This window comes from Tachyglossus aculeatus, unplaced genomic scaffold, assembly GCF_015852505.1.
Source record: "Tachyglossus aculeatus isolate mTacAcu1 unplaced genomic scaffold, mTacAcu1.pri scaffold_101_arrow_ctg1, whole genome shotgun sequence".
Classification (NCBI taxonomy): domain Eukaryota; kingdom Metazoa; phylum Chordata; class Mammalia; order Monotremata; family Tachyglossidae; genus Tachyglossus; species Tachyglossus aculeatus.
This window is the reverse complement of record NW_024044842.1, coordinates 756,961-817,908: the sequence shown is the minus strand read 5'-3', so window position 1 is coordinate 817,908 and position 60,948 is coordinate 756,961. Positions and strand designations below refer to the sequence as shown.

Sequence of the window (60,948 nt, the reverse complement as noted above, 5' to 3'; positions counted from 1 at the left end):
TGTGTTAAGCGCTTACCATGTGCCCAGCACTGTTCTAATAATAATAATAATAATGATAATAATGATGGCATGTGTTAAGTGCTTACCATGTGCCCAGCACTGTTCTAATAATAATAATAATAATAATGATGGCATGTGTTAAGGGCTTACCATGTGCCAAGCACTGTTCTAGTAATAATAATTATAATAATAATAATGATGGCATGTGTTAAGTGCTTACCATGTGCCAAGCACTGTTCTAATAATAATAATAATAATAATCATGATGTCATGTGCTAAGCGCTTACCATGTGCCCAGCACTGTTCTAATAATAATAATAATAATAATAATGATAATGATGGCATGTGTTGAGCGCTTACCATGTGCCCAGCACTGTTCTAAGCGCTGGGGAGGTACCAAGGTGATGGGGTTGTCCCACGGCGGGGGCTCAGGGCCTTCATCCCCATTTTCCAGACGAGGCCCAGGGGAGCAAAGCGACTCGCCCAAAGTCACCCGGCGGGGTGGGGATTCGAACCCACGCCCTCCGACTCCCGAGCCCGGGCCCTTTCCGCCGAGCCCCGCGGCTTCTCTAACAATGACGAGGACGATGGCACCCGGTAAGCGCTTACTACGTGCCCGGCGGGGGATACGAGGTGATCGGGTTGTCCCGGCGGCGGGGGGGGGGGTCACCGTCTTCATGGCGGGGCGGGGATTCGAACCCACGCCCTCCGACTCCCGAGCCCGGGCCCTTTCCGCCGAGCCCCGCGGCTTCTCTAATAACAATAACTAAATAATAATAATAATTCCCCCTTCTAGACTGTGAGCCCACTGCTGGGCAGGGACCGTCTCTCTATGTTGCCGATTTGGACTTCCCAAGCGCTCAGTACAGCGCTCTGCACACAGTAAGCGCTCAATAAGTAAGCACTCTGCACAGTAAGCGCTGTGAGAAGCAGCGTGGCTCACTGGAAAGAGCCCGGGCTTTGGAGTCAGAGGTCATGGGTTCAAATCCCGGCTCTGCCGGTTGTCAGCTGGGTGACTTCGGGCGAGTCACTTCACTTCTCTGGGCCTCAGTTGCCTCATCTGTCAAATGGGGATGAAGACTGGGAGCCCCCCGGGGGACAACCTGATCGCCTTGTAATCTCCCCAGCGCTTAGAACAGTGCTTTGCATATAGTAAGCGCTTAATAAACGCCATCATCATCATCATCAATAAATACGGTTGATGATGATGATGGTGATAACGGCGATGGCGCCTGTTAAGCGCTCACTACGTGCCCGGCGGGGCCTACGCGCCGTGAGCCCGCTGTCGGGTAGGACGTTGCCCCCTTGTCCGTCCCCAGCGCTTAGCACAGCGCTCTGCACACAGTGAGCGCTCACCAAATACGACTGATGACGATGCTGCGAGGGGATCGGGCCGCCCCCCGGCCCTCACCCCCATTTGACAGACGAGGGGACCGAGGCGCGGAGAAGCGGGGCGGCGGCGGACGCGGGGCCGGGACTCGAACCCGCGCCCGCCGGTGGGCCGCAGAGAGACGCCCCCCGGGGAGAAAGAACCAAAAATCCTTGTTTCTCGGGGGGGGGGCCCCCCCCAAGCCGGTTTCTGTACAATATAGAAGACTCTGCTATAGACATTTTGTAGAAAAAGCCGTCACTTGGGCTCCTTGGTGGGCGCGTAGCACAGCTCCAGGGGCCGCGACACCTTCCAGAACTTCTCGTTGACCAGCTCCAGGGTCAGGGAGCCGTTCAGGGTCTAGGGGCGGGGGGTCAGAGGTCAGCGGGGGGCGCGGGGCGTCCCCCCCAGCCCCCCAGCGCGAAGGGGCCCGCTCACCGTGAAGGCCCCCGCGGCCGTGGCGATGTAGATGGTGTACTGCTTCTCGCTCACCCCGTCCAGGCTGGGCAGGGCCCCGGGCTCGGGACCCCCGGGACCCCCGGGCCCCCCGGCCTCCTGCTGCTGCCTCCGCTCCAGGGCGATGCGCAGGGCCAGGTACTTGGACAGGTGGTCCACCGTGGCGTTGCCGGTGGTCTTCACGTACCTGCGGCGGCAGGGGGGGAAGGGGGAGACGGTGGGGTCGGTCGCGGGGTCCCCGGGGACGGGCCTGGACGGTTTACGGGGGTCCCCGGGAAGGAGCGCTTCCGGTTAGCCCCCCAAAGAACGAGCACTTCCGGTTTGGGTGGCGGGGGTCCGCAAGAACGAGCATTGACGGTCACAGGGGGTCCCCGAGAAGGAGCACTTCCGGCTTGGGGGGTGTGGGGGTCCGCAAGAAGGAGCACTTCCGGTTAGCCCCCCAAAGGACGAGCACTTCCGGCTTGGGTGGAGGGGGTCCGCAAGAATGAGCATGAACGGTCAGAGGGGGTCCGCAAGAATGAGCACTTCCGGTTTGGGGGGGGGGGGTCCGCAAGAATGAGCATTAACGGTCAGAGGGGGTCCCCAAGAATGAGCACTTCCGGTTTTTGGGGGGGGGGGGGGTCTGCAAGAATGAGCACTTCCGGTTGGCCCCCCCAAAGAACGAGCGGTTTGGGTGGAGGGGGCCCGCAAGGACGAGCGTGAGCGGTCAGAGGGGGTCCCCCAGAAGGAGCACTTCCGGTTTGGGGGGGGGGGGGTCCGCAAGAACAAGCGTGAACGGTTAGATGGGGGTCCCCGAGAAGGAGCACTTCCGGTTTGGGGGGGTCCACAAGAATGAACACTTCCCGTTGCCCCCGCCAAAATGAGCACTTTCGGTGGAGGGGGTCCTCAAGAACGAGCATTAATGATTAGAGGGGGTCCCCGAGAATGAGTACTTCCGGTTTGGGGGGGGGGGGGGTCCACAACAATGAGCACTTCCCATTGCCCCCCAAAGAATGAGCACTTCCGGTTTTGGGGGGGGGGTCCTTAAGAACGAGCACTTCCCATTGCCTCCCCCCAAAATGAGCACTTCCGGTTTGGGTGGCGGGGGTCCGCAAGAACGAGCATTGACGGTCACAGGGGGTCCCCGAGAAGGAGCACTTCCGGCTTGGGGGGTGTGGGGGGGTCCGCAAGAAGGAGCACTTCCGGTTAGCCCCCCAAAGGACGAGCACTTCCGGCTTGGGCGGAGGGGGTCCGCAAGAATGAGCATTAACGGTCGGAGGGGGTCCGCAAGAATGAGCACTTCCGGTTTGGGGGGGGGGGGGTCCGCAAGAATGAGCATTAACGGTTAGAGGGGGTCCCCAAGAATGAGCACTTCCGGTTTGGGGGGGGGGGGGGTTTCGCAAGAATGAGCACTTCCGGTTAGCCCCCCCAAAGAATGAGCGGTTTGGGTGGAGGGGGTCCGCAAGGACGAGCATGAACGGTCAGAGGGGGTCCCCCAGAAGGAGCACTTCCGGTTTGGGGGGTGTCCCGCAAGAATGAGCACTTCCGGTTGGCCTCCCCAAAATGAGCATTTTCGGTGGAGGGGGTCCTCAAGAACGAGCATTAATGATTAGAGGGGGTCCCCGAGAATGAGTACTTCCGGTTTGGGGGGGGTCCACAACAATGAGCACTTCCCGTTGCCCCCCAAAGAATGAGCACTTCCGGTTTTGGGGGGGGGGGGGTCCGTTAAGAACGAGCACTTCCCGTTGCCTCCCCCCAAAATGAGCACTTCCGGTTTGGGTGGCGGGGGTCCGCCAGAACGAGCATTAACGGTCAGAGGGGGTCCCCGAGAATGAGCACTTCCGGTTTGGGTGGGTGGGAGTCCGCAAGAATGAGCACTTCCGGTTAGCCCCCCAAAGAACCAGCACTTCCGGTTTGGGTGGAGGGGGTCCGCAAGAACGAGCATTAGCAGTCAGAGGGGGTCCCCGAGAAGGAGCACTTCCGGTTAGCCCCCCAAAGGATGAGCACTTCCAGCTTGGGTGGAGGGGGTCCGCAAGAATGAGCATTAACGGTCAGAGGGGGTTCCCAAGAATGAGTACTTCCGGTTTTGGGGGGGGGGGGGTCCGCAAGAATGAGCACTTCCGGTTGGCCCCCCCAAAGAACGAGCGGTTTGGGTGGAGGGGGTCCGCAAGGACGAGCATGAACGGTCAGAGGGGGTCCCCCAGAAGGAGCACTTCTGGTTTGGGGGGGGGGGTCCGCAAGAACGAGCATGAACGGTTAGATGGGGGTCCCCGAGAAGGAGCACTTCCGGTTTGGGGGGGGGGGGTCCACAAGAATGAGCACTTCCTGTTGCCCCCCCCAAAACGAGCACTTTCGGTGGAGGGGGTCCCCGAGAATGAGTACTTCTGGTTTGGGGGGGGTCCACAACAATGAGCACTTCCCATTGCCCCCCAAAGAATGAGCACTTCCGGTTTTGGGGGGGGGGTCCTTAAGAACGAGCACTTCCCGTTGCCTCCCCCCAAAATGAGCACTTCCGGTTTGGGTGGCGGGGGTCCGCCAGAACGAGCATTAACGGTCAGAGGGGGTCCCCCAGAAGGAGCACTTCCGGTTTGCGGGGGGAGTCGGCAAGAATGAGCACTTCCGGTTAGCCCCCCAAAGAACGAGCACTTCCGGTTCGGGTGGAGGGGGTCCGCAAGAACGAGCATTAACGGTCAGAGGGGGGTCCCCGAGAATGAGCACTTCCGGTTTGGGGGGGGGTCCGCAAGAATGAGCACTTCTGGTTGGCCCCCCCAAAGAATGAGCGGTTTGGGTGGAGGGGGTCCGCAAGGACGAGTGTGAGCAGTCAGAGGGGGTCCCCGAGAAGGAGCACTTCCGGTTTGGGGGGGGTCCGCAAGAATGAGCACTTCCGGTTAGCCCCCCCAAAGAATGAGCGGTTTCGGTGGAGGGGGTCCGCAAGAACGAGCATTAACGGTCCCCAAGAATGAGCACTTCCGTTTTTTTTTTTTGGGGGGGGGGGTCCGCAAGAACGAGCACTTCCCGTTGCCTCCCCCCAAAATGAGCACTTCCGGTTTCGGTGGAAGGGGTCCGGAAGAACGAGCATTAACGGTTAGAGGGGGTCCCCGAGAATGAGCACTTCCGGTTGGGGGGGGGCGGTGTCCGCAAGAATGAGCACTTCCCGTTGCTCCCCAAAGAATGAGCACTTCCTGTTGCCCCCCCAAAGAATGAGCACTTCCGGTTTGCCTCCCCCCAAGAATAAGCACTTCCCGGGGGGGTGGGGTCCCCAGGAATGGGCACTTCTGGTTTGGGGGGGAGTCTGCAAGAATGAGCACTTCCGGTTAGCCCCCCCAAGAATGAGCACTTCCGGTTTGGGTGGAGGGGGTCCGCAAGAATGAGCATTAACGGTCAGAGGGGGTCCCCGAGAAGGAGCACTTCCGGTTTTGGGGGACGGTACAATAGAGCAAGCACTTCCCATTGCCCCCCCAAAATGAGCACTTCCGGTTTGGGTGGAGGGGGTCCGCAAGAACGAGCATTAACGGTCAGAGGGGGTCCCCGAGAATGAGCACTTCCGGTTTGGGGGGGGGGGGGTCCGCAACAATGAGCACTTCCCGTTGCCCCCCAAAATGAGCCCTTCTGGTTCCCCCCCCAAGAATGAGCACTTCCAGGTGGGGGGGGTCCCCCCAGGAATGAGCACTTCCGGTTTGGGGGGAGTCCGCAAGAACGAGCACTTCCGGTTAGCCCCCCAAAGAATGAGCACTTCTGGTTTCGGTGAAGGGGGTCCGCAAGAATGAGCATTAACGGTTAGAGGGGATCCCCGAAAACGAGCATTTCCGGTTTTGGGGGGTGTCCCGCAAGAATGAGCACTTCCGGTTAGCCCCCCAAGAATGAGCACTGCCGGTTTGCCCCCCCCCCCAAAGAATGAGCACCTCCGGTTTGGAGGGGGGGGTGCTCAAGAACAAGCATTTCCGGTTTGCCGCCACCCCCCAAGGATGAGCACTTCTGGTTTGGGGGGGGGGGTCCCCAAGAATGAACACTTTCGGCTTGGGGGGGGTCCCCAAGGATGAGCACTTCTGGTTTGGGGGGGGGGTCCCCAAGAATGAACACTTTCGGCTTGGGGGGGGGGTCCCCAAGAATGAGCACCGCCGGTATGGGGGGGGGTTCTCAAGAATGAGCACTTCCGGTTTGCCGCCCCCCCCCCCCCCCCCAAGAATGAGCACTTCTGGTTTGGAGGGTCCCAAGAATGAGCACTTCCGGTTTGCCCCCCCTTCATTCATTCATTCAATTATATTTATTGAGCGCTTACTGAGTAAGCGCTCAGTAAATCACAAACGAATCTGACGGAGGGGGGAAGTGAGCGGTCCACGGCGTCCTCGCCCGAGCGCTCAGTCCAGTGCTCTGCACATGGTAGGTGCTCAATAAAAGATGAACGACTTGGACGGAGGAGGGAAGTGAGCGGTCCACGGGGTCCTCACCCGATCGCTCACTACAGTGCTCCGCACACGGTAGGCGCTCAGTAAATTATGAAGGAATTTGATGGAGGGGGGAAGTGAGCGGTCCACGGTGTCCTCGCCCGAGCGCTCAGTCCAGTGCTCCGCACACGGTAGGTGCTCAATAAATTATGAAGGAATTTGACAGGAGATGGAAGTGAGCGGTCCACGGCGTCCTCGCCAGAGCACTCAGTCCAGTGCTCCACACACGGTAGGTGCTCAATAAATGCGAATGAATCGGATGGAGGAGGGAAGTGAGCGGTCCACGACCTCATCTCCCGAGCGCTCAGTCCAGCGCTCCGCACACGGTAGGTGCTCAATAAAGACGAATGACTTGGACGGAGGAGGGAAGTGAGCGGTCCACAGCGTCCTCGCCCGAGCGCTCAGTCCAGTGCTCTGCACACGGTAGGTGCTCAATAAAAGATGAACGACTTGGACGGAGGAGGGAAGTGAGCGGTCCACGGCGTCCTCGCCAGAGTGCTCAGTCCAGTGCTCTGCACACGGTAGGTGCTCAATAAATGCGAATGAATCGGACGGAGGAGGGAAGTGAGCGGTCCACGACCTCATCTCCCGAGCGCTCAGTACAGCGCTCCGCACATGGTAGGTGCTCAATAAAGACGAACGACTTGGACGGAGGAGGGAAGTGAGCGGTCCACGCCCTCGTCTCCCGGGCGCTCAGTCCAGCGCTCTGCACACGGTAGGTGCTCAATAAATGCTAATGAATCGGATGGAGGGAGGAGGAAAGTGAGCGGTCCACGGTGTCCTCATCTCCTGAGCGCTCAGTCCAGTGCTCCGCACACGGTAGGTGCTCAATAAAAGTGAACAAATTTGATGGAGGAGGGAAGTGAGTGGTCCAGGGCATTCTCGCCCGAGCGCTCAGTCCAGTGCTCTGCACACGGTAGGTGCTCAATAAATGCTAATGAATCGGATGGAGGAGGAAAGTGAGCGGTCCACGGTGTCCTCGCCCGAGTGCTCAGTACAGCGGTCCGCAAACGGTAGGTGCTCAATAAAAACGAACTAATTTGACAGGAGACAGAAATGAGTGGTCCACGGGGTCCTCGCCCGAGCGCCCAGCCCAGCACTCCGCGCATGGCAGGTGCTCAATAAGAATGAGCGGATTTGACGGAGGAGGGAAGTGAGTGGTCCACGGTGCCCTCTCCCAAGCGCTCAGTCCAGTGCTCCGCACACAGTAGGTGCTCAATAAATGCAAATGAATTAGATGGAGGAGGAAAGTGAGTGGTCCACGACCTCATCTCCCGAGCGCTCAGTACAGTGCTCCGCACACGGTAGGTGCTCAATAAATTACGAACGAATCTGAGAGGGGACGGAAACGAGCGGTCCACGGGGTCCTCGCCCGAGCGCTCAGCCCAGCGCTCCACACACGGTAGGTGCTCAATAAAAACGAACGAATTTGACGGAGGAGGGAAGCGAGCGGTCCACGACCTCATCTCCCGAGCGCTCAGTCCAGTGCTCCGCACACGGTAGGTGCTCAGTAAATTATGAACGAATTTGATGGAGGGGGGAAGTGAGCGGTCCACGGTGTCCTCGCCCGAGCGCTCAGTCCAGTGCTCCGCACACGGTAGGTGCTCAATAAAAATGAACAAATTTGACGGAGGAGAGAAGTGAGCGGTCCACGGCCTTGTCTCCCGAGCGCTCTGTCCAGTGCTCCGCACACGGTAGGTGCTCAATAAATTACGAACGAATCTGACAGGGGACGGAAACGAGGGGTCCACGGGGTCCTCGCCCGAGCGCCCAGCCCAGCGCTCCGCGCACGGTAGGTGCTCAATAAAAACGAACGAATTTGATGGAGGAGGGAAGCGAGCGGTCCACGACCTCGTCTCCCGGGCGCTCCGCACACGGTAGGTGCTCAATAAAGATGAACGGACTTGACGGAGGAGGGCGGCGCGAGCCGGGCCCCGGGGGCGCCTCCCCCACTCACCTGGTCTGGCTGTACTGGCCCTTCTCCACCAGGACCGGGTGGGGCCGGAAGACGAGCTCGATCTCGCCGCCGGGCTCCGGGGGGCTGGGGGGGCCGGGCCCGCCGCCGGGCCCGCCGCTCGGGGGGCCCCGGCCGGGGTCCCCCGAGTCCTCGGGGCCGCCCCCGCCGCCGCCCCCGCCGCCGCCCCGGGGCCGCTTCGGGGCCGGGCCGGGGTTCGAATCCGGGCCCGAGTCCGAGCTGAGCTCCTCCCCGTCGGGCTCGGCCTCCCCGTCGGCCTCGGCTTCCCCGTCCCCGCCGCTCAGGGTGGTCGTCTGGTCCGACTCCGGCAGCGCCCGCCGCACACGCTGGGCCCTGGGGCGGAGAGGGCAGGGGTCGGAGGGCAGAGGGCAAAGCCCTCCCATCCCACCCGAGCCCCCCTGCAGCTCCTGCATGCGGACCCGCCCCCCGCCATCCCGCCCCTGCACCGCCTGCGTGCCCACAAACCCCCTCCCGTCCCACCCAAGCCCCCCCTGCAGCTCCTGAAGGCAGCCATGCCGCCCGCCATCCCACCCCTGCACCGCCTGCATGCCCCCAAACCCCCTGCGGTCCCCCCTGTGCCCCCCTACAGCTCCTGCATGCAGACCCGCCCCCCGCCATCCCGCCCCTGCCCCGTCTGCGTGCCCCCAAACGCCCTGCCATCCCACCCCCGCCCCCGCCATCCCACCCCTGCACCGCCTGCATGCCCACAGAACCCCCGCCATCCCACCCCCGCCCCCCGCCATCCCACCCCTGCACCGTCTGCATGCCCACAGACCCCCCGCCATCCCACCCCTGCACCGCTACAGCTCCTGCATGCAGCCACGCCCCCCGCCATCCCGCCCCTGCACCCCTGCATGCCCCCAAACCCCCTGCCGTCCCACCCCCGCCCCCCGCCATCCCACCCCTGCACCCCCTGTATGCCCACAGACCCCCCCCGCCATCCCACCCCTGCACCGTTGCAGCTCCTGCATGCAGGCACGCCGTCCGCCACCCCACCCCTGCACCGCCTGCGTGCCCACAGACCCCCCGCCATCCCACCCCTGCACCGTTACAGCTCCTGCATGCAGACACGCCGTCCGCCATCCCGCCCCTGCACCGTCTGCGTGCCCCCAAACCCCCCGCCATCCCACCCCTGCACCGCCTGCATGCCCCCAAACCCCCCGCCATCCCACCCCCGCACCGCCTGCATGCCCACACACCGTCCACCATCCCACCCCTGCACCATCTGCACGCCCCCAGACCTCCAACCGGTCCCATCCACGGCCCCCCTGCATCTCCCACATGGCCAAAGGCCCCCCCGTCCTCGCCCCCCGCCCCTCGCCCGGCGTACCGATGCATGGCCTGCATGCGCAGCCCCTCCTCGATGCTGGAGCTGAGGGCCTGCTGGTTGTGCAGGCGGCTGAGGCGGACGAGGACGCGGTCCTGGTGGGCCTCGTACTCCTCCCGGCTCGGGTAGATCTTGGAGATGAGGGCGTCGAAGTTGGGGTCCGGGCGCAGCGACCGCTTCGAAACCAGCTTCTTGCGGCAGGTCGGGCACTCCTTGTTCCTGCCGGGAGGTCCGGGGGGTCGTTATGATCATAATAATAATCAGGAGGGCCCTGGTTTTAAGCGCTTACTATGTTCCCAGTGCTGTTCCGAGCGCTGGAGGAGAGACAAGGCCATCGGGTTGTGGGTTATAATAATAATAATAATAATAACGATGGTATGTGTTAGGTGCTCACTATGTGCCGGGCGCTGTTCTAAGCGCTGGGGGAATATATAAGGCCATCGGGTTGTGGGTTATAATAATAATAATAATAACAAGGCATTTGTTAAGCGCTTACTATGCTCCGAGCGCTGTTCTGAGCGCTGGAGGAGAGACAAGGCCATCAGGTTGTGGGTAATTAATAATAATAATGATGATGATGATGGTATATGTTAGGTGCTTACTATGTGCCGGGCGCTGTTCTAAGCGCTGGGGGAAGCTACAAGGCCATCGGGTTGTGGGTTACAATAAGAATGATAACAATAATAATAATAATAATGGCATTTGTTAAGCGCTTACTATGCTCCGAGTGCTGTTCTGAGCGCTGGAGGAGAGACAAGGCCATCGGGTTGTGGGTTATAATAATAATAATAATAATAATAATGATGATGATGGTATGTGTTAGGTGCTTACTATGTACCGAGCGCTGTTCTAAGCGCTGGGGGAAGCTACAAGGCCATCAGGTTGTGGGTTATGATAATAATAATAATAATAATAATAACAATAATAATAATAATAATAACAATAATAATAATGATGATGATGATGGTATATGTTGGGTGCTTACTATGTGCCGGGCGCTGTTCTAAGCGCTGGGGGAAGATACAAGGCCATCAGGTTGTGGGTTATAATAATAATAATAATAACAATAATAATAATAATAATAATGAAGGCATTTGTTAAGCGCTTACTATGTTCCGAGTGCTGTTCTGAGCGCTGGAGGAGAGACAAGGCCATCAGGTTGTGGGTTATAACAGTAATAAGAATAATAATGAGGGCATTTGTTAAGCGCTTACTATGTTCCGAGTGCTGTTCTGAGCGCTGGAGGAGAGACAAGGCCATCAGGTTGTGAGTTATAATAATAATAATAATAATAATAACAATGGTACGTGTTAGGTGCTCACTATGTGCCGGGCGCTGTTCTAAGCGCTGGGGGAAGATACAAGGCCATCAGGTTGTGGGTTATAATAATAATAATGATGATAACAATAATAATAATAACGATGAGGGCATTTGTTAAGCGCTTACTACGTTCCGAGTGCTGTTCTGAGCGCTGGAGGAGAGACAAGGCCATCGGGTTGTGGGTTATAATAATAATAACAACAACGATGGTATGTGTTAGGTGCTCACTATAATAATAAGAATAATAATAATAACAATGGTATGTGTTAGGTGCTCACTATATGCCGAGCGCTGTTCTAAGCGCTGGGGGAAGACACAAGGCCATCGGGTTGTGGGTTATAATAATAATAATGATGATGGTATACGTTAGGTGCTTACTATGTACCGAGCGCTGTTCTAAGCGCTGGGGGAAGCTACAAGGCCATCGGGTTGTGGGTTACAATAAGAACAATAACAATAATAATAACAATAATGGCATTTGTTAAGCGCTTACTATGCTCCGAGTGCTGTTCTGAGCGCTGGAGGAGAGACAAGGCCATCAGGTTGTGGGTTATAATAATAATAATAATAATAATAATGATAATAATAATGATGATGATGGTATGTGTTAGGTGCTTACTATGTACCGAGCGCTGTTCTAAGCGCTGGGGGAAGCTACAAGGCCATCAGGTTGTGGGTTATAATAATAATAATAATAATAATAACAACAATAATAATAATAATAATAACAATAATAATAATGATGATGATGATGGTATATGTTGGGTGCTTACTATGTGCCGGGCGCTGTTCTAAGCGCTGGGGGAAGATACAAGGCCATCAGGTTGTGGGTTATAATAATAATAATAATAACAATAATAATAATAATAATGAAGGCATTTGTTAAGCGCTTACTATGTTCCGAGTGCTGTTCTGAGCGCTGGAGGAGAGACAAGGCCATCAGGTTGTGGGTTATAACAGTAATAAGAATAATAATGAGGGCATTTGTTAAGCGCTTACTATGTTCCGAGTGCTGTTCTGAGCGCTGGAGGAGAGACAAGGCCATCAGGTTGTGAGTTATAATAATAATAATAATAATAACAATGGTACGTGTTAGGTGCTCACTATGTGCCAGGCGCTGTTCTAAGCGCTGGGGGAAGATACAAGGCCATCAGGTTGTGGGTTATAATAATAATAATTATGATAACAATAATAATAATAATGATGAGGGCATTTGTTAAGCGCTTACTACGTTCCGAGTGCTGTTCTGAGCGCTGGAGGAGAGACAAGGCCATCAGGTTGTGGGTTATAATAATAATAATAATAATAATAATAATAATAATGATGATGATGGTATGTGTTAGGTGCTTACTATGTACCGAGCGCTGTTCTAAGCGCTGGGGGAAGCTACAAGGCCATCAGGTTGTGGGTTATAATAATAATAATAATAAAAATAACAATAATAATAATAATACTAACAATAATAATAATGATGATGATGATGGTATATGTTGGGTGCTTACTATGTGCCGGGCGCTGTTCTAAGCGCTGGGGGAAGATACAAGGCCATCAGGTTGTGGGTTATAATAATAATAATAATTATTATTATTATTATTATGACGGCATTTGTTAAGCGCTTACTATGTTCCGAGTGCTGTTCTGAGCGCTGGAGGAGAGACAAGGCCATCAGGTGTGGGTTATAACAATAATAATGAGGGCATTTGTTAAGCGCTTACTATGTTCCGAGTGCTGTTCTGAGCGCTGGAGGAGAGACAAGGCCATCAGGTTGTGGGTTATAATAATAATAATAATAATAATAATGATGATGATGATGGTACATGTTAGGTGCTTACTATGTGCCGAGCGCTGTTCTAAGCGCTGGGGGAAGATACAAGGCCATCAGGTTGTGGGTTATAATAATAATAATGATAATAATGATGACGGTATATGTTAGGCGCTTACTATGCCCGCCGTGGGACAACCCGATCACCTCGTAACCTCCCCAGCGCTTAGAACAGTGCTTGGCACTTAGTAAGCGCTTAATAAATGCCGTCATTAGTATTATTATTATTACTGCAGTACGGGGGCGGAGGCCGGGAGTCCCACGGGGAGGGAGCGGGGGGGCCGGAGGAGGAGGAGGAGGGGGCGGGCGGGATTCGAACCCGGGGCGCGGGGGTCCCCTGACCCGCTGCGGAGGGCGGTGACGATGCAGTCGGAGCAGAAGCGGTGCAGACACTCCTTGGTGGTCATGGTGTTCTTCAGCATGTCCAGGCAGATGGGGCACATCAGCTCCGAGTGCAGGGAGCGAGGCGACACCGCGATCTCCGTCCCGTCCATGATGGCCTCCTGCCGCGGGGCGGGGGGGGGGGGGAGGGGGGAGCGCTCAGCGCGGCGTTCGGCACGTGGCGGGCGCTCAGTACACCGGCGCTCCGTCATCGCCTCGCGGGGACGGGGCGCCGACCGCGTGCGGAGCGCTGGGCGCTCCCGTCCCACCCTTCGTTCGGTCCTTTGTTCCATCGTCTTCATTCGTTCATGCATCTTTATTCATTCACTCATTCATGCAGTCCATCGTCTTCATTCATTCATGCATATTTATTCATTCATGCACTCATTCAATCACTCCACCGTATTGATGGAGTCCAATCCCTGCCCGCCCTGCCCTTCCTTCGTTCATTCACTCCATCGCTCCATCGTCTGCATTCATTCATGCATCTTTATTCATTCACTCATTCACGCACTCCATTGTCTTCATTCATTCATTCATATTTATTCATTCATTCACTCATTGAATCATTCCACCGTATTGATGGAGTCCAATCCCCGCCCACCCTGCCCTTCCTTCGTTCATTCATTCCATCGTCTTCATTCATTCACGTATCTTTATTCATTCACTCATTCATACACTCCATTGTCTTCATTCATTCATGCATTTTTATTCATTCATTCACTCACTGAATCATTCCACCATATTGATGGAGTCCAATCCCCGCCCACCCTGCCCTTCCTTCGTTCATTCATTCCATCGTCTTCATTCATTCATGCATCTTTATTCATTCACTCATTCATGCACTCCATCATCTTCATTCATTCATGCATATTTATTCATTCATTCACTCATTCAATTATTCCACTGTATTGATGGAGTCCAATCCCTGCCCGCCCCGCCCTTCCTTCGTTCATGCACTCCATCGTCTGCATTCATTCATGCATCTTTATTCATTCACTCATTCATGCACTCCATCGTCCGCATTCATTCATGCAGATATTGATTCATTCATTCACTCATTCCACCGTATTGATGGAGTCCAATCCCTGCCCGCCCCGCCCTTCCTTCGTTCATTCTTTCCATCGTCTTCATTCATTCATGTATCTTTACTCATTCATTCATTCATTCCACCATATTGAGGGAGTCCAATCCCTGCCCGCCCTTCCTTCGTTCATTCACTCGTCTGCATTCATTCATGCATCTTTATTTATTCACTCATTCATGCCGTCCATCGTCCGCATTCATTCACGCAGATTCATTCATTCACTCATTCAATTATTCCACTGTATTGATGGAGTCCAATCCCTGCCCGCCCCGCCCTTCCTTTGTTCATTCACTCGTCTGCATTCATTCATGCATCTTTATTCATTCACTCTCATGCATTCCATCATCTTCATTCATTCATGCATATTTATTCATTCATTCAATCATTCCACCGTATTGATGGAGTCCAATCCCTGCCCGCCCCGCCCTTCCTTCATTCATTCACTCCATCGTCTGCATTCATTCATGCATCTTTATTCATTCACTCATTTTTGAACTCCATCGTCTTCATTCATTCATGCACATTTGTTCATTCATTCACTCAATCATTCCACCGTATGGATGGAGTCCAATCCCTGCCCGCCCCGCCCTTCCTTCATTCGTTCATTCATTCCATCGTCTTCATTCATTCATGCAGGTTTCTTCATTCACTCATTCATTCACTCCATCATCTGCATTCATTCATGCAGATTTCTTCATTCACTCATTCATTCAATCAATCATTCCATCATATTGATGGAGTCCAATCCCTGCCCTTCCTTCGTTCGTTCATTCATTCATGCATACTTATTCATTCACTCCATCGTCTGCATTCATTCATAAAGATTTCTTCATTCACTCATTCATTCATTCAATCATTCCATTGTATTGATGGAGTCCAATCCCTGCCCACCCCGTCCTCCCTTCGTTTGTTCATTCATTCCGTCGTCTTCATTCATTCATCTTTATTCATTCTCTCATTCATTCATGCATATTTATTCATTCATTCACTCAATCATTCCATTGTATTGATGGAGTCCAATCCCTGCCCAACCCGCCCTTCCTTCGTCCATTCGTTCCATCCTCTTCATTCATTCATGCATACTTATTCATTCAGTCATTCATTCACTCCATCGTCTGCATTCATTCATAAAGATTTCTTCATTCACTCATTCATTCACTCAATCATTCCATTGTATTGATGGAGTCCAATCCCTGCCCGCCCTGCCCTTCCTTCGTCCATTCGTTCCATCGTCTTCATTCATTCATGCAGACTTACTCATTCACTCATTCATGCATTCCATCGTCTTCATTCATTCATGCAGATTTATTCATTCATTCATTCATATTTATTTTTAGACTGTGAGCCCACTGTTGGGTAGGGACCGTCTCTAGATGTTGCCAACTTGGACCTCCCAAGCGTTTAGTACAGTGCTCTGCACACAGTAAGCGCTCAATAAATACGATTGAGTGAATGAATGAATGAATGAATGAATGAATGAATGAATGAACGATTATTGGTGAGTACGGTGAGGGGGAGAGGGATGGGGCTGCCCGCTCACCGTGATATTGATGATTATTGATTACAGGTGAGCACGGTGAGGACGAGAGGGATGGGGCTGTCCCGATCGTGGCTATATTGATGATTATTGATTATCGGTGAGCAACGGTGAGGGGGAGAGGGATGGGGCTGCCCGATCAAGGTGATATTGATGATTATCGATTACTGGTGAGCAACGGTGAGGGGGAGAGGGATGGGACTGTCCCGAGCATGGTGATATTGATGATTATCGATTATTGGTGATCCCGATCATGGTGATACTGATGACTACCGATTACTAGTAAGCACTGTGAGGACAAGAGGGATGGGGCTGCCCGATCATTGTGATATTGATGATTATCGATTACTGGTGAGCACGGTGAGCGGGAGAGGGATGGGGCTGTCCCAATCATGGCGATATTGATGATTATCAATTACTGGTGAGCAACGGTAAGGGGGAGAGGGATGGGGCTGTCCCAATCATGATGATATTGATGATTATCGATTACTGGTGAGCACGGTGAGCGGGAGAGGGATGGGGCTGCCCGATCATCGTGATATCGATGATTATCGATTACTGATGAGCAACAGTGAGGGGGAGAGGGATGGGGCTGTCCCGATTGTGGCGATATTGATGATAATCGATTACTGGTGATCCTGATCATGGTGATATTGACAACTACCGATTACTGGTGAGCACGGTGAGGACGAGAGGGATGGGGCTGTCCCGATCGTGGTGATATTGATGGTTATTGGGGAGCAGCGGTGAGGGGGAGAGGGATGGGGCTGTCCCGATCGTGGCGATATTGATGATTATCGATTACTGGCGATCCCAATCATCGTGATATTGATGACTATGGATTACTGGTGAGGACAAGAGGGATGGGGCTGTCCCGACCCTGGCGATATTGATGATTATTGACTACTAACGATCCCAACCATCGTGATATTGATGACTATAGATTACTGGTGAGGACAAGAGGGATGGGGCTGTCCCGGTCATGGCGATATTGATGGTTATCGATTACTGGCGATCCCAATCATCGTGATATTGATGACTATGGATTACTGGTGAGGACAAGAGGGATGGGGCTGTCCCGATCGTGGCGATGTTAATGGTTGTCGGGGAGCAACGGTGAGGGGGAGAGGGATGGGGCTGTCCCGATCCTGGCGATATTGATGATTATCGACTACTGGCGATCACAATCATCGCGATATTGATGACTATAGATTACTGGTGAGGACAAGAGGGATGGGGCTGTCCCGATCGTGGCGATGTTGATGGTTGTCGGGGAGCAACGGTGATGGGGAGAGGGATGGGGCTGTCCCGATCGTGGCGGTATTGATGATTATCGATGAGGAGGAGGAGGAGGGCGGCGATGGGACGGCGCATGCGCAGTGCGTGAGGAGGGCGCCCCCTGGCGGACTGACCTGCGGGGTGCGGTGCAGCTCGTACAGGCTCAGCTCCCACGTCTTGCTGGCGCTGGGGGCGGTGGCGGGAGTTGCCATGGCGACGGGGGGCGGGGCCGGCCTGCGCATGCGTGGTGAGGAAATCGTGTCAGTGTGCCACCAGGGGGCGCAGCCTCCCGCAGCCCTCAAGTGGTGACGTCACTTCCCACCACACGCAGTGGGCGGGGCCAAGGGAGCCTGCACAGCCTCGGGCGGCGTGACGTCACTTCCTGACCCCCCGCGTGGTGGGCGGGGCCAAGGGAGCCCCCTCACCCCTCAGGCGATGTTGCTGTATTTATTTATCCTATTTATTTATTTTATTTTATTAGTCTGTTTGGTTTTGTTTTAGACTTTTAGACTGTGAGCCCACTGTTGGGTAGGGACTATCTCTATGTGATGCCAATTTGTACTTCCCAAGCGCTTAGTACAGTGCTCTGCACATAGTAAGCGCTCAATAAATACGATTGATTGATTGATTGATTGATTTTGTTCTCCGTCTCCCCCTTTTAGACTGTGAGCCCACTTTTGGGTAGGGACCGTCTCTCTATGTTGCCAACTTGGACTTCCCAAGCGCTTAGTGCAGTGCTCTGCACACAGTAAGCGCTCAATAAATACGATTGATGATGATGATGATGATGATGTGAGCCCACTGTTGGGTAGGGACGGTCTATGTTGCCAACTTGGACTTCCGAAGCGCTTAGTGCAGTGCTCTGCACACAGTAAGCGCTCGATAAATACGATTGATTGCTTGATTGATTCCTGCCAAGTGCGGTGGGAGGGGTCAAGGGAGGCTGGACCGCCTCAGGGGGCGTGATGTCACTTCCTGCCCCGCGTGGGGGGCGGGGCCAGAGGGGCTACACCTCCCCAGGCCTCACGAAACACCCCCTTAGGCCCCAGGTGGTGTTGACGTCACTTCCTGCCCCGCCCCCTCGTGGAGTGACGTCACTCCCCTGCCCCAAGTGGTGGGCGGGGCCAGAGAGGGGGGTGGGTACAGGGAGGTTGGACCGCCCCAGGCCCCGCCCCTCATGCCTCGGGTGGCGTGACGTCACTTCCTGTCCCGCATGGTGGGCGGGGCCAGAGGGACTGGACCTACCCAGGTCTCGTGACACAACCCCTTAGGCCCCAGGTGGTGTCCACGTCACTTCCTGCCCCCGCCCCTCGTGGAGTGACGTCACTCCCCCACCTCGTGGTGGGAAGGGAAGCCAGACCTCCTCAGGTCCCGCCCCATCACGCCTCTGACAGTGCCGACATCACTTCCTGCCACGTGCACGGTGGGCGGGGCCAAGGGGGGGCTGGACCATCTCGGGCCCCGCCCCCTCACGCCTCAGGCAGCACTGACGTCACTAGTACATTTCTAGCCTATTTATTTTATTCTGTTGGTATGTTTGGTTCTGTTCTCTGTCTCCCCCTTTTAGACTGTGAGCCCACTGTTGGGTAGGGACTGTCTCTATATGTTGCCAATTTGTACTTCCCAAGCGCTTAGTACAGTGCTCTGCACATAGTAAGCGCTCAATAAATACGATTGATTGATTGATTGATTCCCGCCCTGCACAGTGGGCGGGGTCAGGGGAGGCTGGGTTGCCTCGAGCCCCACCCCCTTGCACCTCATGGGGGCGTCGACGTCACTTCCTGTGCCGTGTGGGGGGCGGGGACCAGAGGGGCTGGGCCTCTTGGGCCTCACCCCCAGTGGGGTGACGTCACTCTAAAGCCCGACGCGGTGGGCGTGGCCAGAGAGGGAGGGATCGAGGGAAGCCCCACCCCCTCGCACAGTGACATCACTCTCCCACCCCACGTGCTGGGCATGGCCGGAGAGGGGGTGGGGTTAAGGGAAGCGGGGGGGGGGGGCCCCCTCAGGCCCCGCCCCGCGTGCCTCTGGCAGTGTTGACGTCACTTCCTGCCCCGCGTGGTGGGCGGGGCCAGAGAGGGGGCGGGGCTAGGAGATGGACCTCCCCAGCCCCCCCCACCTCGCATGGGGTCAACGTCACTTCCTGCCCCGCACCTCCCTCCCCGATGACGTCACTCCCCGCCCCTAGCAGTGGGCGGGGACAGAGAGGGGGAGGGGGTCGAAGGCGGCCCTGCCCCCTCTGACGCCACTCATGCGCAGTGACGCCACTCCCACCCCTGCTGTGGGCGGGGCCAGGAAAGGCAGGCCCCGCCCCATGCCGACGTCACTTCCTGCCCCGCCCCTCGCGCGGGTGACGTCACCCCCATGACCCCTCGCGGTGGGCGGGGGCACCGCCCCTCACGCCTCTGACGCCACACCCTCCCCAGCCCACGTGACCAGAGGGAGGCCGACCCTCCACCGAGGCCCCGCCTATTCCCGCCACGGGCTGCGATGACGTCATTCGCACCGCCCACCCGTTGGGCGTAGTCAGAAAGGGGCGTGGCCTGATGTGGAGGCTCCTCCCGCCACGCCTCTCGGCCTGACGTCACGTGAAGGGCGTGGCTTGAAGAGGCGGGGCCGTACGGCTCCCTCGGATGTGACGTCACACGTTAGGCGCGGCATGAAAGGGGCGGGGCCCGCGGGGCCCGCCCTTCCCATTGGCTACGGGCTCAGCCAATGACCCGGGGGAGGTCCTGGAGGGGGCGGGGCCCCCGGCGTCCGCCCTTCCCATTGGCTGCGGCCTCAGCCACTGACCCGGGGGAGGCCCCGGAGGGGGCGGGGCCCACGGCGTCCGCCCTTCCCATTGGCTGCGGGCTCAGCCAATGACCCGGGGGAGGCTCCGGAGGGGGCGGGGCGGGTGGCCCGAGTGGGAGCCAACGGCGTTCGGCGCGGGGGGCGGGGCCTGAGGGGCGCGGCCAATGGCGTGCGTTCCCGCCCCCCCTCGGGTGCCCCCCTTTCCTCCTCACCCCGCCGCCTTGTTTCTTTTCTTTCCTCTTCCTCCTCCCGCCGCCGCCGCCGCCGCCGCCTGGCTTCGGTTCGGGGTTCGAGGTTGCCCCCTGGCGGGGGAGGGGCGGGGCGGGGCGGGGGCCCCCGGGGCCTCAGAGTCCGCCCGCCTTCGCCGCCGCCATGGCCCCGACGCTCCGGACCCACGTCACTTCCGGCTCCCGCCCCGCCCCTCGCGCGCCCGCGTGACCCGCCGCCCCGCCCCGCCCGTTACGCGCCCCACGTGACCGAGGCCGCCCGTCGCTTCGGCCTCCCCGCAATCCCTCACAAACCCCCTTACACCCTCTGACCTTCCCCCCCACAGTCCCCTCACGATTCCCCCACAATCCACCTCACCATTCCCCCACAATCCCCCTCACTCTCCCCCCCACATTCCCCCCCAGTCCCCCTCACTCTCCCCCCTACAGTCCCCCACAATCTCCTTCACTCTGCCCCACACAATCCCCCACAATCCCCCTCACTCTCTCCCCCCACATCCCCCCACAATCCCCCCACATTCCCCCTCACTCTCCCCCCCATTCCCCCACAATCCCCCTCACTCTCCCCCCATTCCCCCACAATCCCCCTCACCATTCCCCCACAGTCCCCCTCACTCTCCCCCCCACATTCCCCCACAATCCCCCTCACTCTCCCCCCCACATTCCCCCACAATCCCCCTCAGCATTCCCCCACAGTCCCCCTCTGTCTCCCCCCCACATTCCCCCCCAATCCCCCTCACCCTGCCCCACACAGTCCCCCACAATCCCCCTCACTCTCCCCCCACATTCCCCCACAATCCCCCTCACTGTCCCCCCCCACATTCCCCCACAATCCCCTTCACTCTCGCCCCCACATTCCCCCTCACTCTCCCCCCCACATCCCCCACAATCCCCCTCACCATTCCCCCACAATCCCCGTCACTGTCCCCCCCACATTCCCCCACAATCCCCCTCACTCTCCCCCCCACATTCCCCCACAATCCCCCTCACTCTCCCCCCCACATTCCCCCACAATCCCCCTCAGCATTCCCCCACAGTCCCCCTCTGTCTCCCCCCCACATTCCCCCCCAATCCCCCTCACTCTGCCCCACACAGTCCCCCACAATCCCCCTCACTCTCCCCCCACATTCCCCCACAATCCCCCTCACTGTCCCCCCCACATTCCCCCACAATCCCCTTCACTCTCGCCCCCACATTCCCCCTCACTCTCCCCCCCCACATCCCCCACAATCCCCCTCACCATTCCCCCACAAATCCCCTCACTCTGCCCCCCACAATCCCCCTCACTCTCCCCCCCCACATTCCCCCCCAATCCCCTTCACTCTGCCCCACACAGTCCCCCGCAATCCCCCTCACTCTCCCCGACAATCCCCGTCACTGTCCCCCCCACATTCCCCCACAATCCCCCTCACTCTCCCCCCCACATTCCCCCACAGTCCCCTCACGATTCCCCCACAGTCCCCCTCACTCTCCCCCCAACAGTCCCCCTCACTCTCCCCCCCACATTCCCCCCAATCCCCTTCACTCTGCCCCACACAGCCCCCCACATTCCCCCACAATCCCCCTCACTCTCGCCCCCACATTCCCTCTCACTCTCCCCCCCCACATTCCCCCACAATCCCCCTCACCATTCCCCCACAATCCCCCTCACTCTCCCCCCACAATCCCCCTCACCATTCCCCCAATCCCCCTCACTCTCCCCCCACAGTCCCCCTCACTCTCCCCCCCCACATTCCCCCACAATCCCCTCACGATTCCCCCGCAATCCCCTTCACTCTGCCCCCCACAATCCCCCACAATCCCATTCACTCTCCCCCATCCCTTGACCTTCCCCCCACAATCCCCCTCACCATTCCCCCCCAGTCCCCCTCACTCTCCCCCGACGATCCCCCTCACAATCCCCCTCACTCTCCCCCCCCAGTCCCCCCGACCATTCCCCCCCACAATCCCCACGCGCCCCACGCGACCCAGGCCGCCTGCCGCCTCGGCCTCGCGGCAATCCCCCACTATCCTCCCCCCACATGCCTCGACCCTCCCCCCCACAATCCCCCTCACTCTCCCCCACACAGTCCCCCTGACCATCCCTCCCCACAATCCCCCCCATCCCTTGACCATTCCCTCCCCCACAATCCCCCTCACGATTCCCCCACAATCCCCTTCACTCTCCCCCACGTCCCTTGACCATCCCTCCCCACAATCCCCCCCCCCGATTCCCCCACAATCCCTTTCACTCTCCCCTACACAATCCCCCACAACCCCCTTTACTCTCTCCTCCCATCCCTTGACCATCCCTCTCCACAATCCCCCTCACTCTCCCCCTCAGCATTCCCCCACAATCCCCTTCACTCCCCCCACCACAATCCCCCCCATCCCTTGACCTTCCCCGCCACAATCCCCCTCACCATTCCCCCACAACCCCCCTCCCTCTCCCTCCCACAGTCCCCCTGACCATCCCCCCATCCCCCTCACAGCCCTTGACCCCCCATCGCCTTGCCCATCCCCCCCAGTCCTCCCCATCCCCCACAATCCCCTTGACCATCCCCCCTCACAATCCTCCTTACACCCCTTGACCACCTCCCCTGACCCTCCTCCCGATCCCCCACAATCCCGCCATCACCCCTTGCCCACCTCCCACAACCCCCTTCACCACCCCCCAAACCCCCCTGCCCACCCCCCTCCCGGCCCCCCAAAAGGCACGAGAGGAGCCGGAGGGGTCTGGGGGTGACGAGGGGTCTCGGGGCTCCCATTTTATTGGGGTACGGGGAGGGGTCCCCCCCATCACCCCCCATCCCCTACTCCACGCCGCTCCGTCGCCGCCTCCGCTGGGCCGCCCGGCTACATGAAGAGACCTCCTGTGGGGAGAGACACAGAGACAGCGGGGTCAGGGGTCAGGGGTCAGAGGTCAGGGGCCGGCAGACCCCCACTGGGTGCTGAGCGCTGTGCCCCATCATTCGGTCGCTTTACGGAGCGCTCGCTGTGTGCCAAGCGCTGTGGGCCTCCGTTCAATCGTAGTAATAGTAATGATGGCGTTTGTTAAGCGCTTACTATGTGCCAGGCGCTGTTCTGAGCGCTCACTGTGCGCTGAGCGCTGTGGGCCTTCGTTCAATAGTAATAATAGTAATGATGGCATTTGTTAAGCGCTTACTATGTGCCAGGCGCTGTTCTAAGCGCTGGGGGATGGAGCGCTCACTGTGCGCTGAGCGCTGTGCGCCTCCATTCAATCGTATTCAGTGAGCGCCGACTATGTGCGGAGCGCTGTGTTCATTCCGTCATATTTATTGAGCGCTGACTATGTGCGGAGCGCCGTGTTCATTCCGTCATATTTATTGAGCGCTGACTATGTGCGGAGCGTTGTGCTCATTCCGTCGTACTTACTGAGCGCTGTGTGCGGAGCGCTGTGTTCATTCATTCCGTCGTATTTATCGAGCGCCGACTGTGTGCGGAGCGCTGTGTTCATTCCGTTGTATTTGTCGAGCGCTGACTATGTGCAGAGCACTGTGTTCATTGTCGTATTTATTGAGTGCTGACTATGTGCAGAGCGCTGTTTATTCATTCCGTCGTATTTATCGAGTGTCGACTGTGTGCGGAGCGCTGTGTTCATTCCGTTGTATTTATGGAGCGCTGACTATGTGCAGAGCGCTGTTTATTCATTCTCTCGTATTTATCGAGCGCTGACTATGTGCGGAGCGCTGTGTTTATTCATTCCGCCGTATTTATTGAGCGCTGACTATGTGCGGAGCGCTGTGTTCATTCATTCTGTCGTATTTATCGAGCGCTGACTATGTGCGGAGCACTGTGTTTATTCATTCCATCGTATTTATCGAGTGCTGACTGTGTGCGGAGCGCTGTGTTCATTCCGTTATATTTATCGAGCGCTGACTATGTGCAGAGCGCTGTTTATTCATTCTATCGTATTTATTGAGCACTGACTATGTGTGGAGCGCCGTGTTTATTCATTCTGTCGTATTGAGCGCTGACTATGTGTGGAGCGCTGTGTTTATTCATTCCGTCGTATTTATCGAGCGCTGACTATGTGCGGAGCGCTGTGTTCATTCTGTCATATTTATTGAGCGCTGACTATGTGCGGAGCACTGTGTTTATTCATTCCGTCGTATTTATCGAGCGCTGACTATGTGCGGAGCGCTGTGTTCATTCTGTCGTATTTATCGAGCACTGACTATGCACAGAGCGCTGTGTTTATTCATTCTGTCGTATTTATTGAGCGCTGACTATGTGCGGAGCGCTGTGTTCATTCATTCTGTCGTATTTATCGAGCGCTGACTATGTGCGGAGCGCTGTGTTTATTCATTCCGTCGTATTTATCGAGCGCTGAGTATGTGCGGAGCGCTGTGTTCATTCCGTTATATATATGGAGCGCTGACTATGTGCAGAGCGCTGTTTATTCATTCTGTCGTATTTATCGAGCGCTGACTATGTGCAGAGCGCTGTGTTCATTCATTCTGTCATATTTATTGAGCGCTGACTATGTGCGGAGCGCTGTGTTTATTCATTCCGCCGTATTTATCGAGCGCTGACTATGTGCAGAGCGCTTTGTTTATTCGTTCTGTCGTATTTATTGAGCGCTGTGTGCAGAGCGCTGTTTATTAATTCTGTCGTATTTATTGAGCACTGACTATGCGCGGAGCGCTGTGTTTATTCATTCTGTCGTATTTATCGAGCGCTGACTATGTGCGGAGCGCTGTGTTTATTCATTCTATTGTATTTATCGAGCGCTGACTATGTGTGGAGCGCTGTGTTCATTCATTCTGTCGTATCTATTGAGCGTTGACTATGTGCGGAGCGCTGTGTTTATTCATTCTGTTGTATTTATTGAGCGCTGACTATGTGCGGAGCGCTGTGTTCATTCCATTATATTTATCGAGCGCTATGTGCAGAGCGCTGTTTATTCGTTCTATCGTATTTATCGAGCGCTGACTATGTGCGGAGCGCTGTGTTCATTCATTCTGTCGTATTTATCGAGCGCTGACTATGTGCAGGGCGCTGTGTTTATTCATTCTGTCGTATTTATTGAGCGTTGACTATGTATGGAGCGCTGTTTATTCATTCCGTCATATTTATCGAGCACTGACTATGCGCAGAGCGCTGTGTTTATTCATTCTGTCGTATTTATTGAGCGCTGACTATGTGCGGAGCGCTTTGTTTATTCATTCTGTCGTATTTATCGAGCGCCAACTATGTGCGGAGCGCTGTGTTTATTCATTCTATTGTATTTATTGAGCGCTATGTGTGGAGCGCTGTGTTCATTCATTCTGTCGTATTTATCGTGCACTGACTATGCGCAGAGCGCTGTGTTTATTCATTCTATCGTATTTATCGAGCACTGACTATGTGCGGAGCACTGTGTTCATTCATTCTGTCGTATTTATCGAGTGTTGACTATGTGCAGGGCGCTGTGTTTATTTAGTCTGTCATATTTATTGAGCGCTGACTGTGCAGAGCGCTGTGTTTATTCATTCTGTCGTATTTATGGAGCGCTGACTATGTGCAGAGCACTGTGTTCATTCATTCCGTCGTATTTATTGAGCGCTGACTATGTGTGGAACGCTGTGTTTATTCATTCCGCCGTATTTATCGAGCACTGACTATGTGCGGAGCGCTGTGTTCATTCATTCTGTCGTATTTATTGAGTGTTGACTATGTGCGGAGCGCTGTGTTCATTCATTCCGTCGTATTTATTGAGCGCTGACTATGTGCGGAGCGCTGTGTTTATTCATTCCGTCATATTTATTGAGCGCTGACTATGTGCAGAGCGCTGTTTATTCATTCTATTGTATTTATCAAGTGTTGACTATGTGTGGAGCGCTGTGTTTATTCATTCCGTCGTATTTATTGAGCGCTGACTATGTGCGGAGCGCTGTGTTTATTCATCCTGTTGTATTTATTGAGCGCTGACTATGTGCGGAGCGCTGTGTTCATTCCGTTATATATATGGAGCGCTGACTATGTGCAGAGCGCTGTTTATTCATTCTGTCGTATTTATCGAGCGCTGACTATGTGCAGAGCGCTGCGTTCATTCATTCCATCCCAAGCGCTTAGTACAGTGCTCTGCACACAGTAAGCGCTCAATAAATACGATTGAATGAATTCCGTCGTATTTATCGAGCGCTGACTATGTGCGGAGCGCTGTTTATTCATTCTGTCGTATTTATCGAGCACTGACTATGTGCAGGGCGCTGTGTTAATTTATTCTGTCGTATTTATCGAGCGCTGACTATGTGCAGGGCGCTGTGTTAATTTATTCTGTCGTATTTATCGAGCGCTGACTATGTGTGGAGCGCTGTGTTCATTCATTCCGTCGTATTTATTGAGCGCTGACTATGTGCGGAGCGCTGTGTTTATTCATCCTGTTGTATTTATTGAGCGCTGACTATGTGCGGAGCGCTGTGTTCATTCCGTTATATATATGGAGCGCTGACTATGTGCAGAGCGCTGTTTATTCATTCTGTCGTATTTATCGAGCGCTGACTATGTGCAGAGCGCTGTGTTCATTCATTCCATCCCAAGCGCTTAGTACAGTGCTCTGCACACAGTAAGCGCTCAATAAATATGATGGAATGAATTCCGTCGTATTTATTGAGCGCTGACTATGTGCGGAGCACTGTTTATTAATTCTGTCGTATTTATCGAGCACTGACTATGCGCAGAGCGCTGTGTTTATTCATTCTATCGTATTTATCGAGCGCTGACTATGTGCAGGGCGCTGTGTTAATTTATTCTGTCGTATTTATCGAGCGCTGACTATGTGCGGAGCGCTGTGTTTATTCATTCTGTCGTATTTATCGAGCGCTGACTATGTGCAGAGCGCTGTATTTATTCATTCTGTTGTATTTATTGAGCGCTGACTATGTGCAGAGCGCTGTGTTCATTCATTCTGTTGTATTTACTGAGTGCTGACTATGTGCAGAGCGCTGCGTTCATTCAGTGGTGTGTACTGAGCGCCTCCCCGCGTGCGGAGCGCCGTGTTCGTTCGTTCAATTGTCATATTTGCGGGGCGCTCACACGGTGTGCAGAGCGCTCTGTTCATTCAGTCGTCATCTGTCTGAATTCAGTTGGATCTACTGAGCGCTTCCCGGGGGCGGAGCGCTGTACTGAGCGCTCGGGAGAGGACGGGAGAACAGGAAACCGATTCCCTGCCCGCAAGGAGGGAACAATAATAATAATAATAATAATAATAATGATGGTATTTGGGAGGCGCTTACTACGTGCGAAGCACTGTTCTAAGCGCTGGGGGAGATACAGGGTCCTCAGGTTGTCCCCCGGGGGGGCTCACATTTATCCCCATTTGACAGAGGAGGGAACTGAGGCCCAGAGAATAATAATAATAATAATAATAATAATAATAATAATAATAATAACAATAGTATTTATAAAGCGCTTACTATGTGCTAAGCACTGTTCTAAGCGCTGGGGAGGTTACAAGGTGATCAGGTTGTCCCACGTGGGGCTCACAGTCTTCATCCCCATTTTACAGATGAGGTCACTGAGGCCCAGAGAAGTGAAGTGACTTGCCCCAAGTCACACAGCAGACAGGTGGCGGAGCCGGGATTCGAACCCACGACCTCTGACTCCCAAGCCCGGGCTCTACCCACTGAGCCACTTATTATTATTATTATTATTATTATTATTATTATTATTATTATTATTATTATTATTATTATTGCAGTGAAGTGACTTGCCCCGAGTCACACAGCAGACAGGTGGCGGAGCCGGGATTCGAACCCATGACCTCTGACTCCCAAGCCCGGGCTCTACCCACTGAGCCATGCTTTATTATTATTATTATTATTATTATTATTATTATGTTGTTGTTGTTGTTGTTGTTGTATTAATTCTATAATTGATAATTATATATTAAGAATGCTGTAATGATATAATTAATAACATATAATAATATAATAATAATAATAATCCCATCTCTGCCTCTTGCCTGCTGTGTGGCTTTGGGCAAGTCACTTCCCTTCTCTGGGCCTCAGTTCCCTCATCTGTCAAATGGGGATGAAGCCTGGGAGCCCCCCGGGGGACAACCTCATCACCTTGTATTCCCCTCGGCGCTTATTACAGTGCTCGGCACCTAGTAAGCGCTTGATAAATGCCATTATTATCATTATTATTATCGGCTGGGTGACTTTGGGCAAGTCACTTCCCTTCCCTGGGCCTCAGTTCCCTCATCTGTCAAATGGGGATGAAGCCTCTGAGGCCCCCGGGGGACAGCCTCATCACCTTGTATTCCCCTCGGCGCTTATTACAGTGCTCGGCACCTAGTAAGCGCTTGATAAATGCCATTATTATCATTATTATTATCGGCTGGGTGGCTTGGGGCAAATCACTTCCCTTCTCTGGGCCTCAGTTCCCTCATCTGTCAAATGGGGATGAAGCCTGGGAGCCCCCCGGGGGACAACCTCATCACCTTATATTCCCCTCGGCGCTTATTACAGTGCTCGGCACCTAGTAAGCGCTTGATAAATGCCATTATTATCATTATTATTATCGGCTGGGTGACTTTGGGCAAGTCACTTCCCTTCTCTGGGCCTCAGTTCCCTCATCTGTCAAATGGGGATGAAGGCTGGGAGCCCCCCGGGGGACAACCTCATCACCTTATATTCCCCTTGGCGCTTATTACAGTGCTCGGCACCTAGTGAGCGCTTGATAAATGCCATTATTATCATTATTATTATCGGCTGGGTGACTTTGGGCAAGTCACTTCCCTTCCCTGGGCCTCAGTTCCCTCATCTGTCAAATGGGGATGAAGCCTGGGAGCCCCCCGGGGGACAACCTCATCACCTTATATTCCCCTTGGCGCTTAGAACAGTGCTTGGCACCTAGTGAGCGCTTGATAAATGCCATTATTATCATTATTATTATTGGCTGGGTGACTTTGGGCAAGTCACTTCCCTTCTCTGGGCCTCAGTTCCCTCATCTGTCAAATGGGGATGAAGGCTGGGAGCCCCCCGGGGGACAACCTCATCACCTTATATTCCCCTTGGCGCTTATTACAGTGCTCGGCACCTAGTGAGCGCTTGATAAATGCCATTATTATCATTATTATTATCGGCTGGGTGACTTTGGGCAAGTCACTTCCCTTCCCTGGGCCTCAGTTCCCTCATCTGTCAAATGGGGATGAAGCCTCTGAGGCCCCCGGGGGACAGCCTCATCACCTTGTATTCCCCTCGGCGCTTATTACAGTGCTCGGCACCTAGTAAGCGCTTGATAAATGCCATTATTATCATTATTATTATCGGCTGGGTGGCTTGGGGCAAATCACTTCCCTTCTCTGGGCCTCAGTTCCTTCATCTGTCAAATGGGGATGAAGACCGTGAGCCCCCCGGGGGACAACCTCATCACCTTGTATCCGCCCCAGCACTTAGAACAGTGCTTGGCCCATAGTAAGCGCTTAATAAATGCCATCTTCATTATTATTATTCTCTGGGCCTCAGTTCCCTCATCTGTAAAATGGGGATGAAGACTGTGAGCCCCACATGGGACAACCCGATCACCTTGTATCCCTCCCAGTGCTTAGAACCGTGCTTGGCACATAGTAAGTGCTTAATAAATGCCATCTTCATCATTATTATTATTCTCTGGGCCTCAGTTCCCTCATCTATAAAATGGGGATGAAGACTGTGAGCCCCCCGGGGGACAACCCCATCACCTTGTATCCCCCCAGCGCTTAGAACAGTGCTCTGCACGTAGTAAGCGCTTAACAAATGCCATTATTATTATTATTATTACAGTGCTTGGCCCATAGTAAGCGCTTAATAAATGCCATCTTCATTATTATTATACACTGGGCCTCAGTTCCCTCATCTATAAAATGGGGATGAAGACCATGAGCCCTCCAGGGGACAACCCCATCACCTTGTATCCCCCGCCCCAGCGCTTAGAACAGTGCTTGGCCCATAGTAAGCGCTTAATAAATGCCATCTTCATCATTATTATTATTCTCTGGGCCTCAGTTCCCTCATCTATAAAATGGGGATGAAGACTGTGAGCCCCCCGGGGGACAACCCCATCACCCTGTATCCCCCACAGCGTTTAGAACAGTGCTTTGCACATAGTAAGCGCTTAACAAATGCCATTATCATTATTATTATTACAGTGCTTGGCCCATAGTAAGCGCTTAATAAATGCCATCTTCATTATTATTATTCACTGGGCCTCAGTTCCCTCATCTATAAAATGGGGATGAAGACCATGAGCCCTCCAGGGGACAACCCCATCACCTTGTATCCCCCGCCCCAGCGCTTAGAACAGTGCTTGGCCCATAGTAAGCGCTTAATAAATGCCATCTTCATCATTATTATTATTCTCTGGGCCTCAGTTCCCTCATCTATAAAATGGGGATGAAGACTGTGAGCCCCCCGGGGGACAACCCCATCACCCTGTATCCCCCACAGCGTTTAGAACAGTGCTTTGCACATAGTAAGCGCTTAACAAATGCCATTATTATTATTATTATTATTACAGTGCTTGGCCCATAGTAAGCGCTTAATAAATGCCATCTTCATTATTATTATACACTGGGCCTCAGTTCCCTCATCTATAAAATGGGGATGAAGACCATGAGCCCTCCAGGGGACAACCCCATCACCTTGTATCCCCCGCCCCAGCGCTTAGAACAGTGCTTGGCCCATAGTAAGCGCTTAATAAATGCCATCTTCATCATTATTATTATTCTCTGGGCCTCAGTTCCCTCATCTATAAAATGGGGATGAAGACTGTGAGCCCCCCGGGGGACAACCCCATCACCCTGTATCCCCCACAGCGTTTAGAACAGTGCTTTGCACATAGTAAGCGCTTAACAAATGCCATTATTATTATTATTATTATTACAGTGCTTGGCCCATAGTAAGCGCTTAATAAATGCCATCTTCATTATTATTATTATTCTCTGGGCCTCAGTTCCCTCATCTATAAAATGGGGATGAAGACCGTGAGCCCCCCGTGGGGACAACCCCATCACCTTGTATCCCCCCCAGTGCTTAGAACAGTGCTGGGCATGTAGTAAGTGCTTAACCAATACCATGATTATTATTATTATTATTAACTAATTCATTCATTCAGTCGTCCACTACCATTATTATTATTAATTCATTCATTCATTCAGTCGTATTTACTGAGTGCTTACCGTGTACTGAGCGCTTGGGAAGTCGGCGACGTCTAGAGACGGTCCCGACCCGAGACTGTGAGCCCGCTGTCGGGTAGGGACCGTCTCTAGATGTTGCCAACTTGGACTTCCCAAGCGCTTAGTACACAGTAAGCGCTCAATAAATACGATTGATTGATTATTATTATTAATTCATTCATTCAGTCGTATTTATTGAGCGCTTACCGTGTACTGAGCGCTTGGGAAGTCGGCAACGCCTAGAGACGGTCCCGACCCGAGACCGTGAGCCCGCTGTCGGGTAGGGACCGTCTCTAGATGCTGCCAACTTGGACTTCCCAAGCGCTTAGTACACAGTAAGCGCTCAATGAATACGATTGATTGATTATTATTCATTCAGTCAGTCAGTCGTATTTATTGAGCGCTTACCGTGTACTGAGCGCTTGGGAAGTCGGCAACGTCTAGAGACGGTCCCGACCCGAGACTGGATAGGGACCGTCTCTCTATGCTGCCAACTTGGACTTCCCAAGCGCTTAGTACACAGTAAGCGCTCAATGAATACGATTGATTGATTATTATTCATTCATTCAGTCAGTCAGTCGTATTTATTGAGCGCTTACCGTGTACTGAGCGCTTGGGAAGTCGGCAACGCCTAGAGACGGTCCCGACCCGAGACCGTGAGCCCGCTGTCGGGTAGGGACCGTCTCTAGATGTTGCCAACTTGGACTTCCCAAGCGCTTAGTACATAGTAAGCGCTCAATAAATACGACTGATTGATTGATTGACGGGCTCGCAGTGGGGAAGGGGGAGACGGACGACCCAACCAACAGAATTAAAGCTAAATGAGGAATAATAAGGACAACGCGGTGGTTGGTCAGCGCTCAGTAGGCCGCCCGTCTCCGTCCCCGTTGGCCGGATGGGGAAACCGAGGCCCGGAAGAGGGGAGCGACTGGCACGGAGCCGGGATTCGAACCCGGGACCCCGGGGCCGCCTACCTGTGACCTCCAGGGAGGCCCCCGTGATGTAGCTGCTGTCCTCCGAAGCCAGGAAGGCCACCACGTCCGCCACGTCTGCGGGGGGAAAGAAAGGACAGCGATCTGGGCCTCCATTTCCAATCAATCAATCGATCGATTGATCGATCCATCCATCAATGGCCTTGACGGCTCGGCACACGGTAAGCGCTTAGCACACGCTTTTCGACTGTGAGCCCACTATTGGGTAGGGACCGTCTCTATATGTTGCCAATTTGTACTTCCCAAGCGCTTAGTACAGCGCTCTGCACACAGTAAGCGCTCAATAAATACGATTGATGATAGTAAGCGCTCAATAAATACGATTGATGATGATGATGATGCCGTTACTAGTATTATTAGCATTCATTCATTCATCCTGTCGTATTTATTGAGCGCTTACTGGACGCCGAGCACTGGACTAAGCGCTTGGGAAGTCCAAGTTGGGAACATCGAGCGACGGTCCCTACCCCAGAGGAGGGAGAACTGAGGCACAGAGAGGTGAAGCGGTTTGCCCCAGGTCGCACAGCAAGCAGCCGAAGGGAAGCCGCCGTGGCTCGGCGGAAAGAGCCCGGGCTTTGGAGTCGGAGGGCCTGGGTTCGAATCCCGGCTCTGCCAGTTGTCAGCTGTGGGACTGGGGGCAAGTCGCTTCAATCAATCAATCATCAATCAATCAATCGTATTTATTGAGCGCTTACTGGGCGCAGGGCACTGTACTAAGCGCTTAGGAAGTACAAGTCGGCAACATATGGAGACGGTCCCTACCCAACAGTGGGCTCACAGTCTAGAAGTGGGGGACGGACGACAAAACAAACCATATTAACAAAATTAAGTAAATAGAATAAATATGTACAAATAAAATAAATAGAGTAATCAATCAATTGTATTTATTGAGCGCTTACTGGGCGCAGAGCACTGGACTAAGCGCTTGGGAAGTCCAAGTCGGCAACATATGGAGACGGGCCCTACCCGACGGCGGGCTCACAGTCTAGAAGGGGGGGACGGACGACAAAACAAACCATATTAACAAAGTTAAGTAAATAGAATAAATATGTACAAATAAAATAAATAGAGTAGTCAATCAATTGTATTTATTGAGCGCTTACTGGGCGCAGAGCACTGGACTAAGCGCTTGGGAAGTCCAAGTCGGCAACATATGGAGACGGGCCCTACCCGACGGTGGGCTCACAGTCTAGAAGGGGGGGACGGACGACAAAACAAACCATATTAACAAAATTAAGTAAATAGAATAAATATGTACAAATAAAATAAATAGAGTAGTCAATCAATTGTATTTATTGAGCGCTTACTGGGCGCAGAGCACTGGACTAAGCGCTTGGGAAGTCCAAGTCGGCAACATATGGAGACGGGCCCTACCCGACGGCGGGCTCACAGTCTAGAAGGGGGGGACGGACGACAAAACAAACCATATTAACAAAATTAAGTAAATAGAATAACTATGTACAAATAAAATAGAGTAATCAATCAATCAATCATATGTATTGAGCGCTTACTGGGCGCAGAGCACTGGACTAAGCGCTTGGGAAGTCCAAGTCGGCAACATATGGAGACGGGCCCTACCCGACGGCGGGCTCACAGTCTAGAAGGGGGGGACGGACGACAAAACAAAACATATTAACAAAATAAAATAAATAGAATAAATATGTGCAAATAAAATAGAGTAATAAATATGTACAAATAAAATAAATAAATAAAATAGAGTAATATTATCGAGCGCTGACCGCGTGCCGAGCGCCAGACTGAGCGTTTGGGGGAGTCCAATACATCAGAGGCCTTTCCTTCCCCCCGTTCAAGCGTACTTATTGAGTGCTCACTGTGTGCCGAGCAGTAGACTGGGCGCTTGGGGGAGTCCAGTACATCAGCCTTCTAGACCGTGAGCCCGCTGTTGGGTAGGGACCGTCTCTATACGTTGCCAACTTGGACTTCCCAAGCGCTTAGTACAGCGCTCTGCACGCAGTAAGTGCTCAGTAAGTACGATTGATGAATCAGACGCCTTCCCTTCCCTTTATCGATCGTATTTATTGGCCGCTTGCTATGTGCAGAGCACTTGAGGGAGTCCAATACATCGGACGCCTTCCCGTCCCCTCATTCAGTCGTACTTATTGAGCGCTCACTGCGTGCCAAGCACTGGACGGGGCGCTTGGGGGAGTCCAATACATCGGACGCCTTCCCTTCCCCCCATTCAAGCATACTTATTGAGTGCTCACTGTGTGCCGAGCGCTAGACTGAGCATTTGGGGGAGTCCGATACATCGGACGCCTTCCCTTCCCCCCATTCAGTCGTACTTATTGGGCGCTCACTGTGTGCCGAGCACTAGACTGAGCGTTTGGGGGAGTCCAATACATCGGATGCCTTCCCTTCCCCCCACTCAAGCGTACTTATTGAGTGCTCACCGCGTGCCGAGCACTGCACTGGGCGCTCGGGGGCGTCCAGCACATCACACACCTTCCCTTGCCCTCATCAATCGTATTTATTGGCCGCTTCCTATTTGCAGAGCACCTGGGGGAGGCCAATACATCAGACGCCTTCCCCTCCCCTCATTCAGTCGTACTTACTGGGCGCTCACTGTGTGCAGGGCACTCGGGGGAGTCCAATACATCGGACACCTTCCCTCCCCCTCATTCAACCGTACTTTTTGGGCGCCCACTGTGTGCCGAGCGCCGGACTGGGCGCTCGGGGGCATCCAATACATCAGACACCGTCCCTTCCCCCATTCAGTCGTACTTATTGAGCGCTCACTGTGCGCCGAGCGCGCCTCCCCTGCTCCCCCCCCCCCCCCATTCATCCGTTCAGTCGGCGGTACTTATTGAGCACTCCCCGCGTACGGGGCACTGCGCTAAGCGCCCGGGGGAGTCCAGCACAGCGATCCACGGAGAGCCGGCTCACCTTCGGGGGCTCCCAGGTGTCCCATCGGGATCAAGGCTGCTACCTGCGGGGGGGGGGGGGGGGGGGAGGGGGCCGATCGATCCATCGATCCATCGATCCATCGATCGATGGATCGGACGCATGTACTGAGCGCTTCCCGCGGGCGGGCGGGCGGACCCACCTTGTCCAGCACTTTCTGCGGCACCTTCTGGGTCATGGGCGTCGCGATGAAGCCGGGGAGGACGGCGTTGCAGCGGATCCCGTGCCTGCGGACAGAGCGCCCCCCGCTGGACGCCACCCTGACCCCTCTGTGACCCCTTGGGGTCAGAGCGCCCCCCGCTGGACGCCACCTTGACTCCCCTGGGGACAGAGCGCCCCCCACTGGACACCGCCTTGACCCCTCTGTGACCCCCTGGGGTCAGAGCGCCCCCTGCTGGACGCCGCCGTGACTCCCCTGGGGTCAGAGCGCCCCCCGCTGGACGCCGCCGTGACTCCCCTGGGGACAGAGCGCCCCCCCCGCTGGACAGCGCCTTGACCCCTCTGTGACCCCTGGGGTCAGAGCGCCCCCTGCTGGATGCCAGCTTGTCTCCACTGGGGACAGAGCGCCCCCCGCTGGACGCTGCCTTGACTCCCCTGGGGTCAGAGCGCCCCCCGCTGGACGCCGCCCTGACCCCTTTGTGACCCCTTGGGGTCAGAGCGCCCCCTGCTGGACGCCGCCTTGACTCCCCTGGGGTCAGAGCGCCCCCCGCTGGACGCCGCCTTGACCCCACTGTGACCCCTGGGGTCAGAGTGCCCCCCGCTGGACACCGCCTTGGCTCCACTGGGGACAGAGCGCCCCCTGCTGGACGCCGCCTTGACTCCCCTGGGGACAGAGCGCCCCCTGCTGGATGCCGCCCAGACCCCTCTGTGACCCCTGGGGTCAGAGCGCCCCCCCCCGGACGCCGCCCTGACCCCTCTGTGACCCCTTGGGGTCAGAGCGCCCCCCGCTGGACGCCACCTTGACTCCCCTGGGGTCAGAGCGCCCCCCGCTGGACGCCGCCTTGACTCCCCTGGGGACAGAGCACCCCCTCCTGGACGCCTCCCTGACCCCTCTGTGACCCCTGGGGTCAGAGCGCCCCCCACAGGACGCCGCCTTGATTCCTCTGGGGACAGAGCGCCCCCCGCTGGACACCGCCTTGACCTCACTGTGACCCCTGGGGTCAGAGCACCCCCTGCTGGACGCCACCTTGACTCCCCTGGGGTCAAAGCGCCCCCTGCTGGACGCCACCGTGACTCCCCTGGGGACAGAGCGCCTCCCGCTGGACGCCGCCTTGACTCCCCTGGGGACAGAGCGCCCCCTGCTGGATGCCGCCTTGACTCCCCTGGGGTCAGAGCAACCCCCGCTGGACACCGCCTTGACCCCTCTGTGACCCCTGGGGTCAGAGTGCCCCCTGCTGGATGCCACCTTGTCTCCACTGGGGACAGAGCGCCCCCCGCTGGACGCCGCCTTGACTCCCCTGGGGACAGAGCGCCCCCCGCTGGACGCCGCCTTGACTCCCCTGGGGACAGAGCGCCCCCTGCTGGATGCCGCCTTGACTCCCCTGGGGTCAGAGCGCCCCCCGCTGGACGCCGCCTTGACTCCCCTGGGGACAGAACGCCCCCCCGCTGGACAGCGCCTTGACCCCTCTGTGACCCCTGGGGTCAGAGCGCCCCCTGCTGGATGCCACCTTGTCTCCACTGGGGACAGAGCGCCCCCCGCTGGACGCCGCCTTGATTCCCCTGCGGACAGAGCGCCCCCTGCTGGACACCACCCTGACCCCTCTGTGACCCCTGGGGTCAGAGCGCCCCCCGCTGGACACCGCCTTGACTCCTGTGAGGACAGAGCGCCCCCTGCTGGATGCCACCCTGACCCCTCTGTGACCCCTGGGGACAGAGCGCCCCCCGCTGGATGCCGCCTTGAGTCCCCTGGGGACAGAGCGCCCCCCCACTGGACGCTGCCCTGACCCCTCTGTGACCCCTGGGGTCAGAGCGCCCCCCGCAGGACGCCACCTTGATTCCTCTGGGGACAGAGCGCCCCCCGCTGGACACCGCCATGACCCCACTGTGACCCCTGGGGTCAGAGCACCCCCTGCTGGACGCCGCCTTGGCTCCCCTGGGGACAGTGCGCCCCCTGCTGGACTCTGCCGTGACCCCTGGGGTCAGAGCGCCCCCCGCTGGACGCCACCTTGACTCCCCTGGGGTCAGAGCGCCCCCCGCTGGACACCGCCTTGACTCCTCTGGGGACAGAGCGCCCCCCGCTGGACACTGCCTTGACCCCACTGTGACCCCTGGGGTCAGAGCACCCCCTGCTGGATGCCGCCTTGACTCCCCTGGGGACAGAGCACCCCCCGCTGGACGCCGCCTTGATGCCCCTGGGGACAGAGCGCCCCCCGCTGGACGACGCCGTGACTCCTCTGGGGACAGAGCGCCCCCCACTGGACACCGCCTTGACCCCTCTGTGACCCCTGGGGTCAGAGTGCCCCCCGCAGGACGCTGCCTTGACTCTCCTGGTGGGGACAGAGCGCCCCCCGCTGGACGCTGCCTTGACTCCCCTGGGGACAGAGCACCCCCTGCTGGACCCGGCCTTGACCCCACTGTGACCCCTGGGGTCAGAGCACCTCCTGCTGGACGCCACCTCGGCTCCCCTGGGGACAGAGCGCCCCCCGCTGGATGCTGCCTTGACTCCCCTGGGGTCACAGCGCCCCCTGCTGGATGCCGCCTTGACTCCCCTGGGGACAGAGCGCCCCCTGCTGGATGCTGCCCTGACCCCTCTGTGACCCCTGGGGTCAGAGCGCCCACCGCCGGGCCCCTCCGTGACCCCTGGGGACAGAGCGCCCCCCGCTGGACGCCGCCCTGACCCCTCTGTGCCCCCCTCCCCCCCATGGACCCCTGGGGACAGAGCGCCCCCTGCTGGACCCCACCATAACTCCTCTGTGACCCCTGGGGACAGAGCGCCCCCTGCTGGACGCCGCCTTGACCCCTCTGTGACCACTGGAGTCAGAGCGCCCCCCCACTGGACGCTGCCGTGACCCCGCCGTGACCCCGGAGAAACCGTAAGGTCCGTCCGTCCGTCCATCCCCCGGCCCCGCGACCCCCGGGCCTCTGACCTTGCGAGCTCGCGGGCCGCGGCGCGCGTGAGCCCCTCCACTCCGGCCTTGGACGCCGCGTAGTTGGCCTGCCCCAGGTTCCCCACCTGGGGAGGGGGGGAGGTCGGAGGTCACGGGGAAGGTCAGGGGTCAAGGGGAAGCCGGGAGTCATGGGGGGGTTGGGAGTTCAGGGGTCACAGGGAGGTCAGGGGTTACGGGGCCAGTTTGGGCTCAGTGGTCAGTGGGAGATCCGGGGGTCATGGTGGAGGTTGGGGGGTGATGGGAGGTCAGGGGTCACGGGGAGGTCAGGGGTCACGGGGCGAGGCTGGGCTCAGCGGTCAGTGGGAGATCCGGGGGTCATGGGGGAGGTTGGGGGGTGGTGGGAGGTCAGAGGTCAGTGGGAGGTCAGGGGTCACGGGGTGAGGCTGGGGTCAGCGGTCAGTGAGAGATCCGGGGGTCATGGCGGAGGTCGGTGGGAGGTCAGGGGTCACGGGGCGAGGCTGGGGTCAGCGGTCAATAATAATAACAACGGCGTGTGTTAAGCGCTTACTACGTGCAAAGCACTGTTCTAAGCATTGGGGGGATACAAGGTCAATGGGAGATTGGGGGGTCGGGGGTCACGGGGAGGTCAGGGGTCACAGGCGAGGCTGGGGTCAGCGGTCACTAATAATGACGATGGCATTGGTTAAGCGCTGACTATGGGCTAAGCACTGGGGGGGATACAAGGTACGAGGTCAGGGGTCATGGGGAGGTCAGGGGTCACGGGGTGAGGCTGGGGTGAGCGGTCAATAATAATGACAACGGCGTGTGTTAAGCGCTTACTATGTGCAAAGCACTGTTCTAAGCGTTGGGGGGTACAAGGTCAATGGGAGATTGAGGGGTCGGGGGTCACGGGGAGGTCAGGGGTCACAGGCGAGGCTGGGGTCAGCGGTCACTAATAATGATAATGGCATTTGTTAAGCGCTTACTATGGGCCAAGCGCTGTTCTAAGCACTGGGGGGGATACAAGGTACGAGGTCAGGGGTCACGGGGAGGTCAGGGGTCACGGGGCGAGGCTGGGGTCAATAATAGTAATGATGGCATTTGTTAAGCGCTTACTATGTGCAAAGCGCTGTTCTAAGCGTTGGGGGGGAGGCGAGGTCAAGGGGACGTCGGGGGGTCGCGGGGGAGGTCAGGGGTCACGGGGCGAGGCTGGGGTCAATAATAATAATAATGATGGCATTTGTTAAGCGCTTACTATGTGCAAAGCGCTGTTCTAAGCGTTGGGGGGAGGCGAGGTCAAGGGGACGTCGGGGGGTCGCGGGGGAGGTCAGGGGTCACGGGGACCTTGCCCACGATGCTGCCCACGGTGATGAAAGAGCCGCCACCGTCGCCGTCGGCAACCAGGGCCCGGGCCGCGGCCTGCATCACCAGGAAGGTGCCCTGCGAGGGGGGAGGAGGGTCGGGGGTCAGGGGTCAAAGGTCACGGGCACCCCCACCCACGCTCCCCCGGGGGAGACCGAGGCCCCGGCGGGCGCGAACCTTGAGGTTGACGTCCAGGACGGCGTCCCAGTCGCGCTCGGACAGGCGCAGCAGGAAGTCGTCCCGCGTCACTCCCGCGCACGACACCAGAACCCGCGGCGCCGAACCCAGGACCGCCTGCGACCCCCAGCCGGGGGTGGGGGGAGATATGGAGAAGCAGCGTGACTCAGTGGGAAGAGCCCGGGCTTTGGAGTCCGAGGTCGTGGGTTCGAATCCCAGCTCCGCCACTTGTCAGCCGGGTGACTTTGGGCGAGTCACTTCACTGGGCCTCAGTTTCCTCCTCCGTCAAATGGGGATTAATGTGAGCAGCCCAGGGGACAACTCAAGCACCTTGTAACCTCCTCAGCGCTTAGAACAGTGCTCGGCACAGAGTAAGCGCTTAATAAATGACATTATTATCAACGATCCTTCTATAATAAGTAGATATCTAATAAATAGGGAAGCAGCGTGGCTCAGTGGGAGGAGCCTGGGCTTTGGAGTCCGAGGTCGCGGGTTCGAATCCCAGCTCCGCCACTTGTCAGCTGGGTGACTTTGGGCGAGTCACTTCAAGTCTCTGGGCCTCAGTTTCCTCCTCCGTCAAATGGGGATTAATGTGAGCCCCCCGGGGGACAACCCGAGCACCTTGTAACCTCCCCGGCGCTTAGAACAGTGCTTGGCACAGAGTAAGCGCTTAATAAATGCCATTATTATCATCTATCCATCTATAATAAATAGATATCTAATAAATAGAGAAGCAGCGTGGCTCAGCGGGAAGAGCCCGGGCTTTGGAGTCAGAGGTCGCGGGTTCGAATCCCGGCTCCGCCACTTGTCAGCTGGGTGACTTTGGGCGAGTCACTTCAAGTCTCCGGGCCTCAGTTTCCTCCTCCGTCAAATGGGGATTAATGTGAGCCCCCCGGGGGACAACCCGAGCACCTTGTAACCTCCCCGGCGCTTAGAACAGGGCTTGGCACATATTGAATACTTAATAAATGCCATTATTATCTCCCCCATCTTACCTCCTTCCCTTCCCCACAGCACCTGTATATACGTATATATGTTTGTACGCATTTCTTACTCTATTTATTTATTTATTTATTTTACTTGTCTATTATCTATTCTATTCTATTTATTTTATTTTGTTGGTATGTTTGGTTTTGTTCTCTGTCTCCCCCTTTTAGACTGTGAGCCCACTGTTGGGTAGGGACTGTCTCTATATGTTGCCAATTTGCACTTCCCAAGCGCTTAGTACAGTGCTCTGCACATAGTAAGCGCTCAATAAATACGATTGATGATGATGATGGCGTTAATGGGTAAGAGGGGGATTGTGGGAATCGTAGTTTCCGCTTGTCCCACTTTGACACTGGCCCGAGGCCGGAAGTGGTTGGTGTCGGGGATCCCGAGGGGAATTGTGGGAATCGTAGTTTCCGGAAGTCCCGCTTTGACAGTGGCCGGAGACCGGAAGTGGGCGGCAGCGGGGAAGCCCGAGGGGAACTGTGGGAACCGTAGTTTCCGGAAGTCCTGCTTTGACAGCGGCCGGAGACCGGAAGTGGTCGGCGTCGGGGACCACGAGGTAAAGGGGAAGAGGGGGATTGGGGGAATCGTAGTTTCCCCTTGTCCCACTTTGACGGAGGCCGGAAGTGGTCGGCGTCGGGAGCCCGGGGGGAATTGTGGGAATCGTAGTTTCCGGAAGTGGACGGCAGCGGGGATCCCGAGGGGAATTGTGGGAACCGTAGTTTTCGGAGGTCCCGCTTTGACAGCGGCCGGAGACCGGAAGTGGTCGGCGTCGAGGACCACGAGGTAATGGGGAAGAGGGGGATTGGGGGAATCGTACTTTCCCCTTGTCCCACTTTGACGGAGGCCGGAAGTGGTCGGCGTCGGGAGCCCGGGGGGAATTGTGGGAATCGTAATTTCCGGAAGTGGACGGCACGGAGGCCGGAAGTGGACGGCAGCGGGGCTTCCCGAGGGGAATTGTGGGAACCGTAGTTTCCGGAAGTCCCGCTTTGACAGCGGCCGGAGACCGGAAGTGGTCGGCGTCGGGGACCACGAGGTAATGGGGAAGAGGGGGATTGGGGGAATCGTACTTTCCCCTTGTCCCACTTTGACGGAGGCCGGAAGTGGTCGGCGTCGGGAGCCCGGGGGGAATTGTGGGAATCGTAGTTTCCGGAAGTGGACGGCAGCGGGGAATCCCGAGGGGAATTGTGGGAACCGTAGTTTCCGGAGGTCCCGCTGCGAGAGCGGCCGGAGAGCGGAAGTGGACGGCGTCGGGGGAATCCCCATTTGCTCGCGGGGCATTGTGGGAATCGTAGTTTCCAGAAGCCCCAATTGGAACGTTGCCCGGAACCGGAAGTGGGTGGGCGGCCTGACCTGCACTTGCTGGAGCAGCCCCTCCACGGCGTCGGCGTCGGCGACGTCGGCCTGGAAGGCGGCGTGCGCGCCCCCGCGCGCGTCCTCCGCGCGCAGACGCGCCAGCGTGCGCGCCGCCGCGTCGACGTCAAGGTCGCAGAGCGCCACGCGCGCCCCGCCCCGGCCCAGCCGCAGGCTCACCGCCGCGCCGAGCCCGCTGCCCGCCCCTGGAGGGGGGGAAATTGGAGGGAGTGACGTCACCCACCCCATTGACGTCATCCCTCCCGCCCCCACGTGACGTCACCCCCCGGTGACCTGTGACCAGGGCGACCGCCGAGCGTAGCGACGCTGCCATGACGGAGCACGCGGCTCGCCGCTTCCTCGGCCGTGACGTCACCGGCCCCGCCCACCCACGAGGAGGGCGAGAGCAGATCCGTGACGTCACGGGCCCCGCCCACCCGCGACGTGGGCGGACGTAGGGGAGTGGATTGGGGGGCGGGGCCCCGGATGCTGCAACGTGATTGGCTCCTGAAGAGAGTGGACCCCCCCCCACCCGCTGTGTGACGTCACACGCCCCGCCCAACCACGAGCGGAGCCGGCCGTAGCGGAGTCGACCTCCTCCAGGAGGCCTTCCCAGACTGAGCCCCTTCCTTCCTCTCCATCCCCCCCGATCTTACCTCCTTCCCTTCCCCACAGCACCTGTCTATAGGTATATATGTTTGTACATATTTATTACTCTATTGATTTTACTTGTACATATTTATTCTATCTATTTTATTTTGTTAGTATGTTTGGTTTTGTTCTCTGTCTCCCCCTTTTAGACTGTGAGCCCGCTGTTGGGCAGGGACTGTCTCTATATGTTGCCAACTTGTACTTCCCAAGCGCTTAGTACAGTGCTCTGCACACAGTAAGCGCTCAATAAATACGATTGATTAACCTGAGGGGGCCAGGCCCCCCGTACGCTGCAATGTGATTGGCTCCTTTAGGGAGCCATCCCCCTCTCCATCTCCCCGTCCCCTTCTCCATCCCCCCCTTCTTACCTCCTTCCCTTCCCCACAGCACCTGTATATAGATATATATGTTTGTACATATTTATTACTCTATTTATTTTACTTGTGCATATTTATTCTACTTATTTTATTTTTTTAGTATGTTTGGTTTTGTTCTCTGTCTCCCCCTTCTAGACTGTGAGCCCGCTGTTGGGTAGGGACTGTCTCTAGATGTTGCCAACTTGGACTTCCCAAGCGCTTAGTACGGTGCTCTGCACCCAGTAAGCGCTCAATAAATACGATTGATTGATTAACCTGAGGGGGGGGGGGCGGGCCCCCCGTACGCTGCAATGTGATTGGCTCCTTTAGGGAGCCATCCCCCTCTCCATCCCCTTCTGTCCCCCTCTCCATCCCCCACTTCTTACCTCCTTCCCTTCCCCACAGCACCTGTATATAGGTATATATGTTTTTTACATATTTATTACTCTATTTATTTATTTTATTTGTACATATCTATTCTATTTATTTTATTTTGTTAGTATGTTTGGTTTTGTTCTCTGTCTTCCCCTTTTAGACTGTGAGCCCACTGTTGGGTAGGGACCGTCTCTCTATGTTGCCAGCTTGTGCTTCCCAAGCGCTTAGTACAGTGCTCTGCACACAGTAAGCGCTCAATAAATACGATTGGTTGATTAACCTGAGGGGTGGCGGGCCCCCCGTACGCTGCAATGTGATTGGCTCCTGAAGGGAGTGGGCCCCGCCTACTCTGTAACGTCACATGCCGCGCCCACCCACGAACGAGGGCGGACGTAGAGGAGTCGATGCGGGGGGCGGGGGGGCGAGGCCCCGGACGCCGGAACGTCATTGGCTCCCGAAGAGAGTGGACCCCGCCCCCTTAGTGACGTAACACGCCCCGCCCATTCGCGAAGAGGGCGGACGTAAGGGCGGAACCCTGGAACTTCATTAGCTCATGAAGGGGGCCGGGCCCCGCCCACTCAGTGACGTCAGCCCCCGCGGAGAGGGCGGGGCCCAGACGCTGGACCTTCATTGGCTGCCTTCGCTGAAGAGGGCGTGGCCTCCCCACACCCGTGACGTCACCCACCCGCAACGAGGACGCACGCAGGTACGTCATACGCACCTCACTCCACTTCACCCCCAAGCAATAAGTTGGTCCACACAGATCGGAAGTTCCGTCTGCTTTATTTCCGGCCCCCCTCTTCTCCACTGATTCCTTTAAAAAATGGCCAGCTTCCCCTCCCAAATCAACACCCCCGTGTGATCTGAATCCCCCCCGCCCCCTCCTTCAATGTGGGGGAGGGGGCAGGGCAGGGCTTAGGGGTGAAGTGACTTGGCCAAGGTCACACAGTGGGACCGCTCTGGGTCCCCCTGGTTGACACGACCCTTCCCCCCCACTCGTCCCCCTCCCTGACCCCACTGGTCCCAGGGTCCTGCCTAGCTCAGTGACCCCTGTTACCCCCCCACACACACACACATTCCCACAAGGTCACCCTCTCTACTTGACCCCCGCTCTGGCTCACCTGGTGACCCCCACTTAACCACAGCTACCAGCCCCACTTCCTGTCCACCCCTCAACACACACACACACACACACACACACACAGAGACACCCCAGGTCTTCCCCCTGTGGTCCCAGGGGCCCAGTGACCCCATTTGACCCCAGCTCTGCCTTGCCTCCCCCCATCATACCACCCCAAACACACACACACACACACACACACACACACACACACACACACACACAGACACCCCAGGTCTTCCCCCTGTGGTCCCAGGGGCCCAGTGACCCCATTTGACCCCAGCTCTGCCTTGCCTCCCCCCATCATACCACCCCAAACACACACACACACACACACACACACACACACACGGTCCCCCGCTCTACTTGACCCCCCCGTTCTGACTCATCTGGTGACCCCCACTTGACCCCGGCTACCGGCCCCACTTCCTGTCCACCCCCTCCCCCCAACCCACACATACACACGCACACACTACCTCTGCCCACTGTGGTCCCAGTGGTCCGGTGACCCCGTCTGACCCCGGCTCTGCCCTTCCTCCCCCTCATCACACCACCCCAAACACACACATGACCTTCCGCCCCTGTGGCCCCAGGGGCCCGGTGACCCCGTCTGACCCTGGCTCTGCCCTGCCTCCCCCTCATTCTACCACCCCAAACACACCCAGACACACACACACACACACACACACACACACACACACAACCTTTGACCCCTGTGGTCCCGGTGACCCCGTTTGACCCCATCTATGTCCTGCCACCCCCCAAAAACACACACACAGACACACACAACCTTCGGCTCCTATGGCCCCAGGGGCCCGGGGACCCCGCCTGCCCCCTGCTTCCGGTCCCCTCCCCTCACACACACTCACACATCCACACCCCGACACACACCCCCCAGCCCCCATTCTGCTTCCTCTGGTCCCCGGGGCCCGGTGACCCCACTCGCCCCCCGCCATCCCCTCCTCCCCACCCCCCCCCATCCACACGCCATCCCCCCCAAACACCCCCTCACACACACACGAACCCCCACACACTCTTCTCTCCCGGTCTCGGGGGTCCCCCCATCCCCGCTCGCCCCCGAATTCCCCTCCACGTCCCCCGTCCCCGCAAGGACCCCCGCACGCTCGTCTCATCCGGTCCGCAGGCGGCCACCCCGCCGTCTTCCTGCCCCCCGGGCCGTGGCCCGCTCCGTCCTCGGGGGCCGGGGACCCCCCGGAGGAGGGGGAGGAGGGGCGGGGGGGGGGGGCGTCACTCGAGGTGGGCGATGAGCACCATCATGGCCACGCCGCCCAGCAGGCCGAGCACCTCGAGCAGCGACTGGGCGGGCGAGGCCCGGCGCAGCAGCTCGGGGAGGACGGACACGGTGGCCACGTAGATGAAGCCGCCGGCGGTGAAGGGGAGGACCCAGGCCGGGCCGCCCGCCGCCCCGGCCCCCTCCGCCAGCAGGGCGCACGCCGTCCCCGCCACCGCCCCGAGGGCCGTCACCAACTGCAGCCGCATCGCCTGCCGGGGACACGGACGGACACAAGACACGCGGGACCGGACATCAGTCGAACGCCCGGAGGGTACGGTTCGGGCCCATTCGCTTCTCCGGGCCTCGGTTTCCCCCCCTCTGGCCAACGGGGATGCGGGCGGTGAGCCCTACGGGCGCTAAGCGCTTCCCGGGTGCCGCCGTCACTCGGCGGGTTGTGGATGGGAAGTGGGGGGCCCAACCTTAGGGGTCAAGCGGGGGTCACTGGTGTTGAGAGGAGGGGGCGTAGGGGTGTTTTGGGGGGAGGGACAGGGGTCAAAGGTCACGGGGGGCCAGAGCAGGCAGAGACGGGAAAGGGGGGCGGAAGTGGGGGGGGTCGAACGGGGTCACCGGGTTTAGGAGGAAGGTGTGTGTGTTTTTGTATGTGCGAGTTTTTTTTGGGGGGGCGGGAAGCGGGGGGTCAAGCGGGGTCACCGGGAGCGGGACGTGGACAGGAAGTGGGGTTCGCCGGGGCCGGTACGCGGACGGGAAGCGGGGGTCGCCGGGAGTGGGATGTGGATGGGAAGTGGGGGGTCAAGCGGGGTCAGCGGGAGCGGGACGTGGATAGGAAGTGGGGGTGGGGGTCAAGCGGGGTCACCGGGACCGTTATGTGGACAGGAAGTGGGGGTGGGGGGTCAAGCGGGGTCACCGGGACCGTTACGTGGACAGGAAGTGGGGGTGGGGGGTCAAGCGGGGTCACCGGGAGCGGGACGTGGACAGGAAGTGGGGGTGGGGGTCAAGCGGGGTCACCGGGAACGTTACGTGGCCAGGAAGTGGGGTGTCAAGCGGGGTCACTGAGACCGGTCCGTGGAGAGGAAATGGGGTTTAGGCGCTTAGTACAGTGCTCTGCACACAGTTAAGCGCTCAATGAATATGATTGATTGATTGATTGATTGATTGAGACCGGTTCGTGGCCAGGAAGTGGGGGGTCAAGTGGGGTCTTTGAGACCGGTCCGTGGAGAGGAAATGGGGTTTAGGTGCTTAGTACAGTGCTCTGCACACAGTTAAGCGCTCAATGAATATGATTGATTGATTGATTGAGACTGGATCGTGGCCAGGAAGTGGGGGTCAAGCGGGGTCATTGAGACCGGTCCGTGGAGAGGAAATGGGGTTTAGGCGCTTAGTACAGTGCTCTGCACACAGTTAAGCGCTCAATAAATATGACTGATTGATTGATGAGACCGGTTCGTGGCCAGGAAGTGGGGGTCAAGCGGGGTCACTGGGACCAGTCGTGGCCAGGAAGTGGGGGTCAAGCGGGGTCACCGGGCCAGGAAGTGGGGGGTCAAGTGGGGTCATCGAGACCGGTACGTGGACAGGAAGTGGGGGGCTCACTGGACCGGTATGCGGATGGGAAGTGGGGGTCACCGGGACCAGTATGTGGATGGGAAGTGGGGGGGGGTCAAGCGGGGTCACTGGGATGGTTAAGAAGTGGGGGACACCGGGACCGGTATGAGGACGGGAAGTGGGGGGTCAAACGGGGTCATCAGGTTTGGGAGGAAGGTGTGTATGTGTGAGTTTTGGGGGGCGACGGGAAGTGGGGGGGGGGGTCAAGCGGGGTCACTGGGAGCGGTACATGGATGGGAAGAGGGGGTCACCGGGATCGGGACGTGGACGGGAAGTGGAGGGGTCAAGTGGGGTCACCGGGAGCGGTACGTGGACGGGAAGTGGGGGTCACCGGGACCGTTACGTGGATGGGAAGAGGGGGTCACCGGGATCGGGATGTGGACGGGAAGTGGGGGGTGTCAAACGGGGTCACCGGGAGCGGTACATGGATGGGAAGAGGGGGTCACCGGGATCGGGACGTGGACGGGAAGTGGAGGGGTCAAGTGGGGTCCCCGGGAGCGGTACGTGGACGGGAAGTGGGGGTCACCGGGACCGTTACGTGGATGGGAAGAGGGGGTCACCGGGATCGGGATGTGGACGGGAAGTGGGGGGGGTCAAGTGGGGTCACCGGGAGTGGTACATGGATGGGAAGAGGGGGTCACCGGGATCGGGACGTGGACGGGAAGTGGAGGGGTCAAGTGGGGTCACCGGGAGCGGTACGTGGACGGGAAGTGGGGGTCACCGGGCCTGTTACGTGGATGGGAAGAGGGGGTCACCGGGATCGGGACGTGGATGGGAACCGGAGGGGTGGGGGTCACTGGGACTGTTACATGGATGGGAAGAGGGGGTCACCGGGATCGGGACGTGGACGGGAAGTGGGGGGGGTCAAGCGGGGTCACCGGGAGCGGTACATGGATGGGAAGAGGGGGTCACTGGGATCGGGATGTGGACAGGACGTGGGGGGGGGGTCAAGTGGGGTCACCGGGAGCGGTACGTGGACGGGAAGTGGGGGTCACCGGGCCCGTTACGTGGATGGGAAGAGGGGGTCACCGGGATCGGGACGTGGCAGCGGGGGACAAGCGGGGCCCCCGGGGCCGCTACGCGGACGGGCCGCGTGCCGGGGGGGTCCGGCGGGGGGCCCGCCGCCACGGACCTGCCTCTTGCTGCAGCCGGACTGGACGAGGATGGCGAAGTCTCCCACCTCGTGGGGCACCTCGTGCAGCAGGACGGTGAGGGTGGTGAGGGCGCCCAGCCCGCGGCCCCCGCGGAAGGACGCCCCGATGGCCAGCCCGTCCGTGAAGTTGTGGGCCAGGTCCGCCGCCAGGTTCAGGTAGCCGGACACCCGCAGGTCTGCAGTCGGGACGGGGACGGAGAGGGGGGCTCGCGTCCGGCCGCCCCGGGGGGCTGGGGGAGACGCCTCCCCCCCCACCGTCTCCCCCAGCCCCCCCCGCGGTCCTCACCTGAACCCACGGCCGCCTCCCGGGGAGGGTCCGCCCCGGGGTCCCGCTTCCGCGGCCGCCGTCGCCGACATCCCCCGTCGTCCTCGTCGGCGCGGGCTTCGCCCTCCGAGGAGCTGCTCTCGGGGCGGGGGGCTGCCCACGCCGTCCGGGGGGAGAATGAGAGGAATAATCACAATGTCGGTATTTATTACACAACGGGGTAGTAATAATAACGGCATCTATTACGCACTTACTCTGTGCCAAGCGCCGTTCGAAGCGCTGGGGAGGTTACGAGGCGATCGGGTGGTCCACCAGATGATGAGATTATTATTATCGTCATCATTATTAACATGATCATTATTATCATGATAATTATTATCATTATTAACAACGTCGGTACTTGTTAAGCGCCGTGTGCCGAGCGCTGTGGTAATAATAATAACGGCATTTATTAAGCACTTACTCTGTGCAAAGCGCTGTTCGAAGCGCTGGGGAGGTTACGAGGCGATCACGTTGTCCCCCAGATGATGATATTATTATTATTATCATCATTATTAACATGATTATTATTATCATGATAATTATTATCATTATGAACAACGTCGGTATTTGTTACGCGCCGTGTGCCGAGCGCTGTGGTAATAATAATAACGGCATTTATTAAGCACTTACTCTGTGCCAAGCGCTGTTCGAAGCGCTGGGGAGGTTACGAGGCGATCGGGTGGTCCACCAGATGATGAGATTATTATTATCATCATCATTATTAACATGATCATTATTATCATGATAATTATTATCATTATTAACAACGTCGGTATTTGTTACGCGCCATGTGCCGTGCGCTGTGGTAATAATAATAATGGCATTTATTACGCACTTACTCTGTGCAAAGCGCTGTTCGAAGCGCTGGGGAGGTTACAAGGTGATCGGGTGGTCCACCAGATGATGATATTATTATTATTATCATCATTATTAACATGATTATTATTATCATGATTATTATTATCATTATTAACAACGTCGGTACTTGTTACGCACTGTGTGCCGAGCGCTGTTCTAAGCACTGGGGTACTAATAATAACGGCATTTATTAAGCACTTACTCTGTGCCAAGCGCCGTTCGAAGCGCTGGGGAGGTTACGAGGCGATCACGTTGTCCCCCAGATGATAATCGTAATAAATGTCGGTATTCGTTACGCGCCGTGTGCCGAGCGCTGTTCTAAGCGCCGGGGTGATCATAATAATGGCATTTATTACACACTTACTCTGTGCAAAGCGCTGTTCGAAGCGCTGGGGAGGTTACGAGGCGATCGGGTGGTCCACCAGATGATGAGATTATTATTATTATCATCATTATTAACGTGATTATTATTATCATGATCATTATTATCATTATTAACAACGTCGGTATTTGTTACGCGCCGTGTGCCGAGCGCTGTGGTAATAATAATAACGGCATTTATTAAGCACTTACTCTGTGCCAAGCGCCGTTCGAAGCGCTGGGGAGGTTACAAGGCGATCGGGTGGTCCACCAGATGATGAGATTATTATTATCGTCATCATTATTAACATGATCATTATTATCATGATAATTATTATCATTATTAACAACGTCGGTACTTGTTAAGCGCCGTGTGCCGAGCGCTGTGGTAATAATAATAACGGCATTTATTAAGCACTTACTCTGTGCCAAGCGCCGTTCGAAGCGCTGGGGAGGTTACGAGGCGATCGGGTGGTCCGCCAGATGATGAGATTATTATTATCACCATCATTATTAACATGATCATTATTATCGTGATAATTATTATTATGAACAACGTCGGTATTTGTTACGCGCCGTGTGCCCAGCGCTGTGGTAATAATAATGACGGCATTTATTACACACTTACTCTGTGCAAAGCGCTGTTCGAAGCGCTGGGGAGGTTACAAGGCGATCACGTTGTCCCCCAGACGATAATCATAATAAATGTCGGTATTTGTTACACACTATGTGCCCAGTGCTGTTCTAAGCGCCGGGGTAATCATAATAACGGCATTTATTAAGCACTTACCCTGTGCAAAGCGCTGTTCGAAGCGCTGGGGAGGTTACAAGGTGATCGGGTGGTCCACCAGATGATATTATTATTATTATCATCATTATTAACATGATTATTATTATCGTGATAAATATTATTATTATTATCATCATTTTTAACATGATTATTATTATCATGATAATTATTATCATTATTAACAACGTCGGTATTTGTTACGCGCCATGTGCCGAGCGCTGTTCTAAGCGCCGGGGTGATAGTAATAACGGCATTTATTAAGCACTTACTCTGTGCAAAGCACTGTTCTAAGCACTGGGGAGGTTACGAGGCGATCACGTTGTCCCCCAGACGATAATCATAATAAATGTCGGTATTTGTTACGCGCTATGTGCCCAGCGCTGTTCTAAGCGCCAGGGTAATCATAATAATGGCATTTATTAAGCACTTACTCTGTGCAAAGCGCTGTTCGAAGCACTGGGGAGGTTACGAGGCGATCACGTTGTCCCCCAGATGATAATCGTAATAAATGTCGGTATTTGTTACGCGCTATGTGCCCAGTGCTGTTCTAAGCGCCAGAGTAATAATAATAAAAGCATTTATTAAGCACTTACTCTGTGCCAAGCGCCGTTCGAAGCGCTGGGGAGGTTACGAGGCGATCGGGTGGTCCACCAGATGATGAGATTATTATTATCGTCATCATTATTAACATGATCATTATTATCATGATAATTATTATCATTATTAACAACGTCGGTACTTGTTAAGCGCCGTGTGCCGAGTGCTGTGGTAATAATAATAACGGCATTTATTAAGCACTTACTCTGTGCAAAGCGCTGTTCGAAGCGCTGGGGAGGTTACGAGGCGATCACGTTGTCCCCCAGATGATGATATTATTATTATTATCATCATTATTAACATGATCATTATTATCATGATAATTATTATCATTATTAACAACGTCAGTATTTGTTACGCGCCGTGTGCCGAGCGCTGTGGTAATAATAATAACGGCATTTATTACGCACTTACTCTGTGCCAAGCGCCGTTCGAAGCGCTGGGGAGGTTACAAGGCGATCGGGTGGTCCACCAGATGATGAGATTATTATTATCATCATCATTATTAACATGATCATTATTATCATGATAATTATTATCATTATTAACAACGTCGGTACTTGTTAAGCACCGTGTGCCGAGCGCTGTGGTAATAATAATAACGGCATTTATTACGCACTTACTCTGTGCCAAGCGCCGTTCGAAGCGCTGGGGAGGTTACGAGGCGATCACGTTGTCCCCCAGATGATGATATTATTATTATTATCATCATTATTAACATGATTATTATTATCATGATAATTATTATCATTATGAACAACATCGGTACTTGTTAAGCGCCGTGTGCCGAGCGCTGTGGTAATAATAATAACGGCATTTATTAAGCACTTACTCTGTGCCAAGCGCCGTTCGAAGCGCTGGGGAGGTTACAAGGTGATCGGGTGGTCCACCAGATGATGAGATTATTATTATTATCATCATTATTAACATGATTATTATTATCATGATTATTATTATCATTATTAACAACGTCAGTATTTGTTACGCACTGTGTGCCGAGCGCTGTTCTAAGCACTGGGGTACTAATAATAACGGCATTTATTAAGCACTTACTCTGTGCAAAGCACTGTTCGAAGCGCTGGGGAGGTTACAAGGCGATCACGTTGTCCCCCAGACGATAATCGTAATAAATGTCGGTATTCGTTACGCGCTATGTGCCCAGCGCTGTTCTAAGCGCCAGGGTAATCATAATAATGGCATTTATTAAGCACTTACTCTGTGCAAAGCGCTGTTCGAAGCGCTGGGGAGGTTACGAGGCGATCACGTTGTCCCCCAGATGATAATCGTAATAAATGTCGGTATTTGTTACGCGCTATGTGCCCAGCGCTGTTCTAAGCACTGGGGTGATAGCAATAACAGCATTTATTAAGCACTTACTCTGTGCCAAGCGCTGTTCGAAGCGCTGGGGAGGTTACAAGGCGATCGGGTGGTCCACCAGATGATGAGATTATTATTATTATCATCCTTATTTACATGATTATTATTATCATGACAATTATTATCATTATTAACAACGTCGGTATTTGTTACACGCCGTGTGCCGAGCGCTGTTCTAAGCGCCGGGGTGATAATAATAACGGCATTTATTAAGCACTTACTCTGTGCAAAGCGCTGTTCGAAGCGCTGGGGAGGTTACAAGGTGATCGGGTTGTCCCCCGGATGATAATAATAATCACAACGCCGGTATTTGTTACGTGCCGTGTGCCGAGCGCTGTTCTAAGCGCCGGGGTAATAATAATAATAATAATAATAATAATGATGGCATGTATTAAGCACTTACTCTGTGCAAAGCACTGTTCGAAGCGCTGGGGAGGTTACAAGGTGATCGGGTTGTCCCCCAGATGATAATAATAATAATAAGCGTTGGTATTTGTTACGCGCTATATGCTGAGCGCCGTTCTAAGCGCCGGGGTAATAATAATAATAATAATAATGACGGCATGTATTAAGCGCTTACTCTGTGCAAAGCACTGTTCGAAGCGCTGGGGAGGTTACAAGGTCATCGGGTTGTCCCCCAGATAATAATAATAAGCATTGGTATTTGTTACGTGCTATATGCTGAGCGCCATTCTAAGCGCCGGGGTAATAATAATAATAATAATAATGACGGCATGTATTAAGCGCTTACCCTGTGCAAAGCACTGTTCGAAGCGCTGGGGAGGTTACAAGGTGATCGGGTTGCCCCCCGATCCCCCTTTGACAGATGAGGAAACTGAGGCCCGGAGAAGCGAAGCGACTTGCCCCGAGCGTCGCCCAGCTGACGGGGGGGGGGGGGCGGGACCGGGATCTGAACCCAAGACGTCCGACTTAAGCGCTTAGCACAGTGCTAAGCGCTCGATAAATACCATTGCTGACGACTCCCGAGCCCGGGATCTACCCGCGGGGCGACGAGGGGAGGCCGTCGCGGGGGTCGGGGGCGGATTTGGGGGGGACGCGGAGGGCGGGAGGGGGGTCCTCACCGTGTCCGTGTCCGTGTCCCCCCTTGACGTGACGCACGAACTTCTCGACGACGAGGAAGGCCACGATGCCGCCGAGGACCCAGAGCCCCACGGCCAGCATCCGCGCCTGCTCCGCGCCTGGGGAGGGGGACGGGGGGTCCGTGGGGGGCCGGCAGCCCCCCGGGCCCGGCCCCCGGCCCCCCCCCCCGCCCCCCCCCCCGCCCCCCTTACCGTGACTGTGGCCGTGACCGCGATGCGACGGCCCCGCGGCGGGCGGTCCCTCCTGGTGGCCGTGCGGCTCTGGGGGGGGCCGGGACGGAGGGTGAGGCCGGGGGTCTCCCGTCCCCCCCACCAACCGACGGAGGTCAGAGAAGTCGGAGGAGCCCACCCCCGGAAGGCGGGGGGGATCACCGCGGGGCCATCTTGGGCCTCAGTCTCCCCGTCTGTCAAACGGGGGGGTGAGGCGACGCCCCCGCCCCTTCCTCCTCAGACCGGGACCTCCCCCAGCGTGTGGGACCCCGGGGCCGGGCCGGACCCCCGTTATCCCGCCTCCGACCTGATGCTTGGCATCTGGTAAGTGCTCAGTCACTACCCTCCCCCTCCATCCTCATCTCCTTTTCCTCCATTCCTTCTCCTTTTCTTCTTCTCTTTTCCTCCTCATCCTCCCTTCTTCCTCCTTTTCCTCCTATTTTTTCTTCCTCCTCCTCCTCCTTTCTCTCTCCTTCGTCTCCTCCCCTGCATCCTCCCTTCTTCCTCTTCCCCCTTTCCTCCTTTTTTCCTCCACCTCATCCTTTCCCTCTTCCCCATTCCCTCCTCCGCACCCTCCCCCTTCTTCCTCTCTTCCCCCTTTCCTCCTCCTCTTCCTTTTTTCCTCCACCTCACCCTTACCTTCTTCCTCTTCTCCTGTTCTTCCTCCTCCGCATCCTCCTCCTCCTTCTCTTCTCCTCTTCCCCCTTTTCTCCTCCTCATCCTTTCCATCTTCCTCTTCTCCTTTTGTTCCTCCTCCTCATCTTCTTCCTCGTTTCCTCCACCTCATCCTTACCCTCCTCCTCTTCTCCATTTCCTCCTCCTTCTTCCTCCTCCTTTCCCCCTCCTCCTCCGTGTCCTCCCCCTTCTTCCTCCTCATCCTTTCCCTCTTTCTTTCCTCCTTTTCCTCCTCTTCATCTTTTCCCTCTTCCTCTCCTCCTTTTCCTCCTCTTCATCCTTTCCCTCTTCCTCTCCTTTTCCTCTTCATCCTTTCCCTCTTCCTCTCCTCCTTTCCCTCCTCCTCTCCTCCTTTCCCTCCTCCTCATCCTTTCCCTCTTCCTCTCTGCCTCCTCCTCCTTTCCCTCTTTCTCTTCTTCCTCTTCCTCCTCCACGTCCTCCCCCTTCTTCCTCCTCTTCCTCCTTCTCCTCCTCATCCTTTCCCTCTTCCTCTCTTCCTTTTCCTCCTCTTCATCCTTTCCCTCTTTCTCTCTTCCTTTTCCTCCTCTTCCTCTCCTTTTCCTTCTCTTCATCCTTTCCCTCTTCCTCTCCTTTTCCTCTTCATCCTTTCCCTCTTCCTCTCCTCCTTTCCCTCCTCCTCTCCTCCTTTCCCTCCTCATCATCCTTTCCCTCTTCCTCTCCGCCTCCTCCTCCTTTCCCTCTTCCTCTTCTTCCTCTTCCTCCTCCACGTCCTCCCCCTTCTTCCTCCTTCTCCTCCTCATCCTTTCCCTCTTCCTCTCCTCCTTTTCCTCCTCCTCCTGCTTTCCCTCTTTCTCTTCTACCTCTTCCTCCTCCGCGTCCTCCCCCTTCTTCCTCCTCCTCCTCCTTTCCCTCTTTCTCTCCTCCTTTCCCTCCTCCCTCCTCCTCCTCCTCCTCCCCGTGGGTCTGGCAGTGGGCCCCGGGGCCGGGGGTCCGGGGGTCCGGGGGCCCGGGGGCCCGGGGGTCCGAGGGCGGGCACTGACCGAGGGCGTGGGGGATGAGGTGTAGGAAGGCGTCGCCCAGGAGTCCCCCGGAGGCGAAGCTGAGGAGCACCTGGAGCAGGGCCCGGTGCCGCGGACAGTTGGACTCCACGGGGATGAGGAAGAGGACGCAGAAGGGGGCCGCCGAGATCAGCACCGTCGCCCCCAGGGCCTGCGGACCGACGGACCCGGGGCGGGGGGGGGGGGGGGGACGGGACGGTCAGGGGACCCGGGGAACGGCCCCCTCCCCGCTCCTCTGGTCCGCCCGGCCCCCCCGACTTGGGATCAGGTGGGCCCAGACACCCCCCGCCCCACAGTAGTTTTTATTCTTTGCCCCTCCCCACAACCCCCAGTGCCCCTCCGACACCCCTTGTGACCCCCCCCCATTTCCCCACCCCTCCGTTGAGCACCCCAGGATCCCTCTCCGTGACCCCCCCAACCTTTCCTCCCCCCACGTTGAGCATCCCATGATCTCTCTCCATGACCCCCACCATTTCCCCACCCCACACTGAGCACCCCAGGGTCCCTCTCCACGACCCCCCCAACCTTTCCCTACCCCCATGCTGAGCAGCCTGGGACCCCCCTCCATGAACCCCTTATTCTCCTAGCCCGCAATGAGCACCCCATGATCCCCCTCCATGATCCCCCCCCAACCTTTCCCTACCCCCGTGCTGAGCAGCCCAGGACCCCTCTCCTTGACCCCCTCATTCTCCGGGCCCACAATGAGCACCCCATGATCCCCTTCCATGATCCCCCCAACCTTTCCCTACCCCCGTGTTGAGCAGCCCGGGACCCCTCTCCATGACCCCCTCATTCTCCCGGCCCGCAATGAACACCCCATGATCCCCCTCCATGATCCCCCCCCAACCTTTCCCTACCCCCGTGCTGAGCAGCCCGGGACCCCTCTCCTTGACCCCCTCATTCTCCGGGCCCACAATGAGCACCCCACGATCCCCTTCCATGATCCCCCCAACCTTTCCCTACCCCCATGCTGAGCAGCCCGGGACCCCTCTCCATGACCCCCTCATTCTCCCGGCCCGCAATGAACACCCCATGATCCCCCTCCATGATCCCCCCCCAACCTTTCCCTACCCCCATGCTGAGCTGCCCGGGACCCCTCTCCATGACCCCCTCATTCTCCCGGCCCGCAATGAACACCCCATGATCCCCCTCCATGATCCCCCCCAACCTTTCCCTACCCCCATGCTGAGCAGCCCGGGACCCCCCTCCATGACCCCCTCATTCTCCGGGCCCGCAATGAACACCCCATGATCCCCCTCCATGATCCCCCCCAACCTTTCCCTACCCCCATGCTGAGCAGCCCGGGACCCCTCTCCATGACCCCCTCATTCTCCCGGCCCGCAATGAACACCCCATGATCCCCCTCCATGATCCCCCCCAACCTTTCCCTACCCCCATGCTGAGCAGCCCGGGACCCCCCTCCATGACCCCCTCATTCTCCGGGCCCACAATGAGCACCTCATGATCCCCCTCCATGATCCCCCCAACCTTTCCCTACCCCCATGCTGAGCAGCCCGGGATCCCCTTATTCTCCTAGCCCGCAATGAGCACCCCATGATCCCCCTCCATGACCCCCCAACCTTTCCCCACCCCCGCTGAGCAGCCCGGGACCCCTCTCCATGACCCCCCAACCTTTCCCCACCCCCACTGAGCCCCCCATGATCCCCCTCCATGACCCCCCAACCTTTCCCCACCCCCCACTGAGCACCCCATGATCCCCCTCCATGATCCCTCAACCTTTCCCCACCCCCACTGAGCACCCCATGATCCCCCTCCATGACCCCTCAACCTTTCCCCACCCCCACTGAGCCCCCCATGATCCCCCTCCATGACCCCTCAACCTTTCCCCACCCCCACTGAGCCCCCCATGATCCCCCTCCATGACCCCCCAACCTTTCCCCACCCCCACTGAGCCCCCCATGATCCCCTCCATGACCCCCCAACCTTTCCCCACCCCCACTGAGCCCCCCATGATCCCCCTCCATGACCCCTCAACCTTTCCCCACCCCCACTGAGCCCCCCATGATCCCCTCCATGACCCCCCAACCTTTCCCCACCCCCACTGAGCACCCCAGGATCCCCCTCCATGACCCCCCCAACCTTTCCCCACCCCCCACTGAGCCCCCCATGATCCCCCTCCATGACCCCCCAACCTTTCCCCACCCCCGCTGAGCACCCCATGATCCCCCTGCATGACCCCTCAACCTTTCCCCACCCCCACTGAGCCCCCCATGATCCCCCTCCATGACCCCCCAACCTTTCCCCACCCCCGCTGAGCCCCCCATGACCCCCCTCCATGACCCCCCAGCCTTTCCCCACCCCCCCACTGAGCACCCCACGACCCCTCCCATTCCCCCACCCCCCACTGAGCACCCCAGGACCCCTCCCCCTGACCCCCAACCCTTCCCCCCCCACCCTGAGCACCCCATGACCCCTCTCCACGACCCCCCCCCCCCAAAACTGAGCACCCCAGTTGGGAGACTCACATAAGCCCAGAGGGTGACGGTGTCCAGATCGGCCCCTCGGCCGGGGCGGCCCACTTCCGGCCCGCGGCCTTGGCCAAACTCCCCGTGCGAGTGGCCGTGGCCGAACTCCCCGTGCGAGTGGCCGTGGCCGAACTCTCCGTGAGAGTGACCGTGGCCAAACTCTCCGAGAGAGTGGCCATGGCCAAACTCCGCGTGCGAGTGACCGTCGTGCACCGAGTGGCCGTCGTGCCAGTCGTCGTGGTGGAAGGTGAGGTGTGAAGGCCCCGGGGCCTGGGCGTGCCCTGCGTCGTCACGCACGCCCTCTGCGTCCTCACGCACGCGGGCTACGTCATCACGCGCGCGGCCCACGTGGCCGCCGTCGGGCACGTGCTGGGCCGTCGCCCCCTCGAGGGCCGCCCAGGCCAGCAGGGCCAAGGCCCAGGGCCCGCTCCTGCCGCCTCCAAACATGGCGCTGGGCGGGCGACCCCCGGGGAAGGGCGAAGACACAGAGAGATGGAGGGTGGGGGGGAAGAGATGGGGGGGGGTCACCCTTTCGTGACCTTTAACCCCGGGGAACCCCCAACCCATCCCCCCCCCACTCCGTCCCTCTCCTTCCCCCAACCGAGGCCCCAATGTGGGGGGGGGGGGATGGGGATGGGCATCTCACCCCCACCGGGATCCGGTCCCCCGACGTGGCACCGTTCGCGCCGGGCTCCGTCCCCGCTCTCGCGAGAGGACCAGGCCCGCCCAGGCCCGGGCGGACGAAGGCCTCGTTCCGCCCTTTACCAAGATGGCGGCGCGCGGCCTTTCCGCGCATGCGCGCGGAGGCGGAGCCCGCGGCTGTGCCAAGATGTTGGCCGGCCGCCTTCTGCGCTTGCGCCTGGAGAAGACGGCGCCAGACTACCAACATGGCGGCGGGCGGCCTTCTGCGCATGCGCCTGGAGAAGAAGGCGCCAGACTACCAAGATGGCGGCGGGCGGCCTTCTGCGCATGCGCCTGGAGAAGACGGAGCCACACTGGCAAGATGGCGGCGAGCGGCCTTCTGCGCATGCGCTTGGAGAAGACGGAGCTAGACTACCAAGATGGCGGCGAGCGGCCTTCTGCGCATGCGCTTGGAGAAGACGGAGCAAGACTACCAAGACGGCGGCGGGCGGCCTTCTGCGCATGCGCTTGGAGAAGACGGAGCAAGACTACCAAGACGGCGGCGGGCGGCCTTCTGCGCATGCGCTTGGAGAAGACGGAGCCACACTGGCAAGATGGCGGCGGGTGGCCTTCTGCGCATGCGCATAGAGAAGACGGAGCCAGACTACCAAGATGGCGACGCTTGGGTGGGGGGGGGGTGGAGCCCGGCCCTACCAAGATGGCGGCGAGAGGCGTCCGCGCCTCTTTACCAGGATGGCGGCGGGCCGCCTTCTGCACATGCGCGTGGAGATGGAGGGCGGCTCTTTACCAAGATGGCGGGGGCGCTGCCGTATGCGCATGCGCGTGGAGGAGGAGTCAGGCTTTTCCCGGGTTCTTTGCACGCAGCCACGCTGCTTATCAATCAATCAATCAATCAATCAGTCGTATTTATTGAGCGCTTACTGTGTGCAGAGCACTGGACTAAGCGCTTGGGAAGGACAAGTTGGCAACATATAGAGACAATCAATCGTATTTATTGAGCGCTTACCGTGTGCAGAGCACTGGACTAAGCGCTTGGGAAGTACAAATCGGCAACATCTAGAGACAGTCCCTGCCGAACAGCGGGCTCACAGTTTAAAAGGGGGAGACGGAGAACAAAACCAAACATACTAACAAAATAAAATAAGTGATCATCATCAATCGTATTTATTGAGCGCTTACTATCGTTGTCCACTAGCGGACTTGACATGACTGACTCCATTTTGTGTATGCTGACAGTAACACTCCATTTTGTGCAGGCCGTGAGAACAACTTCTTTTTTTTGTATTTTATGCAAGGCTCAGCAACAGATGTCTTCAAGGCCAGTAACACCTATCTAGGCAAGGCCGTAGGGCAGATAACAACAACCGGCACAAGGCAGTGAAAACAGAGAATAATTAGAATTTATAGCATCCTGTCGGTCCTAATTGGATTCCTGAAATTCCCAGGTGCTCCGCTCCCATGTTGCTGTAACTTAATGAAAGACACAGTGAGAATGGGATCGGGGCCGCTTGTCACTCGTCCCTCTCCCGGGAGGCGAACGGGCAAGTAGCCACTTTCCTTCTTTACTGCTTTATCTGAACTCACGTCTCCGAGTCATTTTTCCTATCTGCGTCACCACCCTGGGTACAAGAACCCTGCGGCCGATTTACACCGATTAACCTCTTTTGCACCCTACTTGTCGATAACAATATATTTGCACGGAGGGAGATATGTATATGTTTTTAATTGACGTATTTGTTGGTGTACATTAAAGTCTGCCTCCCGCACTGGACTGAGAGCCTGTCATAGGAAGGGGTCGTGTCTCGTGGCTCAGTGGAAAGAGACCGGGCATTGGAGGCCGAGGTCATGGGTTCGAATCCCCACCTTGCCAATTGTCAGCTGAGTGACTTTGGGCGAGTCACTTCCCTCCTCCGGGCCTCAGTTCCCTCATCTGTAAAATGGGGATGAAGACCGTGAGCCCCCACCCCCTTGGGGCTGATCACCTTGTAACCTCCCCTGTGCTCAGAATAGTGTTTTCTTTTAGACTGTGAGCCCACTGT

General features: G+C 56.7%; 3 protein-coding genes across 4 annotated transcripts; all 3 read right to left on the bottom strand.

Annotated features, from left to right (window-relative positions):
• Nucleotides 1-1,523: 1,523 nt before the first annotated feature.
• RING1 (ring finger protein 1) lies at nt 1,524-20,087 on the bottom strand. Its single transcript, XM_038742255.1, has 7 exons — nt 19,979-20,087; nt 17,111-17,210; nt 13,036-13,196; nt 9,555-9,770; nt 8,207-8,557; nt 1,808-2,012; nt 1,524-1,729 (listed from the first exon to the last, which is right to left on the bottom strand). The coding sequence occupies exons 2-7, from the start codon at nt 17,186-17,188 to the stop codon at nt 1,628-1,630; spliced, it is 1,113 nt and encodes a 370-aa protein (XP_038598183.1). The 5' UTR covers nt 17,189-17,210; nt 19,979-20,087; the 3' UTR covers nt 1,524-1,627.
• A 2,655-nt stretch (nt 20,088-22,742) lies between these two features.
• HSD17B8 (hydroxysteroid 17-beta dehydrogenase 8) lies at nt 22,743-42,313 on the bottom strand. 2 transcript variants are annotated; one of them, XM_038742260.1, is made up of 9 exons: nt 42,247-42,313; nt 41,980-42,185; nt 39,637-39,753; nt 39,442-39,537; nt 38,137-38,222; nt 35,193-35,277; nt 35,033-35,075; nt 32,111-32,185; nt 22,743-22,845 (listed from the first exon to the last, which is right to left on the bottom strand). In XM_038742260.1, the coding sequence occupies exons 1-9, from the start codon at nt 42,311-42,313 to the stop codon at nt 22,829-22,831; spliced, it is 792 nt and encodes a 263-aa protein (XP_038598188.1). In that variant the 3' UTR covers nt 22,743-22,828. The 2 variants fall into 2 exon arrangements, with proteins under 2 accessions (XP_038598188.1, XP_038598187.1); XM_038742259.1 differs by having other exon boundaries at nt 41,980-42,266.
• A 3,396-nt stretch (nt 42,314-45,709) lies between these two features.
• Nucleotides 45,710-59,012, bottom strand: SLC39A7 (solute carrier family 39 member 7). The gene is made up of 8 exons (XM_038742254.1): nt 58,914-59,012; nt 58,268-58,718; nt 55,764-55,932; nt 54,070-54,138; nt 53,860-53,976; nt 48,775-48,906; nt 48,468-48,664; nt 45,710-45,984 (listed from the first exon to the last, which is right to left on the bottom strand). Exons 2-8 carry the CDS (start codon nt 58,712-58,714, stop codon nt 45,730-45,732), a joined length of 1,386 nt encoding a protein of 461 aa, XP_038598182.1. The 5' UTR covers nt 58,715-58,718; nt 58,914-59,012; the 3' UTR covers nt 45,710-45,729.
• Between the last annotated feature and the right edge of the window lie 1,936 nt (nt 59,013-60,948).

Excerpts from the sequence above, each read along its gene's own strand:
- RING1 (XM_038742255.1), bottom strand. The coding sequence starts at position 17,188 with ATGGCAACTCCCGCCACCGCCCCCAGCGCCAGCAAGACGTGGGAGCTG. Across the intron at positions 9,771-13,035 it reads GTCACCGCCCTCCGCAGCGG|GAACAAGGAGTGCCCGACCT; the intron begins GTCAGGGGACCC and ends ACCTCCCGGCAG. Across the intron at positions 1,730-1,807 it reads CGGCCGCGGGGGCCTTCACG|ACCCTGAACGGCTCCCTGAC; the intron begins GTGAGCGGGCCC and ends CCCCGCCCCTAG.
- HSD17B8 (XM_038742260.1), bottom strand. The coding sequence starts at position 42,313 with ATGGCAGCGTCGCTACGCTCGGCGGTCGCCCTGGTCACAGGTCACCGG. Across the intron at positions 39,754-41,979 it reads GGCTGCTCCAGCAAGTGCAG|GCGGTCCTGGGTTCGGCGCC; the intron begins GTCAGGCCGCCC and ends TGGGGGTCGCAG. Across the intron at positions 35,278-38,136 it reads GCGGCCCGCGAGCTCGCAAG|GCACGGGATCCGCTGCAACG; the intron begins GTCAGAGGCCCG and ends CTCTGTCCGCAG.
- SLC39A7 (XM_038742254.1), bottom strand. The coding sequence starts at position 58,714 with ATGTTTGGAGGCGGCAGGAGCGGGCCCTGGGCCTTGGCCCTGCTGGCC. Across the intron at positions 54,139-55,763 it reads CCTCATCCCCCACGCCCTCG|AGCCGCACGGCCACCAGGAG; the intron begins GTCAGTGCCCGC and ends GGCCCCCCCCAG. Across the intron at positions 45,985-48,467 it reads CCGGCTGCAGCAAGAGGCAG|GCGATGCGGCTGCAGTTGGT; the intron begins GTCCGTGGCGGC and ends TGTCCCCGGCAG.